This window comes from Saimiri boliviensis, chromosome 12 (genome assembly GCF_048565385.1).
Source record: "Saimiri boliviensis isolate mSaiBol1 chromosome 12, mSaiBol1.pri, whole genome shotgun sequence".
Taxonomy (NCBI): Eukaryota; Metazoa; Chordata; class Mammalia; order Primates; family Cebidae; genus Saimiri; species Saimiri boliviensis.
The window spans coordinates 40,444,462-40,512,635 of NC_133460.1; the positions used below are offsets into that span (position 1 = coordinate 40,444,462).

The following is a 68,174-nucleotide window of genomic DNA, read 5'->3' on the forward strand; positions in this document are numbered from 1 at the left end:
GACAAAAGCATCTAACACAAAGCCTATTTTATAGCAAATGTTGACCTACATATATCACTAGCCTGGGAAAAGACCAAAATTCAAAATTTGAAATACAGTTTCTACTGAATGCATATTGCTTTTGCACCACTGTAAAATCAAAAAGTTGTAAGTCTAACGATAGTAAGTCAGGGACTGTCAGATATCAGTCTTCTTAGTGAAAAACTCTTATCTGCAGGCAGCAAAAGTTGTACCTTACAGTATTGAGGTTGGGTTCAAGTGACTGAGAAGCACAACTTAAGTCATTGGGAGACCTGGGGATGGTGACAGAGACAGAGATAAAGACTGATTTTTGGACACAAAAAAGAAAAAATCAAGTAAACAGGTCAGATATGCAACCCCCAAGATTCTCTGGCTCAAGGACCTTAGTGCCCTAACTCCCAGTCACCTAATCCCTGCTCTTTCCTCGTGTGAGGCAATGGCTGTCTTCACATCAGCAATTCCTGCCTTACAAGGGGTGGTCATAGAGGATACATGTAGCTTTGGGATGGAAAATGTGTTATTTAGCCAACCTCTCTGAACATCAAACACAAATTACACCCATCCTGAATCAGTAGCATGATTTCATCATTTAACTAGCAAAAGTCATACCTATTCATTATAAAAGAAGCCCTGTAATAAAATTCTCCATAACCTTGCCTGATGAAAGATACAACAGGCTAGTACTTTGCACTTAATGTATGCCAAGAATGCACTATGTATTAAACACAAAGATCTACCTACTTCCTGTCCAGGATTGTCCCAGGCTACCAGCTGTTCAACTAAGAGAGATCAGAAAACAATTCACTGAAGGCACAGAAGAAATAAAAATCAGATCTTACCCATCTGATCTGATAAAAGGCACCATCTCTGGTACCGTTTCCCCAAATTGTTCATATTTAAAGATAATCCCCCCTCCCGCCCCCCACATTTTTGTCTGCTTAATTAGATAGTGATGATGTAAAACTTCCTTTTTAGGTAAAAGGTAAGTCTATTGGATTATTTTGTTGATTTTTATTGCTCTTCTAATTAGAGTTAAGTAACAATTCTATGCCTGTCTTAATTGTTTTTTAATCCCTTAATTAAAAATTGCCTGGAATTTACTTAACTTCTAATTAATTCTTCCACTGTAACAAGCAAAGTGGTTGAGATAAAGAAATTTGGGATATAGTTTTCAGTATTTAAACTGAAATTAAGGCAGTTGTAATTTTTTTTTAATTGGATGATTTGACTAAATGAACTCAGTCCTCTATCAGGATGTTTTTTCCCAGATCCTCACCTGGTCACCTAGAGCACTTGTAATAATTTTGCTTCAGCCTCTGGGCACCATGAAGCATAAGCCTAGTCCCTTCCCTTCTTTTTCAAAAGTTTTTAAAATTAGAAGACGTCATATATTTATTTTGTCTGAAATAATAAGGGCTAAAATTCTGTCTAGATAAAAAAAGCATTATTTTGAGGCTTGTTAATTTTTTCCCAGTCACTGAATAGTGAGTCATAATGAGAAAATTACTCTGCATTTGCACATGGCTATCAGAGTCAGTGAAAGGAATTCATCTGCCTAAGCCAGAGCAGAGGGGACCGGCCTACTCACAGTTACTGCAATTACTGTTAAGAATGCCAGAAAACAAAGATGTGATGTGTTACAAGATTCTGTGTTCCACTTAATGTAACTGGTCTTTTTTCCTTTCGTCTTGTACACTCACATAGGCTTGCACTTCTCTCTACACACAATTTCTAAATCCTCCTCCTTCTGGCTACTTTAAGAGATCCATCCACATAGAACTGGTTAGGATTATTATGAGAAAAGTACTTTTTCACAATGTGAGTGGATAAAATGAATTTCCTTTGACTTCAAGCTCCTATGAGAAGTATTGCCTGGTTTACCCTCCTCCTGTCTACTTCCTTACTGTTAGCCTCATTCCTACTCATCCTTCGAAACTCAGTGCAGTCACTGCCACCTCCTCTGGGAAGTCTTGCAGGATACTCCATCCTGGTTAGAGTGAGCTACTCTTCCACTGGCTCTCAGTCAACTTGTATGTTCTTCCATCTCATTTGTAAAGAACCAATGACTAGATACACCCCTCCCCTGCATCCTGCTCCAGAGCATGAGTTCCTTACAACCATAAACTGAGTTTTTATCTTGGTACACTGGGTGCCTAGAACACAGCGTGCTATGTGCCAGGCACTCAATACATGTGTTATAAATTTTCCTTGGCAGGCTTAGTGATGGGATAAAAAATTATATCTCAACTATACAGTACAATGAATGCATGACTGTCAGAAACATGGACTTCAGAGTAATATGTCTGGACAGTTGTTTCTGACAGGCAACATAGAAGGAAAGTAACCCTATATGATTAGGAACAATCACACTAGATCACAGCCAGAGAGCCGCCAAAGCTTCACAGCTTCACAGCTTTAAAAAAATTCATTCATTCATCCAACAAACATGAAGTTGTGTGTTAAAAGTCAGGTGCTGAGCTAGTTTGCAGGAAACTAGAAATTAAAGAGAGTGCCAGGGTGCCAGAATTGTATACAGGTATTGATTGACTTACGACCTATGCAACTTATGACCATTCGACTTTATGACCACAATCGCTAGCCATGACTGCTGCGTGTCTGGCAGCGCAAATGTTGCCCAGCTGGGCATCCGACAGTGCGGACCAGCTTCCGGCAGCACTACCATCTCCGCGTGCACCATTTCAACTGTTATCCCAGACTTGGTACAGCAATTTGTGTTTTGTGTGTTGGATATTTTTCATCAAACCCCTCCCAAGATGTCTACCAAGAGGAAATTGTCGTTGTCTACGCCTCAGCCTGCCAAGAAGGAAAGAAAGGCCATCGATCTCGACACAAAAATGAAGGTAATTAAGCAGTACGAAGGAGGAAAGAAAGTGAATGTGATCGCCTGTGATACAAAGTTATCACACCCACGAAGGAGGAAAGAAAGTGAATGTGATCGCCTGTGATACAAAGTTATCACACTCAACTGTGTCGACGATTTTGAAAGAAAAAGAAAGAATTCGTGAAGCTGTGAAAGGTTCTGCACCCATGCGATCAACAGTCATAACAAAGCAACGAAGCGGGTCCATCCACGAAATGGAGAAATTGCTATATATTTGGATGGAAGATCAAATTTAAAAACGGACACCATTAAGTCTTTTTACTGTGCAGATGAAGGCGAGAAGTCTATTTCAGACTCTGAAGGAGCGTGCTGGAGAAGATTACAGTCAAGAATTTGTAGCAAGCACTGGCTGGTTCCAGAGATTCAAGAAAAGATTCCAAATGCATAGAGTTCAAGTGACTGGAGAAGCAGCGAGTGCAGATGAGGAAGGAGCACGTAAGTTTGTTGATAGTCTAGATGAATTAGTTACGGTTGAGGGATACCTAGCAGAACAGATTTTCAATGTTGATGAACTTACAAATGAAGAGCTAATCGAACTGGAAGAAGAAAGAGTGGCAGAAGAAGAAAGAAGAGAAGCAGAGAAAAAAGAGGAGGGGCCAGAAAGAAAGTTCACCACTAAGGGATTATCAGACAGTTTATCTTTACTGAATAAACTTCTTATACGTTTCGAAGCAATGGACCCAAACATCGAACAATTTGCAAGGATTGAATGGAGGGCGCACGGTGTGTTTCGTCTGTATTGTGAAATTTATGAAGAAAAAAAGAAACATACAATTCAGACAAAGCTCACCATGTTTATGAAAAAACCAACTCCGGTAACCCCAACTGCTGCCTCAGATGACGACATTAACAATCCGCAGCCAAGCATCAGTGGCCAATAAAATGTTTCGTACATATTTATATATTTTGATATATTTTGCAATTGGGAAAATGTTTCCTATGGTATTTTTTACACCTGTATTTTGTATTTTTGTATGCACCTGTATTTTATAATTTTTTGTGTTTTGCAAATATTAAACCAGTTGTACTGGTAATGCAGTGTTTTACTTAAACCTGACAAATGTAAAAATAAGAAACAAAATGGTGTAGAGATGATACAAATGGCATAAAATGAACAAAGAAAATTATGACATGTAACAATAATCAAAGAAAATTATGATAAAATGACTTAAAGATTTTTATGACATCATTTCACAGTACTGTACATCTAGCCTACTCAACTTACGACCAAATCGTGTTATGACCAGTCTGTCGAAACCAATCATGGTCATAAGTCAAGCACTAGCTGTAGTTATACGGAAGTGAGTTAAGAATCTAGCGCAGCTGCCTGCAGAATGTGATAGAACACTCAAGGCGGTTGTATGTTTTAGAGTCAAATCGTCTTAAGTTCATGATCCACACCACTGATTATATCCACGTGAACTGAACTAGGTACATACCCTCACGTCACCATGGGATTCTTATCTGTAAATGGAAATAGAGTAACTACTACTTCATGATACCGTTCTGATTATTAAATTATATAATTCTTGCAAAGGGCTTATAACAATGCCTGGGACATGGTAAACAACAAACATTAATCCTTCTTCTACTGATATATGCTAGTAGTAGCTAATATGGAAGGACAAACTATTGAAGAAGTAGAGTGAGGACAAGGGCCAGTGAGAGGTAGTATTTTTTAAACTGTTATTACCTGATACATTAAAAAAAAAAAAAAAAACAAAAAAAACCTGTTAGCCATATTAGCAAACAAAGTTTAAATAATCACCTGTATTTTCAAATTAACATTTTGCTGTATTGTTCCACAATTGTTCATTTGCATATACAGAGATCGTACTATGCATACTATTTGAGAACACATTTTCCCACTAGGACTGTTCATAAATATGTGTCTACATCATAAGAACTCCAGGTATTTGCGGTATAATTGCACATTATTGTGCTTAATCAGTGACTATCACAGTTATTTTCTTTTGTTCTGCTAAAAACAACACTGTCACGAACCTTTTTCTCTCTCTGCCAGTTATCTGATAATCAACAGATAATTTTGTTGTTTCTAAGAGGTGACAAATACACATCAATGGCTAAACAGTTTTATTTCAATATATATAAATTGGCATAAATATTAAAACAAATCAAAAGTCATAATTAAGATATCTTGCTAATACCCCATCTTCATTCACCTTGCTTTCTATTTCCTCCCATCGTAGGAAACTGTTTTAATTAGGTTCTTACGTAACTTTTTAGTGTTGTTATGCAAATAATACCAAATACTCCACATATATTCTTATTTTCCTATTTCTTTTTTTTTTTTTTTCTTTTTCTTTTTTTTTTTTTTTGAGACAGAGTCTCACTCTCTCACCTGGCACCAGGCTGGAGTGCAGTGGCATAATCTAGGCTCACTGCAACCTCCACCTCCCAGATTCAAGCAATTCTCCTGCCTCAGCCTCCTGAGTAGCAGGCATGCACCACCATGCCCAGCTAATTTTTGTATTTTTTTAGTAGAGACAGGGTTTCACCATGTTGGCCAGGATGGTCTCGATCTCTTGACCTCGTGATCCACCCTCGGCCTCCCAAAGTGCTGGGATTACAGGCGTGAGCCACCACTCCCGGCCTTATTTTCCTATTTCTTACACAAAAGCTAGCATGCAATAATCACTGTTTTGCATCTGATTTTATGTCCATGTAACAATATATTGGGCCAGGCGCAGTGGCTCATGCCTGTAATCTCAGCACTTTGGGAGGCTTAGGTGGGCAGATCACCTGAGATCAGGAATTCAAGACCAGCCTGACCAACAATAAGAAGCCCTGTCTCTACTAAAAATACAAAAAAATTAGCTGGGCATGATGGCACATGCCTGTAATCCCATCTACTTGGGAGGCTGAGGCAGGAGAATCATTTGAACATGAGAGGCAGAGGTTGCTGTGAGCCGAGTTTGCACCATTGCACTCCCACCTGGGCAACAAGCGCGAAATTCTGTCTTAAGAAAAAATAGGAACAAAAACAATATATTGAAGATGATCCCATTTTTGTACAGAAAATAATTTTCTCTCTCCACCCCTCCTCCTTCTTCCCTTGAACCTTAGTTTTTAACAGTAGTACAGGATTATGTTTTGAGAAACTACAGTTTATGTAACAAGTACTTTACTGATGTCAGCTCCCTGCTCTAATTCCTAGAGTAGGTTTGGATAGATTTGACGCTGCCCTCTCTACCCCATTATCCCTTTGTCACCTATTAATAGCAAAGACAGGAAGAGCAGGTCAATAGCAAACTGCCTGGATTGTTCCAAACCCGGGCAGAGAATGAGTGTCTTTCCCAAGTCTAGGTTCTTGATTTCTAGGGTTCCTTCCAATAACTAAATAAGTAAGAGAGACACTTAGATTCATAGGCTTTAGGCCAGGCATGGTGGCTCATGCCTGTAATCTTTGGGAGGCCAAGGCAGGCAGATCACGAGATCAGTAGTTCAAGACCAGCTTGACTAACATGGTGAAACCCTGCCTCTACTAAAAATACAAAAATTAGCCAGATGTAGTGGCATGTGCCTGTAGTCCCAGCTACTCAGAAGGCTAAAGCAGGGGAATCGCTTGCACCCAGGAGGCGGACGTTATAGTAAGCGAAGATTGTGCCACTGTACTCCAGCCTGGGCAACACAGCGAGACTCCATCTCAAAAAAAAAAAAAAAAAAAAAGAAAGAAAGAAAAAAAAATCACTGGCTTTATTAATTTTCACTGATTCTAACCAAAAATCGTGGGGAAAACATAGGTGTGTATTACCAGAAAGCTCTCCCAAGTGCAGGATCAAGTTAATCCGGTATATACATACAACATTTCATAATTTCATGCTTTCATAATTTCATTCATTGTTTGCAGCACAGACCCCCTTCCAATATCATCCCCTGACTTCCTTCCAAGGAGATGGTGACTAGTCCAAGATCCCTAATTATTATTTATTTCATTTGCATGTAGGTTTTCTCATTATGGAATAATTACTGTAAAATGATGACCCCCCATTGCCAGGCCACCAAGATACTGGACAATCAAACTCTAACAGTTCTATTTCCTGTTTTCCTTCTTACTCTACAAGGCTACTCTGTCTCATGTTCTGGCTGACCTTCTCTTTCTCTTGATGTTACTGAATTCATTACTTCCATTTTTACCAGCTAAACTTGAAACCTTTCTCCTTCACTTAGCCAGATTTTTGCTGAACCTTCTTATTCAACAAAGAGTAGGTAAAGCAGGTAGACACTCCAGACAGCGTGCAATATGACATGTTTGAAGAATCACAGGTTGTTAGAATTTACTAGAGCACAGAATAAAGCATGGGGGATGGCAGGAGATGTCATGGATCAGACGGACTGGGATTGAAGGATTTGGAAATGTATGCTAATAGGTTTGGGCTTTATTATCTCTATGATAGAGAATTACTGAATGATTTTCAGGGAGGTCATGGCGCAGCTATGGAGGGGGTTGATTGTGAAGAGACTGGAGGAAGGACAACCCATCAGGCAGATGCTGAAATGGTAGACATAATTAATGGAAGCCTAAAGCAAGAGAGTTACAGTAAAAATGGAAAGAAAGAAGAAGGTAGAGTGGACATGTTGCATTAGGTGTGACTCAGGGCGAAAAATGGTCTTTAAGATCAACATTGAGATTTCTGCCATGGGTAAAAATGGTAACCATTACTAAGATGAACAGGCTGTATTTGGTGGGGGAAGATACTGGAGATTAAGATGCCAGTGGGAACTCTAGGTGGAGAAGTTTAGTATGTTGAAAGCCTAGAACTCAAAGGAGAGGTGAAGATTGTAAATACAAAACAGCACCATTATGTAAGTGATAGCTGCAATCCTGGGGTTTGATGAGATCATGCAAGGAAATAGAGTGAGAAGAGTGTCCAGGAGAGAACCCTGGGACCCACATGGAGAGAACAGAAATTTGTCTGTGAAGGAAATTGGGAAGCAGAAGTCAATGGTAAAACAGCCAGGCATGGTGGCTCACGCCGGTAATCCAAGCACTTTGGGAGGCTGAGGTGGGTGGATCACTTGAGGCCAAGAGTTCAAGAACAGCCTGCCCAATGTGAGGAAACCCTCTCTCTACTAAAAATACAACAAAATTAGCTGGGCATGGTGGCATGAGTATCTCCTGAACCCTGGTGGTGGAGGTGGCAGTGAGACGAGATGGTGCCACTGTACTCCAGCCTGGGTGACAGAGCAAGACTCTGTCTCAAAAAAAAAAAAAAAAAAAAAAAAGAAAGAAAGAAAGAAAGAAAGAAAAGAAAGTAAAAGAAATCAATGGTAACAGAAAAACCATGAGAGAAGTTGTTAGTGGAAAGAATGCATCTATTAAAAAGAGTTTCAAGAAAAAATGTTTTGGCAACAATATTGAATGTCTCATAGAGGTTGTGTAAAATCATATGTATATAATATATATGTATCTATATACATATATGTACAGAAAATAAGTACTTTTTGTCTGACTTTTCTGTGTGTATGAATAGTAAACCAAGTAATTTTTATTTCTGTAGAACCTGATGAAATTAATTTTTTTCAAAAAATTTTTAGAGCTTTACATTCTATCTTCAATCTTTGTTAAATTGTCTATACGTTTGTAATTGATTTGTAAGTAGCATTCTTGTGTTACCCCCAGTCTAGTTTATAACTATTTCAGATTATTTCACTGCAAAAAAATTCAGCTTTTTATAATCTTGAATTTTAATTATTTATTTTCATTTGTTCAAATTTATGAGGCACTTGTGAAATTTTGCTATATATATATATTGCATAGTGATCAAGTCAGGATATTTAGGGTATCCATCATCCAAGCACAAAACATTTTCGCTTACATAAAGCCACCCTCCTCTGCTCTCAGTTCATTCCTCTGTCAACTGTGTGTTTGTATTCTTGAACCCACTTCTCTTCATCCTCCCTCCTCCTTCCCACTCACCCTTCCCAATCTCTTTTCTCTATCTTTCTACTCTCTACCTCCATGTAATGAAATGCACTATAAAATTATTTATTGGACCCTTACCAAGTGCCAGACCCAATCCTGGTCCCTGCGGATGCAAAGATAAACAGTCTCTGTCTCCAGGCTCACATAGTTTGCATTCTTATCTTCTTAAATTAAACAACTAGAAGTCATGAGGAGACTGGGGAGAAATGCCGGATCAGATTGAAGCATAGAAGAGCTTTGCAGGTGAAGAGCAGAGAAAGCCAGTGGGAACAGACTAGTATTAAGCAGTTGCTTCCCCACCCCTCCCCCTTGTTACTCCTGGGCTCAGTTACACACTCCTTCTCTCAGCAGAAGCAGTATTTCCACTGAAGGCAGCTTCATGCAGCCAGTCATGGAGGGAAGAGTAATTAATCGTGCTTTTCTGTGCCTGGTACTGTCTCCTCTGGGACTCCTCCCACTTCCTCAGCACCTAGTCAGGGATGAACTTCAGCTTTTCCCAGCATGTGAAGCAGGTACTACTTCTAGAACACAGGATCTCACAGGCTAAAACAAGCAGACACCTATTTATAAGGAAAAATAGCAAGTGATTACAGACTTCCTCAGAAGCAATGTCAGTGTTAGAAGAGACAATGAATTCAAAACAAACTTAAAATATATATTAAGCAAGTAATCAAAAAGGCCTAAAACATATATTCAAGAAGAGCAGAAATACATATAGCAAAAAAAAAAAAAAAAGAAAGAAAGAAAGAAAATTGGTGTATTGGAAGGTCAGATTAGGGAATTCTCAGCAAAGGAAGAAGGAGAAAAAAAAGCTAAAAATACAAAGGTAAAGCTAGGTGATAAGAAAGAGTATAGTTGTCAACACTTGGGTAAAAGAGTCACCAAAATAGAGAAAAATAGAAATAGGGAGGAATAATTATTTAAAGAAATAATGAAGACAAAATCCTAAAATTAAAGAAAGATGTAAGACTGAGAATGAAATGATTTATAAAGCCCAAAACATAAGAAATAAGGGGAAAAAACACTTCACCTGGATCTGCTAAGTGGAAAACTTAAATATCAAATGAAAAAGAAATTCTAAAAGCTTAAAGAAAGAGCAGACATGTTTTTTCAAAAATAGGATAATGAGGGGCCGGTGCTGTGGCTCACACCTATAATCCCAGCACTTTGGGAGGCCGAACTGTGCAGATCACTTGAGGTCAGGAGTTTGAGAACAGCCTGGGCAACATGGTGAAACCCCATCTCTACTAAAAATACAAAAAAAAAACAAAACAACAACAACAAAAACTAGCTGGGGGTGGTGTAATGCCCCCTACTCTGGAGGCTGACGCACAAGAATCACTTGGAGGCTGAGGTTGCAGTGAGCCAAGATCGTGCCACTGCATTCCATCCTGAGCAACAGAGCAAGACTCTGTCTTGAAAGTAAAAGAAGGAAAAAAAAAGGAAAATGAATAAGGACCTAGAATTTTTTTTACACAGCTAAAATATAAGGGTCTGGTAAAAAATATTTTCAAGCATAGAAGGCCTCAAAAAACATACCACACAAAATTCTACCCTGAGAAAAATTATACATAAAGCACTCAAATAAAAGACAAACAAGTCTAGAAAATAGGAAAGCTATATATGAAGTAAAGGTCTTCAAATACTGGGCAGTTTGTGGTGTTTAAAATTTCTACATAAGTTTTCTATTACTGTTGTGACAAATTAACACAAACTTGATGACTTAAAACAACACCACAGCCTTACAGTTCTGTAGGATCAAGTCTGAGGCACATCTTACTGGGCTGAAATAAAGGTATGAGAATGGTATCATTCCTTTCTGGAGACTCCAGGGCAGCAGTCCCCAACCTGTTTGGCACCAGAGACCGGTTTCATGTAAGACAATTTTTCCACGATGGAGGCGGGTGGGGATTTGGTTTTGAGATAAAACCATTCCTCCCCCAATTCTCAAGCATTCCACCTCAGAGTCTCATGAGGAGCATGCAAACTAGATCCTGCACATGTACAGTTCACAGTAGGGTTTGTGCTCAATCGTATGAGAATCTAATGCCAGTGCTGATCTGACAGGAGATGGAGCTCAGGTGGTAATGCTCTCTCCCCACTGCTCAACTTTTGCGGCGCAGCCTGGTTCCTAACAGGCCATGGTGTGGCCCCAGGGACTGGGGAGCCTGCTCTAAGAAAGAATCCATTTCTTTGCCCTTTCCAGCTTCTAGAGGCTGCCCCATTCCTTGGCTCTTGGCCCTGTTCTCCATTTTCAAACCAGCAACCTTGATTCTTTCCAGTTATTCTTCAAAATAGTCACCTCTGACTCCTCTGACTTTCTGACTCCTTCTTTTTTTTGTTGTTTTGTTTTGTTTTGTTTTAAGACAGAGTCTCCCTCTGTCACCCAGGTTGAAGTGCAGTGGCATGGTCTCGACTCACTGCAACATTTGCCTCCCAGGTTTAAGTGATTCTCCTGCCTCAGCCTCCCAAGTAGCTGGGATTACAGTTGTGCACCACCATACCTGGCTAATTTTTTATATTTTTGGTAGAGACAGTGTTTCACCATGTTGGCCAGGCTGGTCTCGAACTCCTGGCCTCAAGTGATGCACCCGCCTCAGCCTCCCAAAGTACTGGGATTATAGGCATGAGCCACTGTGCCCGGCCCCTTCTTCTACTTTTAATGATACTTGTGATTAGATTGGGCCCAACTGGATAATTCAGGATACTCTCCCTATTTCAAGGTCCTTAACCTTAATCACATTTGCAGAGAACTTTTTGCCATGTAAAGTAACATATTCATGGGTCCTAGAGATTAGAATAGTTATCTTTGAAGGTCATTATTGGGCCATTTCTATATCTGTATAGTAGGGGGGAGAAAGAGAGAGAAATATCCATAAATAACCCAAATTTAATATTTTATATATTAAGGGGTGTGAGAACCTACCAAAATGGAAAGATACATAAAGAGAGGACCAAAAAAGGAACACTGCAAAAGTGTTATATATTTAAATAATAAACTATATAGTTACATATATTAATAATTACAATAAATTTAAGTGAAAAAACTTATTAAAAGAGATTGTCACACTGTATAAAAGCAGAATTGAGATCTAGAACCTTATTTCATCAAATCTAACCATAGATACCATACCATAGAATGTAAGAATTATATATGTAAATCTAAGGGGAAAAGAAGAAATGCTATCAATTATGACAAAATCTTTCTGGTCATTTAGACTTTATGCTAGATTAAAGGGCTCTTTTGTATTTAGACATATATTTTAATCATATATAACTAACATACACATAGAAAGTAAAATAGAAGCTGGGGCCAGGTATGGTGGCTCAGGCCTGTGTAATGCCAGCACTTTGGGAGGCTGAGGAAGGAGCATTGCCTAAGCTCATGAGTTTGAGACCAGCATGGGGAACATAGTGAGATCTCATCTGAAAAGAAGAAAGAAGAAAGAAGAGGAGGAAGAGGAAGCGGAAGGAGAAGGAGAAGAAGAAGAAGAAGAAAAGAAGAAGAAGAAGGAGAAGGAGAAGGAGAAGGAGAAGGAGAAGGAGAAGGAGAAGGAGAAGGAGAAGGAGAAGGAGAAGGAGAAGGAGAAGGAGAAGGAGAAGGAGGAGAAGGAGAAGGAGAAGAAGGAGAAGAAGGAGAAGAAGGAGAAGAAGGAGAAGAAGGAGAAGAAGGAAGAAGGAAGAGGAGGAGAAAGTAAGTAAAACAAAGCAAAGAAAATTGATTAAAGCATTTCTAAAATTTCATCACATCCACTCAGCTCTCATGAATCACCGTTTTATTTTTCAATATTATTGTTCATGCTATCAAAAGCACTGGTGATTCAGCACTTCCTAAAATAATCCATAAAATAACTAAAAAACATTGGATCTGTTCTCTTAAGGCAACCTTGTGATTACGTAGAACTAGTCTATTTTGTTTACTCTTGCTTTATGAATGTTGCCAAACTTATTGAATTAACACTTTTCTCTACTCCTTTCCCACAACCATGTGAACCTTAGGGGCTAAAAGAGCCCCCACTATGCTCTCCTAAAATTTGATTCCAAGCCATTGACACCCATTCTTCAAGTTGTGATACAGGCTCTTTTGATGCTTGTGCATGTACAGGCAATGAAAACTATGTCACATATGCCACCTGGCTGACAGAGACTGTAACTTTCCATTAATTATAAGATGTATCTTTATTTCAACGTTGTCCCAATGCCAAATTTGATATTTATCTTAGACTCCATAAAATAATGCATGTGCCTTTTACAAGGCTACAGAGCTTAAGAATACAGTTTCAAATACAAGATGGAAAAAGAAGTAACAGACTTCTTTTTACAGTAACCAAATGCAAGCTGCTACAGCTATGTAGAACTTCACTGTCCAATAAAGTAGGCACTGACTGCACTCCAGGCTAGTGTAAACTGAGATGTGCTTTAAGTGCACAACACATACCAGATTTCAAAGACTTAGCACAAAATATAGAGAATATACAATATCTCATCAATAATTATTATATGAATTATTATATGTGATAATATTTTAAATATATTGAGTTAAATAAAATGTATTATTGGCCAGGCACAGTGGCTGATGCCTGTAATCCCAGCACTTTAGGAGACCGAGGTGGGCAGATCACCTGACGTCAGGAGTTCGAGACCAGGCTGGCCAACATGGTGAAACCCCATCTCTATTAAAAATACAAAATAATTAACTGGGCATGGTGGTGCATGCTTGTAGTCCCAGCTACTTAGGAGGCTGAAGCATAAAAATTGCTTGAACCCTGGAGGCAGAGGTTGCAGTGAGCCGAGATCATGTCACTGCATTCTAGCCTGGGAAACACAGCAAGATTCTGTCTCAAAGGGAAAAAAAAAGTATTATTAAAATTGACTTCACCTGTTTTTTTATCTTTATAATGTGGTTCCAAGAAAATCTGAAAATACACATGCCTCACATATTTCCATTAGACAATTCTGATATATGCTTTAAGAACAAAAGCATTGTTAAGAAAAGAACTTGGTTGCTACATAATGATTAAAAGTCCAATTCGCCAAGAAGTTATAGAAATACCAAATACAGAGCTGCACAGGAAAATATTCTTAAAAATATGAAGCAAAATTTGCTAGAACTTCTGGTAGAAATTGATAAATTCAACTATCATAATGAGAGATCTCACCACATTTTTCTTAACTATTGATAGATGAGGTTGTCAGAAATTCGACAGTGCTTTCAACCAAACAAGGATTGAAAATTAAAAGAAAAATTCCACAGTGATAAAGATATATGAGTAACACAAATAATGAGCCTGAACTTAATGGACATATATAAAATTCTGTTTTAAGTTTAAACAATTTTAAAATAATAAATGAAAAATATTTACAAGTTTTAAAAACATACTTCTAAATAACCCTAGGTTAAAGAAAAAAAATTATACTGGAAATTTAAAAATAAAATGTAGACTACTATAGGTGCTTCTGCTTGGAAGCCTGGAGTGACAGGTACTAAATTTATCCTCCCCCATCTCAAAAAGTTATAAAAAAAATAACAAAATAGACAAAATATATGAGACAATACTTTTCAAAACATTGGACATCAGACAATTTAAGACAGTGATCCATGAGAGATGAGAATCAAATGGGGTAAACCCAATGATTGCCCCAGTTCACTGCCTTGAGACAGTCTGGTACAGGAAGGGGACCCAGGCAAAGGCAGTAAAATCTCTGAGTTGAAGAGACAGGGCTGAGAATCCAGAGAAACAAACCCAAAAGACTAACATTCACAGGACAAAGTCCTGGGAAGGAGAGCACAAAACCCCTTGCAAATGTGAAGCTGGTCTCCCTTGACAATTCAGGTGAATGAACTGCAGAGGGCAGGAAAAGAACCACTGTAATGGTTAATTTCATGTGTCAACTTGACTGAGCCATGGGCTGCCCAGACGTTTGGTTAAACATGCTTCTAGGTGTGTCTGTGAGAGTGTTTTTGGATGAGATTAACATCTGCATTGATTGTATAAAGGCAATGGCCCTCCCTAATTAGGAGAAGTTGGGCCTTATCCAATCAGCTTAAATCCTAGCTCGAACAAAAGGTTGAGTAAAAGGGAATTTCTCTTGCCTGACTGAATTGGAACGTCAGTCTTCGGCTTTTGGACTCAAACTGAAACATCAGCTCTTCTTGGTTCTAGAACCCCCTTCTGGCTTTCAGACTGGAAATTATGCTGTTGGCTCTCTTGGGTCTACAGCTTTGCTGGCTGCAGATCTGGGGCCATTTCAGCCTCTATAATCATATAAGCCAATTCCTTGTCACATTCACAAACACACACACACACACACACACACACACACACACACACACACACACCCTATTCGTTCTATTTCTCTGGAGGAGCCTGACTAATACAGCCACCCCAAAAGATTAAAGGGAGTAGTACCTGCTGCTCACCTAAGGCCAGGAACAGTATCTACTTCTACCTGCCAGAGTAGAAAAACTCATAATTTCTGGGACAACCAAAAGAGTAACCAGGAGGGTCTTGCCTCAGACATGGGGAATAATTAGCTCTAGACTAAACACGGCACTGGTTCTATCTATTTGTTCTATCACAAATCATAAAAGCAGGACTGGAAAAAATCAGATTGTTTCCAAGGAACTTAATCTGTACCTCAGAACAAAGTTCAGAAATATTTATAGCAATACCAAAGGATCCGGCCCCCAACAAGGTAAAAGTAATGGCTGATGCAGTAAAAATTACTACATGCAAAGAAACAGAAAAATACAACCAATAATGAAGAGAAAAATCAACTAAGAAGCAAGATGACCTGATACAGATATCAGAATTAGCAGACAATGATATTTAAACAGTTATTTTTACTGCCTCTATACATTCAAAAAGTTAAAACCCTGTATATCAAATCTAATAGTATACAGCAAAAATGACATAAGGGACCTTTTAGATATTAATGCTTATATTAAGAAAGACAAGATACTCAATGCATAGGAGAAAGATAATACAAATAGAAGCAGAAATCAATGAAATATAAAATTATAGGTACAACGGAAAATGTTAACAAAGACAAACATTGGTTTTTTCAAAAACAGACAGGCTGGCCGGGTGTGGTGGCTGATGCCTATAATCTCTGCTCTTTGGGAGGTGGAGGCAGCAGGATCACGAGGTCATGAAATTGATTTCATCCTGACTAAGAGGGTGAAACCACATCTCTCCTAAAAATACAAAACTTAGCTGGGTGTGGTGGCATGTGCCTGTAGTCCCAGCTACTTGGTTGGCTGAGACAGGAGAATCGCTTGAACCTGGGAGGTGGAGGTTGCAGTGAGCTGAGATCACGCCACTGTACTTCAGCCTGGGCAACAGAGAGAGACTCTGTCTCAAAAAACAACAAAACAAAAACAACATTAAGAAAAAACAAACAAAGCAGATAACCTTCTGGCAAGATTGTACCAGGAAAAGGAGAAAAGTCACAAATAAATAGCATTACGAATTAAAACAATGTATAGCCTTACTAGAGATATAAAACGTAATAAGAGAATACTATTACAATCTGTATACCAACAATTTGAAAAATGGTACCCAACGGACAAACTTCTTGAAAAATATAACTTAATAACCAAATACTGGCACAAGATCCACTTCTAAGCCCGTTCACTAGCAGAACTAGCTCACTGTTGGCTCTTGGAACGAGACTAGCTTCTCATTCATAGGCCTCTCCAACCATGGCGTAAGTGTCCTCATGGCATAATGGCTAGAGGGAGAAGAATTAAGATCTGCTTCATGAGTGGAAGAGTATTCAATAATTTATGAACACAACTATAAAATGGAAAAATTTATATTTGAAAACTTTATTTTATTTGGGACAGTGTCTTGCTCTGTCATCCAGGCTAGAGTGCAGTGGCACCATCATGGTTCGTTGCAGTCTCAAACTCCTGAGCTTAAGTCATCCTCCCATCTTGGCCTCCCGAGTAGCTGGAGCTATAGGCACATACCACCAAAAGTAGCTAACTTTTTTGTAATTTTTGGAGAGACAGGTTTTATGATGTTGTCCAGGTTGGTCTCAAACTCCTAGGCTCAAGTGATCTGCCCTCCTTGGCCTCCCAAAATGCTGGGATTATGGGCATGAGCCACCATGCCCAGCCTAAAATGAAAAGATTTAATTAAAAGTTACAATTAAGTGAAGTGGGCAACCTGAATCATGTCCCTCTCAACAGAATACAATGTGAAATGCACAATTTCACTATTAAGTATTCTTACCAAAACTGCATAACCTGAACTTAATCAAACTTACCAGACCAGTATACAATACAGAAAATATTGTATGCAATACAGGGATATTGAAACAGGTTAAATGACCCCAAGAAGAAATGATCAGATACATGTACCATGTGGGAACCATTTCAGAACAGCCAGCTTAAATATAATCTCACAAAACACAAATGAAACAGAGGATGGAAGACTATTAAAATAGAGATAAACAGATATAATTCATATGTCTCAACTGTATCTCAGATTTTTTTTAATCCAAAAGACATTTTTTGGAAAATTTTGGATATTTGAATGCGAATGCTGTATTAGAGAGTACTATGGAATTAGTGTTACTTTCCTTAGGTTTTGATAGTGGTGTTTTGGTTATACAGAAAACATCATTCTCAGGAAATGCATAGTGAGCCATTCGAGGAAGCCATGATGTCTGTAATTTACTTCAAAATGGTTCAGGAAGTGAGAAGAGAGAAAAGAGGAAGAGAGTGGGGAAGGAGAAAGAGAAGGGGAAGAAGAAGGAGGAAGAGGAAGAGGAAGGAAGAGAATGGTAGAAAAGAAGGAAGGGAAGGCAGGGAAGGGAAAGGAAATCAAATTTGGTAAAGTGATAATTGAGGAATCTAGGGTAAGGGTATATGAGTTTTATTGCTACCACTCTCAACTATTTTGAGGTTTAAAAAAAATGTTTAAATAAACTTCCAGGGGACTTTTTAAGACGGCACATTTTAAAGACTATACAGGTAAGACAACTAAATAAAAAGGTAAGCAAAGGAATGATGATTCAGGATGGCAGCAGTTACCCAAGGTTTGCACAGTAGGCAAATGAGATGATGCAAAGAGAATCACACACACACACACACACACACACACACACACAAGTTATTGTTCAGGATCCAGTTTTAATGTTGGATTAGGGCTTCATTGGCGTTTACTACATTATTACTATAAATTAATAATCATATAAATAAGGATGTCTGTAAATGTGCCAATGGTGGGAATGTGTCATGAACCAAGGATTACATTAGTTCACTTCTGATTCTTAAGCTACCCCCTGCCTATTCCCACAAAAGCACTAAAAATAAATAACTGTGTATCTTGAGTGGAAAATTCTAGTGATGTGAGAAAGCCTGAACCCAAAGCTATGTAAGAATGAGTTCTGAAGTATTTCATCCATTTCATCTGAAGCTAATGATTGTGGCATTCCAAGAATAATGGACAAACTATTTTAAATACTCTACTATCAACCAATGATTCAACCTTCTCTAATCACATTCTTATTTAAAGAAAATTACTTCTACTGTGATTTAGAAAGATATTGGTAAGAATGAAATTGTCATTCAGACACAACAGTATAAGAGGAAAAAATATATTATTTATATGTATCAAAATTAATAATGATATTTCAAGTAATTTATCATCTTAAATGAGTGCCATGTATTTACGTTATTGCACATAAGTGGAATAGTGAATGCTGGTAGAGAAGCTGGGCTTTGAAGTCAGGAAAATCCTGGATTCAAGTGTCTGTTTTCCCCCTTGCTAGCTGTCTGGCACTGCGTAATTTATCTAAACTCTTGAGATGTCAGTTTCCTCATCTGAAGCTGGCTCTGCACTGGCAGAATTGTTGCATCTTTAAAGATAGTCCATTTAAAGTACTTAGAACAGTTTTCTGGCACAATTCTAAATATTATAAAAGTTATTATTACCCTCTTGAAGCATTTAACTGATTACTTTTTCTACCTACCTACTTGCCTACACACAGACACACACACCCACAAACCCATACACACACACACCCTACTTACTAAGTTACACTATTATCAGTAGCTTAAATAACAAAACAAATTTAATAAGTGCATGTTGCTCTAAAAATGAAAGAAATGTTAACACTCCTTAACACTCTCTTCCCTTTTCTTTAGATGGTCTCTAAGGCTCCATCACCTCTAACATTTTATTACTCTATAATTCTATGCTTATCGCCTTTGTGAGTGTTTAAAAGCCATTAGAATGAAGATGAGTTTATTTTTAGTTTGGGGTTTTGTTATGTTTTTATTGTTGTTGTTGTTGTTGTTGTTGTTGTTGTTGTTGTTTTGAAACAGAGTCTCACTCGCTCGCCTAGGCTGTAGTGCAGTGATGCAATTTTGGCTCACTATAACCTCCACCTCTGGAGTTCAAGCAATTCTCCTGCCTCAGTCTCCTGAGTAGCTAGCATTACAGGTGCCCATCACCATACCTGGCTAATTTTTGTACTTCTGCAGAGACAGGGTTTCACCATTTTGGCCACGCTGGTCTTGAACTCCTGGCCTCAAGCGATCAGCCTGCCTTGGCCTCCCAAAGTGCTGGGATTACAGGCTTGAGCCACTGGGCCTGGCCTGTTATGTTTTTAAAGATGGAAGAAGATGTTCCATCATCTTCAAATGAGTGTGCAGTAGAACATACCCATTTGAATTTGGTAATACGCTGTACTTATGGTATATGGGCAAACTCCATTTCAGAATTCTGCTTGCTCTGTTCACCTTTTTGCATTCCTTTCCTTAAGCTATTGAGGAAGGTACTTACAAATCTTTTTAAATACTAGAGCTTACTCTAGAGATAATTCATTGTAGATATGATAGCAGATGCATCCTAGGAGTCTGTTTGCCCCTTCCTTCCTTCCTTCCTTCCTTCCTTCCTTCCTTCCTTCCTTCCCTTCCCTTCCCTTCCTTTTAACAATATTAAGTAATTGAAGCAAGTTACGCTGATAAAAGTGTTAATATATTATAGTGATCTTTGGATTATGAATAATTGTAAAGTTAGCTAAGTGGCAATGTCTTGAAATTGTAAGTAAAATATTATTGACAGTATATTAACCTTTTTGTGTGTAGTCATTATAAAAACAACATAAAACTAGCTGGAAAAACTGTTTGTAAATGATGACACATCCCATAACACTAAGTGAATAATTTGTATCTACTTACTTATAGTATAAGTTCACGCTTTTACAAACTTGCTATCACTGTATGTATGTCTGTGTATGTGGTATTTGATTAAGAAAAGTACCTTAACTTACCTATTTTATCATTTCCCTATTAGATTCTAGGTTGGCTATACATTTTTATTAATTTAGAAAATGGTGTAATGAACTTTTTCAAGTATGTTGTTTTATTCATATAGAATTATTTCCTTATGATAAATTAACAGTAAAAAAATACAAGTTGAAAAACAAAACAGTATGTACATTATAGATCTTTATTGTTTATTACTTTCCAAAAGTGTATGTGTGTGTGTGTGTGTGTGTGTGTGTGTGTGTATGCTAAAATACAGCAATATAATATAGTGGTATTTAACTTAGGATATTATCTGTAGATGAATATATCAAAAAATACCTTCTCAAATTACTTAACTAAGAGTACACATCAGAATTAACTTTTACCAAGCTTGCTTTCTTTCTTTCTTTCTTTCTTTCTTTCTTTCTTTTTTTTACTATAATCAATAAGAGATTTGGATGTAATATTCAACATTCAATTTAAATGAAGATTTTTCAATTCAATGCCATAATGAAATATTGATTATTGTAAAAAGGCTAAATGCCATCCAGTTTTCTGATTTTGTCAATCCAGCTTTATTGTCTTCTAAAAATTGATCCCTTGAACTTACTAAACTGTCTAGAACTATAACCCACTAAATGTACTTGTCATATTTTTCTTAGCCAGGGAGTAACTAAATTAAACTTGCAACCATTACAAAATATACACAAGAAAATAGTTGACTTGTAGCAGGTAGGGAAAATAGCAGCTTCGTCTATTTTACCAATTTGTCTCTACTACCCTCTAGTGGAATCACAGTTGTAATATCTTGGCTGCATAGCCTCCAGATTAAACACACACACATAGAAATTTATTGATTTTAGCTTTATAGAGTTGATCCCAGCCTTGGATATTATGAACTCCTAGAGATAATTGTCTTTTAAATGGCATTCTTGCCCCTCTATCTTCCCATGCTAATCCTTTCTGAAAGTACTGTCAGATTAATCTGTATAAAGGAAAAATTTGATTCTATTATGTCCCTGCTCAATCAAGCAAAAAGAACCTTCCGTTCTTCACATTGGGTTGCTTGAAGTGGTGCTGGCAAACTCCCCATGGTGGCTTCCAGAGCTCTTCACAATGTGAATCCAACTCTCCTTCCATTCCGCTAAGTCCTTCACCCCCTGTAACCTCCCTACCTCCAAACAAATCCCACTTCTGGATATTCTCTCAACCCTCCCCATGTTTCCCTCTTTCTGCCTAGAATGCCACACACCTAGTCATCTCACCCTAGATACATCCTTCTTCCATCTCTACTTGCCAAAACTGTGCTTATCTTTCAAGAATTATTTCAAATGCACTCTGTTCAAGTGTAACACGCTTCTTTCATCAGTCCTGAGCAAGCCAGGTGCCTTTACGACACTGCACATGCACTGTTGCATATGCTGTGGATGTTTTTGCCACTCCCACTGTCCCTCATTACCATTTAAAAGGATAACATCATCTTTCCTTCCAAACCCACCACAGGGATCACATCATTAATGAAGCTTATCTGCCTTCCCAAGAGTTATTTTCCTTTCTCCTGTGACCCAGTAGCAATGTATGCAACTTTCTGCTCCAGTACCCACTACCAGAGCTATTTTTGTAAGAATAGATAGTAATCAATGAGATTAAGAAAAAGAAATCATGTGTGAAGGGATTGCCTCAAGCTAAGCAACGATCTAAGTAAATGTTACCTGGATAAGTCATTTTATCATCAAAGCATTACAACTGAGTACTACTACTATCAATGTTTGAGTTGAGAAGGCACAGATAAATGAAATACTGCCTAAAGTCATAGATGTGGTAAGGCAGGAGCCAGGAGTTAAAAAGATTTGAGCCGAGGCCATCTCTAGTTCTGAGTTTTTAACCACCTTTTTGGCACATTCATTTTAGAAGGGCACTTTGTCATGATAGCACAGCCAACACGCCCTTAGAATCTCTGGTTTAGGGATTGGCTGTAGAAGGAAAATATGATTTCAGGGTTAAGAAGAACTTTTGGTTTTGTCCTGTTTATGAAAAGGTTGATTTTTCTCTTTAAATTATTTTTCTTTTTATATGTCTCCCCACCTAGATTCTGAAGCATGGAAGGGCAACCTTGTATCTTAATCTTGTTTCTGTAGCCATTATTTAAGCTAGTGCTTGGGGCCTAAGAAAGGCACTGATAATGTTATCAAATGTTATTAACAGAGCAAATCAATTTTTTTTTTCATTTGCTTTTGTCTCATCTGGATGTGATGTCTCTTCTCTTTGTATCCCCACCACATTTGTTTCAAAAACCCAGCTGAAGGAAAGAAGATAATTGGCATAAAGAAAGTAAAATCATTTGTTGCATTATTTCTTATCTCGGTTCCTTCTCTCAAGCTCCAAAATCCCACAAATCACCACTAAAGAACTTACTCATGTAACCAAACATCGCCTGTTTCCCAATAACCTATGGAAATTAGAAAAATGTTTTAAAAATTTTAAAAGAACAGATAGTCTAGTTGATCTTTGTATCTTTAATGGTCCTCAGATAATGTCAGGTAAACAGAAAACACTCCATATTTGGTGAGTGGAACTGACACAGTTTCAAGCTTTTGCATAGTGCCGTGTGTGGTACTTCAGCAGTACATCCCTGCTATAAAGCGATGCATAGCACGGAGCCAGATAAGGGATGTTCAGAAGGAGGCCCTCAGGCACTACAAGACTCTGAAGTGCTTGTCTCATTTTTGAGGAAAGAATAAATTATATTCCAGATCATTTTAGCAGTAAGAGAAATGTTATTGCAGCTTTGCTCTTTGAAATTTGTTAATCATAGTAAACATTTAAAATGAACTAGAATATTTCATGATGTTAAATCTCAGACCTATTTCATTTCAGATGACAGAATAGTGAGTTAAATTAGAACTTCATTTGTTCAATACCATTAGAACATGAGCTTTTATATTAATTCCTTAACTTGCTGATTAGAAATCTAATCATAACCCATTGCCTTTGTTCGGTGCAATGACTTTATAAAGATAAAAACTTAAAGAATCACTTCTCACTCTGCATTTTTAGTTCTGGAAGAAAGGCCTATCTTAGTAATAAGTAGTATTGTGATAAAGTTTAAGGGACATCAGGAATCCATAAAAAAAAATATAAAAAATACCTAAGCAATTCAACTACAGTGACTGCCCTGATCATTTATCTCAGCTTCAACTATATATAAAATGGTCCACAGGAGTTAGATGCAACATGATTCTAATGAATCTTAAGTATTGGGGCCCTGGCTTTGCACAGGTGCCTCTTATGACTCTGAGATGGATACTTAACAATATGCTCATGTAGTATGTTTTTGTAAAATGCATATAGTAAGATATTTTAATTACAATTGATTAAGGCTGCTGTTTGTTTCCATTTTCATTCTCTATCAGTCACATTTTTCCACCTCTCCAAGGGCATTGAATGACTGTGAACACTTTTGGGATTCAGCCCAGGGAAATTGAGTTAAGGATACATTGCTGTGATCTAAATGTTTATGTTCCCTCAAAATTCATAGTTGAAATCCTCATCCTCAAGGTAATGACATTGGGAGGTGGGGTTTTTGGGAAGTGGTTAGCTCATAAGAAGGGACCCTTCATGAATGAGAATAATGCCTCTGTAAAAGAGGCTGAGAGGTCCCTCGTCCCTTCTACCCTCTGAGGTTCAAGTGAAAAGAGCTGTCTATGCAGAATCAGGCCCTCACTGTACAATGAATCTGCCAGAGCCCTGATCTTGGACTTCCTGGCCTCCGGAACTGTGAGAAATAAATTTCTGTTGTCTATAGCCACTCAGTCTATGGCATTTTGTTATAGCAGCCCGAGTGGACTAAGACCTACTTTAGATTGGAATTAGTAGTATCCAGTTGTTTATCCACAGCACTTCCAAGTTATTGGTCCCAATGTAGACACAATTCCCAGGAAACCCTGGTCTGCAAACTCTTTTGGCATCTGGAAGTGAAAGTGTAAGGTCAAAAATCCTAATGGAACCAGAAGTAAGTAAGTAGTGGGTAACAGAGGAGAAGTTAACCTGTGGAAAGTTCTTTCAATTATCAGATGTGGCTGGGCATGGTGGCTCATGCCTGTTAATTTCAGCACTTTGGGAGGCTGAGGTGGGAGGACTGCTTAAGCCCAGGAGTTTGAGACCAGCTGGGGCAACAAAACAAGACCCTGTCTCAACACCACCACCACTACCAAAAAATTAGCAAGGTGTGGTGGCCTGACCTAGACCTAGATACTCAGGAGACTGAGGTGGAAGATCACTTGAGCCGAAAAGTTTGTGATTACTGTGAGCCATGATTGTACAACTGCACTGTAGCCTGAGCGATAGAGCAAGACCCTGTCCAAAATAAATAAATAAAAAAAAAAAAAACCAACCAATCAACCAAACTTAAATGTATAACATTATAAGCAGACAGGACTTTGATTTTCATCATTACCTCATGTAAACTGAACTTCTCTAATGTCAGGAATATACTCATTAATACACCATAAACAATTATAAAAACATAAGATAATGTTTGGAATCCAGAATATTTGGAAACAACAAATTAGGATTACCATAACTCTCACATCTGTGGGACACACACTTAGAGCAGCAGTACAAACAGCTCAGATGTGAAAATAAATATTTTCTCAAATTGAACAGAAATTCTAAAAATTTACATGACATAACCAATAATGAAATAGGAAGCCAAAGAAACTTTTTTGAAATGATCAATCATACAAAATCACTTTGGATTAACTATGCTAGAGGTAAGACTAAAGTATCTTTTTTCTCTACATAGAAAATGTTATAAAATTGTGTCATGAAAATACAAAGGTGAAGGAGCTTGTAAGGTGAGTAGATAACAAAACAGTTAAAATATGATTTGAAAAACTACAGCTAAAAAAAAGTACGACAAAAGACATTATAAAGATGTGTCAAGCAATTAATAAAAATATAATTTGTGGATTTTGTGATTTTATATAATTTTAGAACTTAAAAACTTCTATAATTTTGTGATTTCTTATTCTCAATACATATTCCCCCTCACACTTAATTTTGCTTAATCTATGGTATTTTATGATAGCAGCAGGAACAAACTTAGAAAGGAATCCCTAATTCCTTAGAAAGGAATCCCTTTCTAGGTTTGTTCCTGCTGCTATCACAAAATACTATAGATTGGGTCGTTTCCAAACTATTTCTCACAGCTCTGGAGGCTGGGAAGTGCAAGATCAAGGCACCAGCAGATTTGGTGTCTGGTGAGGCCTGCTCTCTGCTTCCCAGATGGTACCATCTTGCTGTGTGCTCACATGGCAGAAGGGTAAAAAGAATGGACTCTGGGTTCTCACATGGCAGAAGAAATGGAAAGATACCAGCAGCTCTCTGCAGCATCTATTAATAGGGCATTAATCCTGTTAATGAGGGAAAAGCCCTCAAGGCTTAATAATCACCTCTCAAACGCCCTACATCTTAATGCCATCACCTTGGGGTTTAAATTCCAACATATGCATTTTGGAGGGGCACATACCTTCAAATCATAGCAATCCCTAAGTGATATGTATTTCAGGCTCCATGAAACTCACACCTACCTTTGGCCATATCCAGTTACATGGCTGTCCCACAGTACTTCACTACCAATATGCCCAAAGTGATGCTCCATGCCACATAGCTGCCCCTTAGCCTCTCTCTGGAACAGCAGGACCCTCAGCCTGTTGCAAAGACACACACCTGAGTCAGTCATCCCTGATGGCTCCTTCTCCCTTATTTAATCCAGTCCCAGCTCCTAAAAATATCTCATGGTCATTTCCTCCTCTTGAAACTGATTGCTATCTGTTGCAGAGCCCTCCAATGTCTGCTGGCTCTGAGGCTGCCTCATCAGCCCTCCTCATGACTTTTCCCTCCTAACTCCCACTTATAACTATGTCACTCCCTTATTCCCATTTTTTTTTTCAAGTCCAACCTTTAATCCAAATATTTTAGCATGACTTTGAACATTATCTTCAAGGTGTAGATATTATTTAACTCCCTAGCCTAATGTTTATGACCCTTGCTCAGCCCCTAGACTCTATTTATGTTCCAGCATACTGAATTAATTTCAGTCAGCAAACTCACATTGTTCTTTCTTGTCAATGGATCAAGAAGCTGTCCACATTCATTTAACTGCTTGGCAAACTCTTTTCAATCCTTAAGACTTGGTTCAGTCACCTTTGCCATGAAGCCTTGCTGAATGCCCTCTCCAATAGGCTCTGCACAGAGCAGTCTTCAACGTATTGCATTGTAAACATTTGTACTTCACCTAGGTGGAGATCCATATCTACTCACCTGGTATCCTTGATCCTCTTTAGTCCCAAGGTTGATGTATGAATCTCTTCTCCCTAAACCATGCCCAGTTTCTAAAATTCCAGAGAGATTAAGGTGAATTGACATATATGCATTTAAAGTAAAATCACCTAGAGGTTTAGAGTGATCTCTTTCTCTTTTGGGAGAGGGGGGGAATGAAAATGGGGAAGATGGAAGTTGTGTATGACAAACTTTTATTATCTATATTTTACATTTTGAATTTTTTTTTTAATTTACAGAAAAATTGCATTACTTTTATAATCAGAAAAATGCCCAACTGTGTCATAGCAACAATAGTTCAGTATTTTCACTTGTGATGAAAAGACCTGAATCTATATATCTTGCATTTTCTATCACTTTTCGGTCTGAATTAACATGAAGATCAATCTTCTTCTTTTGGATATATTTTGCAGCAACTTTTACATTTTTCTTTCTTTTAATATATTTGTCTATATAGAGACAGGGTCTTACCATGTTGCCCTGGCTGGTCTCAAACTCTTAGCCTCAAGGGATCCTCCACCTTGGCCTCCCAAAGTGCTGGGATTACAGGTGTGAGCCACTCTGCTGGGCCAATTTTTACAATTTTTATCCAGTAGCAGTGGAGGCCATGGCAAGACTCATTCATTCATTCATTCATTCGTTTATTTTGGGACTGGGGTAGTACATTCACATGGCTCAACATTTGAAAGATACAAAACTCTCCTTTCCCACCTCTCTGCCAGGTTACTCTTGTGTTCCACAGAGGCACATTTTTATTAGTTTCTTCCACCTCCTTCCCAAGGTCTATTTTCTTTTTCTTTTTCTTTTTTTTTTTTTTTTTTTTTGAGTTGGAGTCTTGCAATGTCGCCCAGGCAATGGTGCAATCTTGGCTCACTACAATCTCCACCTCCCAGGTTCAAGCAATTTGCCTGCCTCAGCCTTTGGAGTAGGTGGGATTACAGGTGCCTGCCACCACACCTGGCTAATTTTTGTATTTTTAGTAGAGATGGGGTTTCACCCTATTGGCCATCTGGTCTCTCGGCCAGGCTGGTCTTGAACTCCTGATCTTGTGATCCACCCGCCTTGGCCTCCCAAAGTGATGGGATTATAGGCGAGAGCCACTGTGCCCTCCTGAGGTGTATTTTTAAGCAAATGTTCTCAAATATTTCTTATCTAAAAAAACCACTTGTCTTGGCCTGGGCTGCCACAACAAAATGCCATAGACTAGGTGGCTTAAACAACAGAATTTTATTTTCCCTGAGTTCTAGAGGCTCGGTGTGCAAGTTCAGAGGGAGGGCAACATCAGATTCTGAGGAAGGCTCTCTTCCTCAGAGACGGAATTCTAACCTCACATGGCAGAGAGTGAGAGTTACCAAGCTGTTCGGCTTCTCTTCTTAATGAGAGCACTAATCCCACCATGAGGGCTTCAGCCTCATGACCTCATCTAAACCTAATTACCTCTCAAAGCCCCATCTCCAAACATCACCCCAGCTGGGTGAGAACCTCGATATATGAACTTGGGGAGTGGGGGGAGAACAAATATTCAAACCATAGCAATACTTAAATATAAAAAAAAAAAATAAAAAAGACTTATGTGCAATACCATTCTTTTCCTTCCAAAATGGAGTTACCAAAATACGAATATGATGCTTTTCAGAGCACATACCTACCCCTGCTCTCCTCTTCAGTCTTTTTTTTTTTCATACCACCTCTAGGGTAGTTTTACTAAATATGGTTCTAAGGCTGTCTGTACCTCTCCTGCTCAGACCCTTCGGAACAGTGTTCAGGGCTCCTCAGGATTCTGACTCCAAACTCCCTTTTCTGACTTTAACGTCACAGGATGCAGCACTCCCTGCATTTTACCATGGGGGGCACCCTGAATTTCTTGGGTTGACTTTCTGGCCTCTGTGCTTTACTCATACAATTTCCTCTGTATAGAAGGCCCACACCACAATTCTTTCCCCAGCATTTGCTCAAATGTCACTTCTGTTTGCATTAGCAATTTTCTCCTCTGTGTTCTCACATCGCCCTATAACATAAGTTGCAAGGTGAGTACCAGAAGAGAATCCTCAGTAATCATCATGCTCCCCTACTCTCAACACCTCCAGCAGTAATTGGATCTTGTTCATTTTTGTGTCTATGAAGCATAGGGTTGCACTTTAGAGACACTACATACAAGTTGGTCCAAAGGGTAATAAACTGTATTTGCCAAGATGATAACATGGATTTACAATAACCTCTGAAACTTTATAAAGAAAGATGATTGAGTTAAATTGGTACACCTATCGTCACAGCTGTGGAAGCTTGTGGTCTTCTTTATGTTGAAGGTAAAATGGATATAATGAATTAGTTGCCATTTTTAGATGATACAGAAATTGAATTCCTTGCGTAAGCCTCTCAGAGAAAGACATATTAAAATTCATAAAGCCAGTACCATAAACTGCACAGAACAGCCTGGATCCTGAGAACACTTCTCTGGGGCAGTCTGTTTTCATTTAAAAAAATGAAGTTTGGCCGGGCGCGGTGGCTCAAGCCTGTAATCCCAGCATTTTGGGAGGCTGAGGCGGGCGGATCAGGAGGTCGAGAGATCGAGACCATCCTGGTCAACATGGTGAAACCCTGTCTCTACTAAAAATACAAAAAATCAGCTGGGCATGGTGGTGTGTGCCTGTAATCCCAGCTACTCAGGAGGCTGAGGCAGGAGAATTGCCTGAACCCAGGAGGCGGAGGTTGCGGTGAGCCGAGATCGCGCCATTGCACTCCAGCCTGAGTAACAAGAGCGAAACTCTGTCTCTAAAAAAAAAAAAAAAAAAAAAAAAAAAAAATGATGTTTGGATTTTAAAAGTAAGTTTTAAAAGTTATTAGGCTCCAGCAGGAATTCTTAAATTCCTACTTCCGCCGTGAATCCCAAATGCTCTGCCTCTGTCGCCTAGGAGCAAAAATTGTCAAGACTGAGCCAGATGCAATGTATAGCAGCACCAGACGATAGACGCAGCTCATTGTGTAAAAAGGTATTAAACACTTAAATGCATGTTATATAGTCTGTATCACAAGGATAAGGAAGTTCCATTCCATATCCTAATTTGGGTCTTCTAATACATATTTGCAGTGGGCACGGCAATCAATCTTTGTTCTATGTCCTATTAGGGTCAATGCAACTAAAAATCCTTAAAATGGAGACCTCTATTATGTCTAGCTCTGTTTTATTTATTTATTTTAAAAAGACTTCAGAATGGTGTTTAGGTTGAGCTGGTGCTTACACCTGTAATCCCAGCACATTGGGAGGCCAAGGCAGGAGGATTGATGGAGCCTAGGATTGGAGGCCAGCTAGGGCAAACAAGCAGAAGAAAGAAAGGGAGAAAGAGAGACAGAGAAAGAGAGAGAAAGAAAGAGAAAGAAAGAAAGAAAAGAAAAAAAGAGGGAGGGAGGGAGAAAGGAAGGGAAGGAAGGAAGGAAGGAAAGGAGGGAGGGAAAAAGATATTTAAGTGCAGTAAGTGCAGAAATCTCTCTTAAGGATATTGTGGAGGGCAGTGAAGATAGAGTTTTTGACATTGTATTGTTTCAAGCATAATTTAAGTCTGTTTTTCTCCCCTCATAGAACTGTGAATTTTTGTGTTTTCGTAATATTTAAGGCGGGCGTGAAGCCCGACGTTGTGCCGAGTGCCTGTAGTCGCAGCTACTCCGGAGGCTGAGGCCCAAAGCTTGAGCCCAGGAGTTGGAGGCCAGAATGAGCAACGTGATGAGACCCAGCCTTTAACTATATGGCTCTCTATATATTTGAGATTCCGATGTGAAAATATTTTAAAATTTAAAACACTTCAAATGTTTTTTTAATTGTGTAATAAACAAAAATGTAAAAGTAATTTAAAATTCAAACGAGGTAGAAACAAAGCACAACGATATAAATAATAAGTATTCTTTTACATTTCTGAGGCGGTCTGTTGAGTTTTCCATTTCCTTCTTAAGGCGGCTGAAATGTGCTCTTTGGAGCCAGCCTGCAAATCACGCATTTAGAAAAACGTAACTATACACTGCTAACCCTAAGTATTAGAAATTAAAGTAACGGAATCTGGATGTAAACACAATATCCCTTTTTTGTTTTGATTGATGAGCTATTTTGAGCGTAATGAATTTGAACTGTGGCAATGCTGGGAGAAAAAAACTTTAAAAAAAAGAACGGAGCAAACAGTAGCTTCCCGCTCCGCTGACTAGAAACAGCAGGACGACACTCTCCGGGCTGGAGGAGAGCGCCCGCCCTCCTGCTTTTTCTTCAGCCGCCCTTTCCTCTCTCTTTCGCGCTCGACCCACCCACGAGGCCTGCCCAAGCGTAGCTGGGCTCTGATTGGCTGCTTTGAAAGTCTACGGGCTACCTGATTGGTGGATCTGGGACCCTTTAGCGCGGCGAGTTTGAAACTGCTCGCACTTCGCTTCAAAGCTGGCTCTTGGAAGTTGTGCGGAGAGCGACGCGGCTGTGGTAGTTGCCTCTGCGGCCGCCGTGGGATAATAAGCCGGGTAGAGTGGCTGGTGTCGGGGTCGCGCCTAGAGGCTGGCCCGGGGGCCTCAGAGGGCGAGTGTTGAGGAACGGAGCCCTCTTAAGAGGCCGGGCTCGGGGAGCAGGGATCTGCGTAGGGCCAGGCTGGGTCTCCGGAGGGCTGGCAGGGCCTTCGCCCGGGCCGGGGCCTGGGCATGGGAGCCACACCGGGCCGGCTTTACAGGGAGGCCGAGGGAGCCCAGCCGGGGCATGGGGGTGGCGGTTGGGGCTGCCCGCAGTCAGGGCTCGAGGTCGGCTTCTCTCAGAAACTTCCTGGGGAGGCTTTCGGGTCAAGGTTGAAGCGCGATCCGCTCCCCCACGCTGAGCGCCTGCGAAGCGGCCGGCGCCTTCCTGGACCCGCCCCCTGCGCGCCCTCCCATCCTGCCTCGGGGTGAGAAAGCGGGGCCGCACCTGGGCCAGGTACGGGCGCAGGTTCCTAAAGCGGGGCCGCCCCGAGAAACCGCTCCCGGAACTCGTGGGCCTTCCCGGGCCGGCTCTGCCCACGGCCCCGGCCCACCCGGAGTTTTTTAAGAACACTCAGCCCAGGCACTCAACACTCAAGGGCAGTGTAGTGCAGTTTTTTGTTGTTGTTGTTGTTGTTTTCATTTAAAAGGATATACCTCGGCTTCCTTCTGGATTGATTTTTCTTTGAGGATGAATGAGAAATAGAACTTAAAAATCTATTCAGAGTGGGCTTTATAAATGATCTTATCGTCAGTGATGCGTGTTAGAAAAATCTAATTATGCCTGCCCTTCTGACGTTTCATTGGCAGATTTCAGAGGAAGTCTTGAACTTCTGATTGTCAGCTCTTTTTTTTTTAAACTATTCATTGTAATTCAAGTATACAGCTGTTCTGCTTGGTCCTTGACATTGCGTAGGCTATAATTTTAATCTATCTGTAGAATTGCACTTTTCATTCTTTTGTTTTAGCGTGCTTAAGTAGTATTCCTACTTGTGCAAAAAAAAAGTACCTTGAAAGTCTTGAGCATGTTTTTCTGTGACCTCTACAAGCAAAGGAAAAAGGTTAAAATTGTCACGTGGGCAACTGTAAACACCTAAACGTTTTTGCCGCTTTAAACACAATCTTCCTAATGAACAGTCTGAACACATTTTAGTTCTATATCTTTAAAAAATCGTATTTTGAATGATCTTAGGAATATCATAAAGCGGTATAAATTTGTTGAAATATTTCGGTATAACTTTGGTACATGCTGGTACTACTTTAAAGTGTCAGATAAAGGGAACATTCTGGTTTTTGTTTGGAAAGAATAGACAAATTGATTTCTGAATTTGAGCATTAGTTTGATTGGAAGACGCTAAATACTATACTAGGATGGAATATACAAATGTTTCCAATGTCTCAGGAGTCAAGAAGGATGGAAAGTTATTGTAGGAGTTCTTACCCCTGTAAATATTTGAATGTAATTAATATTTATGGAATACTTACTATATACTGCAGTATGCACTGTGGAAAATGCTTTATATATAGTATCTCAATACTTAAAAACTCGAGTTAGTGGCATGTAATTAAGTCAGTTTTTCCCTTCATTTTAGGATCTACCATACGTATTGACTATGGAAGATTATACTAAAATAGAGAAAATTGGAGAAGGTGAGTGGCTTTAGTAATATAAAATTTTTTGGAGTGATTTAACAATGCTACTACCAACTTCTGTAATATGAACACATGTAAATATTTATTATAACTTAACCATTAAGATGTCTTGTAATACCAATGAACATTAATATATGTTGTTTACATAGTAACTTAAACACAAATTTGTTCATATTTCAAGAGAAGAATCAAAATTATTGAGTCCCTAATGTTCCTTCCCCTCACCCCCGTAGTCTTACATTCTTCTGATACCCAGCACTCACAGCATTACTTTTGTTTTGAAGACTATTGATAACTTGTACATGTATTGAGGGGCAGAGGTTAGGGCAGCAGCATTATGCTAATTTCATGATATATTTTTAGTCTCAGTTATTTTTAAGATGATAAATGTTTTTATTCAGATTTTCTAGACTGGTTTCAATAATTGACTTAATCTTCTATTAAGTCAATCTTGACTTAAGTTAATCTTGATATTTAGTTACCTTAAGTATAAATGACCTGTCATATGTACATGTTTATTCTAAAACTATAACTTATGTATATAATCATTCCCTTTCTGTGGTACCACAAATCCATTCCCATTTGTGGTATATATGGCACAAATCATATCCCTTAACCTGTCCCCTCGACTCCCCCAACAGAGCATCCAAGTTTCTTTCCAGGAATTTTGACATTCTCAATTCTCCAGGTACAAAATAATTTGCTAATGGAGTCCCGTCTGTATAGGTTCTGCCAGAAGAAAATTCCCAACTATATTTTTAATGTGATCAAAGACCCCACTTGGCAAGAAATAGTAAAAAACAGTGGGGCTGTTCTGGAGGGAATTTAGTGAAATAGGAATGACAACTTAGTGTGGTGTTAGATCGGATGTGTGTGTGTGTGTGTGTGTATATATTTTTTAATCACTTAAATACCTAATTCATACCCATTCTAAATGAATTTTGCTGCTGAATTAAAAATATGTGATTAGTATGTCTAATGCCTTATAGTATGTTTCTTAAATCTCCAAAGAATTAGTGTTGATTGTGGTTTGGCAAAAAAGGAGACTTTTTTTCTTCATTTTGTTTTTATTATAGCATGTTTGCTTAATTTACATCAAGCAGAAAATAAGCTGGGTCTTGTTTTGATCCAAACATTGATGTTTTAAAGGTTGTACACAATATTTGTTAAAAAGAACATATGAAAGTACCTTTTTACAAGCCTCTATAAGAAAGAAAATACAAAGTTTAACCCCACAACTTTCCTCTTTTCTAGAACTGCAAACTACTGCTACAGTTTTAAATAGACTTTTTGTTGTTTAAACTATACATCCAGGAAAATCTAAAAAAATTAAAGAAACGTGCTTATAAATGATTGCGTAGCAGAACATGAACATTAACTGCAAACAGTAAAGAAATGAAAATTACAAATACTATCAGATATACAAAGGTTCTAGAATAATCAATCCTTTAAACACATTCCACTAGCAGTATTTAAAATCCATCATTTTATTCTTTACAGGCAAAGCCTAGATTCCAAAAACCAAAATTGAAAAAAGTAATCCTCTAAAGGAATTGTTTCTCCATAATTCTTACTTATATCTGTAAGTAAGCAATCTGATTTTTAAAGATGCTAGTTTTTCATTCTGAAATGAAATTGGACATGTCAAGTCACTTTTGTCCCCAAAACGATCTTTCAGAGAAATACTAGAAATTATAAATGGTTATGGATATTACTTCATTTTTAGTCAGGTACTACACTGATAATCGAAAACTCAGATGTGACTCTTGCTTAAAACTGACTAATCCTTTTTCCAAAATTATTTTAAATTTCATGGCACTACAGAATCGCCTAGAATGAGTGTTGTCTTTCAGCTTGCCTCATATTAAATAAACTGACGTATGAAAAGCAGGCCTTGCTCATAAAGAGGCAGGCAAATTTTGATACAAATGCACAGGTCAAGTGCTGTAAGCATCAAAAAATTTCAGTTCTTTTACATTATGCATACACACACACACACACACACACACACACACACACACAGAAAACAGCTACTTTGAAACATTTTACCCCCTTCTAATAGCAGTAAGAAAACTAACCAACTTTATGGTCAGCAGTGCTCCTTAAACTTTAGAATAATTGCATGCGAATATTCCTTTCTTCTTAAAATTATTTTTGCCATTGTCGACCTCAAATTTTAAGATAAGTTTTTGTGTTTTCTATGTTCCAAATCTTCACAGGAACCAGAAAAAAAAGCAGGGAAGGCTCCATGTTTCAGTCAAAAACTCAATTTCCCTGAAATTACTACCTAACCCAGCTGGCATCATTCCCCAAGACAGTGGGGTTAACAAAAGAACTAATCCACACTTCATAAGTAATTATCATGGGCCTAGACTTTTTTTTTTTTTTTTTTGAGATGGTGTCTCACTCTGTCACCCAGGCTGGAGTGCAGTGATGCAATCTTGGCTCACTGCAACTGTCACCTCCCAGGTTCCAGCAATTCCCCTGCCTCAGCTTCCCAGGTAGCTGGAATTACAAGCATGCACCACCATGCCCAGCTAATTCTGTCTTTTTAGTAGAGGGGGTTTCATCCTGTTGGTCAGGCTGGTCTTGAATGCCTGACCTCATGACCCACTCGCCTTGGCCTCCCAGAGTGCTGGGATTACAGGCGTGAGCCACTGCGCCCGGCAGGGCCTAAACATTTTGACAAGACATAAAGGCCCACCCTGAACCTAAATGTGTCTGAGCAGTCAGTGCTGTACTGTGAATACTGCTTCACTTTTGTATCATTCTATCTTATTAGCAAGGTACATTTCTAGGTTAACCGTTCTACCTAATAGGAATGTGAAAGTATTTTTAATGAGACAATGTTGCAAATGAAGGTCAACCAAAATCTTTTCACCAAATACTTCAAGCATAAAAAATGAGAATCTTTACAAAAAATATACAGAGACACCACAAATTGGTAGCTGCCCATAGCATTAAACAAACTGGACTCTTAAGAGTGGCTTCTCAACAGCATATTATCTTAATTATAACCATTGCCTGGTACACGGAAAACTAACAAGTGTTTTTTAAGCATCATTGCAACATTGTATTCCTGATAATTTAAGTAAACCAAACTGTGAGTAAATTGATACATGCCTAAAAATGACCATGGTTTATACTATCAGTGGCCACTGGACTTAGGACTAGTCCAAGACCTTGATCTAGATTTTGACCTAGACCTAGACTGTGATCTAGACTGAGATTTGGATCTAGGTGGTTCTTTTTTCCTTGATTACTTTTCATATCTTGAGCCAGACTTATAATGTGTTTTGGCATCTGTTTTAGAGGTGCCTCTAAGTTTTGGTGTAAGATGCAGACCTAGAACGTGATTTATGATGTAGCCTTCATTTCTTTCTTGGGCTGGGACTTGGGCCGTGAACTTGAATTGGATTTAGATCTTGAAAAAGATGAATTTTGGTGTTTGAATCTATCATTGTTGTAATGGCTTCTGCTACGTCGTGGTCTTCTAGTCGATCTACTATTTCTAGGATTATACGATCTTCTATAGTTGTAATCAAAAGACCAACTTCTTGATCTCCTTCTTTTGTAACTTTGGCTTCTTGAACGTCTGTATCTGTCGTAATCATCATAGCGTGAAGAACTGTACACATTCCTACCTTCTTTGGCTTTCATCTGATTTGGTGTCTTTGAATCTCCCTGGGCAAACTGTATTTCAATCTGCCGTCCACAAATCTACTTTCTGTCCAAATTATGTGAAGCATCCATCCTCAAATTGTACATAAGCAAATCCTCTTGGACGGCGAGTGTAGGAATCAAGTGGAACATACACATCAACTATAGGACCATAATGACCAAATTCACATTTGTTTTAGGCCACGTTCTTGATGAACAGAGACGTGTTTAGGGGACGCAGGTAGCGGGACAGGGCAGTGGCATGTCTCGGCCTGGTGCACTAACGGGTTTGGCAAACCGTCAGCGGCTCTGGCGCCGAAGCCTCAGACACACACAGCCAGAGGGCTCTGCTACGACAACTGCCTATTCTCTCTCTCTTTTTTTGTTAAAGATGAGGTTTCACCATGTTGGCCAGGCTGGTCTCGAACTCCTGACCTCAGGTGATCCACCCCCACCTTAGCCTCCCAAAGTGCTGGGATTATAGGTGTGAGCCACTGTGCCCGGCAAAAGGATACCTTCTTAAAGTGTAAATATATTATTCTTTAAGATAATAGAACTCCAAGCATACAAGAGAGTACAGATTTGACTCCTGAGAAAAGTACTTTAATTGCTACTACAAATAGGAACAGTTAAGAAAGGAATTTTAAATTTAATCCATTACATACATGTAAGTCATAAGACCCCCATTCTTCATTTCTAGCAGTGTGACAGTGGTAAACCCTCTAACTTTTCTGGATCTCAGTTTCTCCCTCTGCAAATGGTGATAATTAGACTTACCACAAAAGTTATGATTATTAAGTGGAACAGTTTTATGGAAAGCCTTTGAGTGCTTTAACTCAGAAAACCTTCAAATGCTTATCATTTGCAGCTTGTATTATTATTATGAATACTGTTTTCTTACCAGCCTCATCTAATGCTACTCATCTCTAATTTGGATTTCTTTGATGTCCTCAAATGTATCCTGTGATTTAGCCTATGAGTTTTGGCAATGGCTGTTCTTTCTACTTGGAAGCCAGTCTCTACTGGCTTCATTTTTTTTATCTCCTCGTCTAGTCTAAGAGCATTTTGTAGTTCCCTTTGCATCATGCTTAATATCTTTTTTAATTACTATACCATAGGTCCTTGAGAGCTGGCTTTTTGTCTTGTTCACAACTGTTTGCCCACTCCTTGGCAGTAATGCCCAATGCACAGGAGATACACAAATAGATAATAATAACATCTATTTTCCTTGTTTGTTCTTCTGAACTGTGTTGTTTCTTTTTCTGGCTTGTATTGTCTTTTCTTCTCCAGTGCCTGATTGTTTTTGAATTATATGCTGGATATTATTTTGGAAAAATGAACTTGTGGAAATAATTGGGAGGCCTATTAAATAATCCACACAAAATTTTCTTTTGGTTCTGCCAGATATCTGGTTAAAGTCTAGTATTAAAGTACTGTTTTTAAAGTTACATTTTTTCCCCTCAACTTTTCATTTTGAACATTTCCAAATCTGTAGATACATTGAAAGATTTATGTGTGAACTTGTAATACTTTACCAAGATATTGGTGTTTTGTCATATTTACTTTATTTGTGTGTATGTTAGCATTGTTTATTTTTTGTTTTTCTCATTGACAGATTTTAATTGTACATATTTATGGGGTATGGTTTGGTGATGTGATACATGTATGTGTTGTATGATCAAATCCGAGTAATTAGCCTATCCATCACTTCATCATTTCTTTGTGGTGAGAACATTCAGATGTTTTGCGTTTTAATGCATTTCAAGTAAGTTGTAGAGATGTTCTCCCCCTAAATCTGTGTGTATATTCTGAATATTCACCCAAGGTCATGCCTTTCATGTGGCACTTAATACCTCTTTAATTCTGATTTAGAACAGTCTCTGCCTTTTCTCTCACTTGACAGTGAGTCTTGACAACCTAATTCATTTCTTAAATACCTCCAGACTCTTCTATTTTAAATATTTCAAAAATTGTTCTCTGGCTTCTTCTGAATTAGAGAAATCTGAGTGTTGTCATACTAATCCTTGAACTTTTCCTGTCTTAAGAAAATGTCTTTTTGGATCATGGAGTAGCTGTATGTATCCATGATAGTAGAACCTTACCTGGCATTTAATAGGCATTTGATAAATGCTTGCTTAATGAAGGTCTTCTGCTTATGGGCCTCTATAACTTGATCATATCCTACATATTTTTTTGTTTGTTTGTTTCCTGGGATAAGTCTTCTGTTAGATTTAGACTGCTCTCCTAGGCTTACCCGTGTTAATGATTTTTGCTTCCTTAGTTATTTATATTTAGTTAGATACCCTAGAGTGTTTCTATCTTTGGAATTCTTAGTTCATTTTAGAGCATATATGATGTATTTAAAAAATCATTTTGGATGATTAACCAATAGAATAGTTCTGCTTTGTTTAACCCCATTCCAGTAGTTCAGTGAGAAGTAATATTATCTCTAAAATTCAACACATTGAGTGTTGGCCACTGGTTAATCAGTTGTTAATTCTGAAAATTATTTAGGATTAGATGAGATTGTACACTTGAGGGAGAAGAAAGGGTGCTAGAAAAAAAAATTAGTTCTAAATTTACCATTAACTGCTTATTTGTCTGTATTATGCAAGTGACTAATCTTCCTGAGATCATTTTAACAGTATGCCAGATGAGTGTGCTACTGGTTTACCTACTTTTTGTGTTTAACATGAGCTTAATTTACATCAAAAAAAGTATAGATTTTACATGTATGAAGGTTACCTACTTTTAAGGATGGCTGTGAGGATAAAATATAGTCAGTTCTCCTTTAACATAAAGTAATTTTGGTTATCAACAAGTTATGCATTAATCCACAATTGAAATAATATAAAATGACTTTTATGTCAGTTTATAGCTTTAAAATGACATCAGTATTTAAGAAAACAGACTTTTGTATAGAGTCTCTGTCAAAAAAAAATTAGAACAAAGCTTAAGTAACATCAATTTGCTACTGCTCAAAGGGCTTAATATTCTAACTAAGCAGTTGGTAATCTGCTGGTTGTTAGCCTTTTTTGAAATATTGGTACCTTCAGAGAAACTCATAAAAGCTATAGAAGAGGCCTTCTTCCTAATCACTTTTGAAGTTAAACCAATGCCATGGAAAGCAAAAGCTATTCAACAACATTTTATGTGTACTTAAGGAGTTCAGGATCTCCCTAAACTTCGACCCAAATTTACAAAGACTTATCTAGGGAATTCAGTGCTGCCACATATAATGGATTTTAGACAGTCTTCTTGCTTATTGCCATTTCATTCCCTGTATCCACCTCCTCCCTCCCTACTGTCCCTTACAATTGACATTGCTCATTACCTGAAGCCAATATATCAAAATCAGTGTTTTCATCAACTTGCAAATGGGCGTGAGGCTTTCCTAATATATAGTACATACTATGTGCTTTAATAGGTCTAATAAACAAATACCTGGTCTTTTATCTTCATTCTTTTGAGAATGAGGACTGTTTACTGTATTTTGAGATACAGATCAAAGTGTTTTGAAAAACATAAAACACTGCAGAATTTTCTAAAAGTGTCATGGTGACTCTTATCAGTAGTATTTCCTGAGCCCACATTTTTATACTATATGTTATGCCAACTTTATTGCTGGGTAGGATATTGGCAGGAAGTTAATTTTAATTTGCAAATGATCTATTTTCTTCTGTAAAATATGCTGGAACATTAGCGGTAATTTAAATGTATAGAAAACTTGTGATGACTACATGAATTATATTTTTAAGCCATACAGATTGTGGCAACTCTCAGTTTCTTTTTGGAAGCAATGAGGGTATGAGTAAGATATTTCCCATCTGGCCATGCCAGACATTTCTATCATGTGACCCCTATGGGATTCAGTAATCTTAAAATCTTAGTTTGACCAGGTATGGTGGCTCAGCACTTTGCGACAGTGAGGCAGGTGGATTGCTTGAGCTCATGTGTTCCAGACCAGCCTGGGCAACATGGTGTGATACCCCATCTCTGCCAAAAATTAGCCGGGTGTGGTGGTGCGTGCCTGTAGTTTCAGCTACATGGGAGTCTGAGGATCCCTTGAGCCCAGGAGGTAGAGGTTGTAGTGAGCTTTAATCGCCCCACTGCACTTCAACCTGGACAAGAGAACAAGACCCTGCTTCAGGAAAAAATAAAAAAAGATCTTTTAGTTTGTGGGTTGTGTTACACAGTGTATTATTTATTTTGTTTCAGGTACCTATGGAGTTGTGTATAAAGGTAGACACAAAACTACAGGTCAAGTGGTAGCCATGAAAAAAATCAGACTAGAAAGTGAAGAGGAGGGGGTTCCTAGTACTGCAATTCGGGAAATTTCTCTATTAAAAGAACTCCGTCATCCAAATATAGTCAGGTATGGTATGATATCTGAATGTAAGCCATTTTCTGCATGCTATTTGAAATGTAAATTTCAACTTGGAAATCTTTACATTAGCTTAATTTCTTGATCTAGCCTTACTGAGTGGACTAGAACCCAACTATTTTTTTAGCTGAGAATGCTGCACATATGTAAAATAGAATAGGCTGTTAGCAGAAACAGAGTCACAGGAGCTTGGTGATGTAGATTAATATCTGAGGCTGGAAAAGCAAGGTAAATTGGCCATGGTAATAAAGCCCTTTTTATAGAGCTTTGTCAACTCTCTTACTTAGGAGTTCTAGTGCCTGAAGACCCTTTAATTGGAGTCTTAAAAAGGTAGCTAGGTCAAATGGAAAAGATTTTTTTCCTTTAAATATTTGCATTGGGTGTTTTCGGGGAGCTGTCTTCCTAATAGCCTAAGTTAAAATCTAATCATATTTGGCTGAGGCTGGAGATTGGAAGTAGCTTTTAAGGTCAGATACCACTTTAAAATTTGTGTAATTGACTTCAGTGAAAAGATAAGCTCTGAGCAATTAGAAGCCAATCTAGATATGTTCTTTTGGAATACAGGTTACTTATAAGTAAGCATCTCCTGTTCAAGGCTTAATTTTAAATTATTGCCTTGAGATTCCTTTCCCAAATTTGAGTTTTGTGTTGTCCATTCGGGAAGCTAGTATGTCTTCCCCACTTTTTATTATAGCAACTGTGAAATTATGGAAGGAGTTTTATTTTGTGAAACAGAGGTCAAAAATGTTTGCTGGATTCTTTTTTCATATAATTTTTTTTTTGTTTTTTTTTTCCAGTCTTCAGGATGTGCTTATGCAGGATTCCAGGTTATATCTCATCTTTGAATTTCTTTCCATGGATCTGAAGAAATACTTGGATTCTATCCCTCCTGGCCAATACATGGATTCTTCTCTTGTTAAGGTAAAAGCTTACCTAATTTTATTAATATTTATGCACTGTGGATATAAAGGGATTATATAGAGAAGTCCCTCCTGGCCAATACATGGATTCTTCTCTTGTTAAGGTAAAAGCTTACCTAATTTTATTAATATTTATGCACTGTGGATATAAAAGGATTATATAGAGAAGTCCCTGAATTTTGTGGCAGTATACTTGAAAAAAGTATTAGAAAATAGAATAAGAAAAGTATTTCATTTTTCTCCCTCACAGTTTATGCAGGTTAGAGTTACCCATGTTATTACCAGATAGTGTTTCCAGTTAAGTAAAAAGTAGTGCCTGAGATAACATAGAAGTGATAAGTATTGTTAGAAACTAGGGTAGTCTGGTCTTTCTTTGGCTGTCAGCTATACAAACTAATGAAAGCCTAGGGCAGAGTGGTAGTTGTAGGTGTTTTGTTCTGGTTTTGAGTATGTTTTGGTCAATTTATTGTAGACATTTATTATATTTCAGTTAAATTATAAAATTGTATAGTTTACTGAAGTAATATAAAAGTGTCTTATTCTTACACCAGTTCTACCCAACCACTCTGCAGAGGTAGCTGTTGTTAGTTTTATTTGTAATCTTTTACTTGTATGTTCACTTTATATGTATAGAAAGGTTTTTTTTATAGAAAGGGAATTATTTGTGTGTGTGTGTGTCTGTGTGTGTGTGTGTGTGTGTATACATATTTTTCCTTTTTTGTGTAAAATACTATCACAACATGTAGGTCTATGTCCATTTACATTTTAAATATAATTATTTAAACGACTTCCATATTGATGAACATTTATTTTCCAACTTGGCTATTGTTGCTCTTATTGACAGTGCTGCACTGAATGTCCTTATAGATAATTCATCTTTGTATGCAACTTTATAAGATAAATTTTTAGAGCTGGAATGATTGATTAAAGATGTTTATTTACATTTTGATAGATATTGCCGGTTGCCCTCTAAAAAACTTGTAGCAATTTACTCTTAAATACTTATGGTGTATAAAACTTATTTTAGTACATCATTTCCAAAACTTAGTTTTATCAACCAATCCATTATGTGAAAAAGGCACATTAATATTGCTTTATTTTATATTTCATGGCATTTAACACTTTATATTTAGTAATTATAAACAGCCTATACCTATTCTCCACTATTTTTTATTAGGATACTATCTTTAATAATCTTGCGTGACTTTTGGACTTCCTGCTTTTATGCATTGCTGAAGTCTTCCTCACTCAAAGATTGTATGTATTAGAACAATTTATGTCAGTATTTTTCTGGTAGGTTTAGTAAGTCCTGTCCCGCACACATACTTTTTTGTCTTTAATTCTGTGTGGATCAAGATTTATTTTTCTTTAAAAGTTAGGATACAGATTTAGCTTTATCTTTTTCCATATGGCTAGCCAGTTGTTCTAACTGGTTTTATGTTCAGGCAACGGTGGTTTTACTTAAAATTTTTCAATTTTACAATGATGTGAAAGTGATGCACATTCACTAGAAGCCATACTTCATTTACCCATACAACTGTTCTGTTTTTTCACTTTCAGTACAGTATTAAATAAATAACGAGGTATTCAACACTTCTGACTATATGCTGATGTATTTTAAACACATTTAAGGTGGGCTGCACGTAGCTATATTTGGTAGGTTAGGTGTTTTCAATGCATTTGAATAAGATATTTTCAACTTAGAACGAGTTTATCTAGATGGAGCATCCGTTTTGTTTTGTTTTGTTTTTGAATGCCACTTGTCTCTCTAAGATGGAGCATCTGTATTATTTTCCAATTTCAAACTAAGTAATTTTTCTGTTTACTTTATATTTTTGTAATAGCCATGTTAATTCAAATGACAATGACGTTGTAAAGTACTTTTCTCTGAACTAATAAGCAGCATTTTATGATAATTTTATCCATTTAAATATATAATCATAATATCTTCTTTGCCATCACTTTTAGAATCTAATTTTTTCAAAAAGGAAATGAATATGTAAAAATGAAAGAGAAGGCCAGCTGTATTCAAGATAGAAAATAGAGTTAGTTGGTAGAGGTATATAGAAGAAAATTCAAGAAACTTCTGTGTAGAAAACCAACTTGTAATTTAAGGATTGGGGACCAAATTTTTTTTAAAGAACTAAATGAGTTCACATGGTTATAGATATGTCTATAAGGTGAAGATCATTTTCTTAAGTATACAAATGTGATTTTGTATATAAATGGGCTTCCCACCCACATTATTAGCCTAAAATGGCCTGACAGCTTTAGTGATTAAATTATTTCTTTGCGTCCTCATTTTTTATATCTTTGAAACAGATTGATTGTTTAGAAAATCGTATACTTAAAAGTTTCTGACTTTCATTTGCTTTTTCCAGAGTTATTTATACCAAATCCTACAGGGGATTGTGTTTTGTCACTCTAGAAGAGTTCTTCACAGAGACTTAAAACCTCAAAATCTCTTGATCGATGACAAAGGAACAATTAAACTGGCTGATTTTGGCCTTGCCAGAGCTTTTGGAATACCTATTAGAGTATATACACATGAGGTAAGTAGAATAGTGGTTTTTGATGGCTTTTGAATGTGTGTGATTGCTGGATTTCTTTCCGTATTTGTGAAGTCAAAAAATAACTCAATAAAATATACCTACTCTGTGCCAGTATCAGTTTATTGCCTCTCAGCTCCAAATTCATTGCATGCTATTTGAAAATGGAACCAAAGCCTTTTAAGTATTTTTTTTTTCTTTGCCAGCTGCTGTGTTGTTAAGGTAGAGGGTACTAGAGAGACATGACAGGAGGAAGAGGTTTCCCTAGCTACAGTTTTTACATTCTCATTATTTTTACTTTATTTATTTACATTATTCCCATCCTTTGTTATAGTTTAATTCTTTATATTAAACTCTCCCCACTCAAATCACCATGTCAGTTTCTGTCTCCTGACTGGACCCTCCCTGATTACAGTCAGATTGATTCAAAAACAAGTTTTGTTCCTTAAAGTATATTATTTCTGATACATTTAGGAATTACTAAATATAATTATGTTTGATCTGTGTTATATTGCTGACTTGGCATATAGTGTTTCTGAAGGAAAGGGAACATTGTACAGGAAAGGATTATTGAAAAGCTGTCTTCTGTGGAGTTGTCTACCCTTGACCCAAATACTGTCTCCAGATCAAAACTTACAACCAAGCTCATCTGATTATGTGTCTTGGCTGCTTGTTAGCTCTTTTTATCATTTTTTTTACATGGCTATATAAATAAGATTATTTTGTTTCTTTTGTCTTAAACAAATACTATTGACCTCATTTGCTTTGTTCTAAGTTAGAGGCAATATTTTTACCATTGTGATAAATATACTAAAATGGTTGGTTAGTTCTAGATCTCTAATAAGCTGTTATTTGACTTATTCATTTTTTATTGACACGTTATTATACATATTTTGGAGGTATAGTGTGGTATTTGGACACATGTATGCAATGCGTATTGATTAAATTGGGGTAGTTAGCATACCCATTGCCCCAAATATTTATTATTTCTTTGTGTTGGGAACATTCAAAATTCTTTGTTCTGGCTATTTGAAAATTTACAGTAAATTATTGGTAACTGTAGTCACCTGATAGGGCTGTGAAACACTAGAGCTTATTTTTCCTATTGAGCTGTAATTATATCAATAAACCAGCTTATCTCTAGCTTCCTCCTGTAAGCTCTGAATAACCACCATTCTACTCCGTGGCCATTAGATCAACTTTTTAAGTTTTCACGTATGAGTGAGAACATGTGGTATTTATCTTTCTGTTCCTGGCTTATTTCATGGCTTATCCATGTCACCATAAATGACAGGATTTCGGACATATACCCAGCAGTGGGATTGCCAAATTATATGGCAGTTCTATTTGTAGTTGTTTGAGGATCCTCTCAACAGTTTTTCATAATGGCTCTACTAATTTAAATTCCCATCAACAGTGCATAGGAGTTGCCCTTTCTCTGCATCCTTGTCAGCATTTGTTATTTTTTTTGTCTTTTGATGATAATTATTCCAACTTAGTTGCGATAGTTCATTGTGGTTTTCATTTGCATTTCCCTGATGAATAGTGATATTGAGCACTTTTTTGTATACTTGCTGGTCATTTGCATATCTTTTGAGAAAGTTTTATTAGATCATTTGACCATTTTTTAAATTGGATTCTTATTGTTATTTTTTGCCATTGAGTTTTTTGTATATTCTGGATATTAATTTTTTGTTGGACGAATGATTTGCAAACATTTTCTCCCATTCTGCAGATAGTCGCTTTGTTCTGTTATGTGTTTCTTTTGCTGCATAGAAGCTTTTTAGTTCAATATAATCCCGTTTGTCTATTTGTTGTTGCTGAGACAGGGTCTTCCTCTGATGCCCATGCTGGAATGCAGTGGTGGGAACAGGGTTCACTGCAGACTCGACCTCCTGGGCTCCAGTGATCCTCCCACATCAGCCTTCTAAGTAACTGGAACCATACACAGGCAGGAATCGTCATGCTAAGCTAATTTTTTAAAGTTTTGTAGGGACGGGGCTCTCAGCATGTCTCGAAGGCTGTTCTCAAACTCCTGGACTCGTACCATCCTCCCATCTTGGTCTTCCAAAATGTTGGGATTATAGGCATGCACTGCTGTACCTGGCTATTTGCCTATTTTTGATATTGTTGCTTGAGCTTTTGAGGTCTTAATACATATGATTTTTGTCCAGATCTATATCAATAGTGTTTCTGCTGTTTCTTCTAGTAGTTTTATAGTTTAAGGTCTTATTTAATCCACTTTGAGTTGATTTTTGTTTATGGTTGGATATAGGGGTCTAGTTTCATTGTTCTGCATATGGATTATTCAGTTTTCTCAGCACCATTTATTGAAGAGATTAGCTTTTCCCTAGTGAATGTTCTTGTCATCTTTCTCAAAAATGAGTTGACTGTAAATACATGGATTTAGTTCTGTATACTCTTTTCTGTTCTATTGGTCTATGCATCTGTTTTTATGCTAATCATGCTGTTTTGGTTACTATAGCTTTGTAATACATTTTTGAAGTCAGGTGGTGTGATAGCTTCAGCTTTGTTCTTTTTGCACAGAATTGCTTTAGCTATTTCAGGGTTTTGTTTTTTTTTTTTTTTTTTTTTTTGGTTCTATATGAATTTTAGGATTTCTTTTTATTTCTGTGAAGAATGTCCTTGATATTTTGATGGAGATTGCATTGAATTTGTAAATTGCATTGGATGGTAATATGGTCAGTCACCTTTATATTCTTCCAATTCATGAATATGGGATGTCTTGTCTTTTTTGGTATCTTCCTAAATTTCTTTCATCAATGTTTTAAGTTTTTAGTGTAGAGATTATACATCTCCTTGGTTAAATTTATTCCTAGGTTTTTAAAAGTATTCTTTGTAGCCATTGCAGATTAGATTGCTTTCTTGATTTCTTTTCAGCTAGTTGCTAATTGGTGTATAGAAACTATTAATTTTTGTATGCTCATTTTGATTTTATATACTGCAACTTTGTTAATCAGTTCTAAGAATGTTTGGTGTAGTCTTTAAGTTTTTCTATATATAAGATCATCTCTGCACACAGGGACAATTTGACTTGCTTTTTTGCAATCTGGATGTTCCTTCCTTCCTCCCCTTCCTCCTCTCTCCTCCCCTCCCCTCCCTTCCTCCACTTTGTTCAGTGTTACCCCAAATCAATGATTTTGGTTTTTCAGAAAGTTTGGGGTTGGGGGGAAGGTAGATAAGGTTCTGTATAACTGTCTTGATCTTTAGTGATTTGAAAAGCAAAAGAAGATTTATTATGCTTTTATCTGTTTTTTCTTCTAATGAATAGAACTTAGAAATGAAATATTTATCTTAATTTTGTGTACTTTTAATTGATTTAAACAATATTATTGGTGACAGTCATACAACATTTAAAGGATAGCCCTAGTAAAAATATAAATGTTAAAGTTTAGGTAATTTTGTGCACCACATTTATTCATTGTAAAAATTTGCATTTTGATAGGTAGTAACACTCTGGTACAGATCACCAGAAGTATTGCTGGGGTCAGCTCGTTACTCGACTCCAGTTGACATTTGGAGTATAGGCACCATATTTGCTGAACTAGCAACTAAGAAACCACTTTTCCATGGAGATTCAGAAATTGATCAACTCTTCAGGATTTTCAGGTAGCTATTAAAAACTGAAATAATAGGCTGGGCGTGGTGGCTCAAGCTTGTAATCCCAGCACTTTGGGAGGCCGAGGCGGGTGGATCACGAGGTCGAGAGATCGAGACCATCCTGGTCAACATGGTGAAACCCCGTCTCTACTAAAAAATACAAAAAATTAGCTAGGCATGGTGGCGCGTGCCTGTAATCCCAGCTACTCAGGAGGCTGAGGCAAGAGAATTGCCTGAACCCAGGAGGCGGAGGTTGCGGTGAGCCGAGATCACGCCATTGCACTCCAGCCTGGGTAACAAGAGCGAAACTCCGTCTCAAAAAAAAAAAAAAAACTGAAATAATAAAGGTAACGTGTAACAATGAGATTACATTTATGCTTTAAGAAATTTTTGTTTACCTGTTTTTTTAGAGCTTTGGGCACTCCCAATAATGAAGTCTGGCCAGAAGTGGAATCTTTACAGGACTATAAGAATACATTTCCCAAGTGGAAACCAGGAAGCCTGGCATCCCATGTCAAAAACTTGGATGAAAATGGCTTGGATTTGCTCTCAGTAAGGAGTGCCCTTTATACTAACTTTCAAATTATTGATGATTCTGAATGTATTCAATTCTTTCTTTTACCTAGGAAGTAGGAAGAAAACCAACATTTCTGAGCTAGGTGTCTTATGTACATTTTATTATACTAGCTTCATTTTAGCTATCAAGAGGCACTAGTGACTTTGAGAGGAGGATTTAGCATTAGTTCTTGTTTTTTATCTGTCAAGTAGCTATGAACATTCAGAAGGAGAGGCCAGGGTTAATATACATTTTTGTTGTTTTTAAGTTGCTGAACTATCGTGGCTTTCCTTTCTAGCATTTTTGTCATTACTGAGCCCACTTAGTTTATGCTAGACATAAGTGTTTTCTTATTGGTTGATATTTTTAATTATTAAAGTCATCATCTGAATAAGCTTTATTTCTCCCTTTGTACCTAGCTTCTTCATCAGAAAGATCTATTGTTATATCATTGCATACGTTTTCTCATTGGTCTTTGGGTTTCTTTCACAGTTTAAGAATTCATTATGCCACCAAATTAAGCTTAGATTTCCCCCAAATCAAATACTATAAATCAGATTCCTTAGTCTAGCCACAACCGACATATCTTAAAGTGGATAAATCTTTGTTGCTGGCATTGTTCTGAGCATCATAGCTTGTTTAGCAGTATGGCGTCACTGTCTTCTACTCTCTAGATGCCAGTAGTATAGTCTTCACACTTAGGACAACCAAAAGTGTCTCCAGATATTGCCAAATATCTCCTGATGGGCAAAGTCTACCCTAGTCGAGAACCATTAATATACATTAAACTGATTTCAAATTCGAACTTTATAATTTCTTAGCGCTGTGAACTTGGGCAGGTTACTTCCCTTTGAGCCTCAATGTCCTCATTTGTAAGATGGCACTAATACCTACTTTTAGTTGTGAGAATTGAGTACCATGATTTATCCGTAGCAGTTTGTATGGTGCTGGTTACATGAGAGTTCAGACGGTAACTAGTTAGTAAAATCTCTAGTCTGCTTGTTGATTTTATTTTGTTTTTTTTAAGATTAGTATTTCTTAAAGATCAAATTTAACATCACTCCTAAACTTTATTTAGCTTTTTCTAGTGGTGCATAAACTAACTTTAACACTAAGTTGTCTGACCGTAATTCATTTAGTGACTCATTTTTAGCTATCTTTATAACACATTGTGCTTTTGTGGGGGGTTATGTGGAACTTTTTGGATGCTACATCAGAAATTGCCATAGTTGATTGCCATTTCAAGAATGTTGTAAATAAAATAACGCAGGATGCCGTTTAATTCTCAGTGTAAATATAATCAACTAGTCATCTTTCCTAAATTTATGTCTTGGTTTTAAAGCTATTTATGGATGCTTGAGTCTTACCATAATTGATAACAAAAAGAGGTTATTGAGAATATCTATGATGTATGAGGTGGATTATTCTAGAACTAAAGGGTGAAATGTAGGCAATGAGACATTTGTGTGGTTTGGTGTTAAATTAATGGAAATGCTCATTTAATAGACATTCACTGATAGTATTAGTTTTGGTTTATTGCTAGAAAAGTTAAGGCTTTATGGGGATTTTGTAAAAAATGGTTTTTTCCTAAATAAGTATCTCATTTTCATTTTTCTCCCAGAAAATGTTAATCTACGATCCAGCCAAAAGAATTTCTGGCAAAATGGCACTGAATCATCCATATTTTCATGATTTGGACAATCAGATTAAGAAGATGTAGCTTTCTGACAAAAAGTTTCCACATCTTATATCAAGAACAGATAGTTGTGTTTTTATTGTTAACTGTGTCTATTTTTGTCTTATATATTTCTCTGTTGTCAAACTTAAGCTGTACTTCATCTTCTAATTTCAAAAGTATAACTTAAAATGTAAATATTCTATATGAATTTAAATATAATTCTGTATATGTGTGTAGGTCTCACTGTACCAACTATTTGTTACTATAATAAAACTATAATATTGATGTCAGGAACTGGGAAAAAGTTTGAGTTGGCTTAAATCATCTTAGTCCTTGTAGCAGTTGTATTTTCCTGTAGTTAGAACTACTAAAGTTTAGGAAAGTGCTAACTTCAAGTTTCATAATGCTTTGAAGTATTTTTATGCTCTCTGAATGTTTAAATATTCTCATCAGTTTCTTGCCATGTGGTAACTATGCAACCTGCCTAAAGACGAATATTTTTCTACTGATAATTTAATTTTTGACCTAAGTGTTTAAGCATTCAGAATGAGAAAACCATACAGATTTGGGAAATGATGTGAAATTTATAGGAGTTTTCAGTAACTTAAAAAGCTGACCTGAGAGCATTGCCAAAGTTTGCTAAGTCTTACAAAGATCAAGGGCTGTCTGCAACAGTTTTGAAAATATATGAACCATCCTATTTTTAGGTAGGTTTTGAAAGCTTTTTGTCTAAGTGAATTCTTTATGCCTTGGTTTGAGAAATAACTAAAGGCGTTGCTTATCTTGGCTTTCAAGTCTGAGCTTAAAACTACACATTTTGACATAGTGTTTATTAGTAGCCTTCTGAAAAGGTTCTAATGTATAAATATTTAGTTAAAATTACTAGCTTTGGGAATTGTTTAATAATACTGCTTATTGTGATTCTTACCAATAAGCAGCCTAATTTGAATTATTTGCTGCAATCAAGAGACATGTACAATAGTTGTATTACTTTTTTACTGTACTTATATCCTTTTTCCAACCAAATCTCGATTTTTCCTCCTGGTTAATGGGCTAGAATGTACATTTCTGGGTTACTGATTTTTACACTCTATTGATGGGATGTGTAATGAGGGATCTGTCTAATCCATCTTGTCTTAGAAATTTTGCATTCTGAAGCAGAAAGTGTGGGTCACTTTCTTCAGCAGTGGGACCTTTTAAGATTGGTGGTTTGGTTGTCTGGTTCTGTGGTCTTTGGTGGAAGCCAGTTGTAAGAGAATGTAGAGCCTATTAATGGAAGTCGTTTGGGGTTGTAATGTGGAGGGTTGTTCAGGACTGCATGGCAGGAATTTGGTAAATGAAGGGTAACACTAAAGGTTGGAGATGGTCTAATGGCATATCTACAGGTTTGTGTTTCCTTATCTATGAAGTGAGGCATTGAATTAGATCTGTTTTTCAAATTGTGGATTGTAACCCTTTAGTGATACAGGACCAGTATTAACCACCAACCCCTTTTCTACCCCAATGTAGAACAGAAACTATCAATGTATCCAATAAAATTATTTTTATTTGTTTTTTTCAGTAATACGTAGATACATGGGTGATAGAAATGCGTGAGGCTTTGTAGATAATGTAGAAACAGCATGCAACCTCACCACTCTTGATCCAGAGAGTCCAAGTGTCTGAAAAGTCAATAATGCATCAAATTAGAACTGACTTGGTAGACCAGGGAAATGAGGTAAATGGTAGGACACTGTCCTCACTTGCTATAATGAGTAAACTACTTTTGAGCCTGTGTCAACTTCAGTGAGTAGGTGAAATGCTACTGAATTGTGTCCTCATCTCCAATGTATTTTTAAATTAGTTTGTGCTGTGGTACTTCTGATTAATTTTAAAATGGAGCTTGTCTCTAGGCCAGTGATCCTTAAGTCTGTGATGTGCTAGAAACATCCAGAAGCTAATTCTGGCATTACCCTGAATTCAGATTTTGAAAATTGGGAAATGTATCCTAATAATTTATTTTTTCAAAAGTTTCCCAAGCTGATTTAGATGAATTCCGTTGTCATCAGTTGGTGGTGAATTTGATCATTTGGGTCCTATATCTGGTTTTAGTTGTCTCAAAACTTCATGCAATATCTTTAAGTTACTCTTTCTGAGTCTGAACTCTTTAGTAGAGGGAAAAAGCTGTACATACCAGTATAAGACTTAATATACATGAGCACAGCAATGAAGTCTTTACTAATTTATTTGGGCATGGCATATATAAGTTAAAAGTTTTGAAAAAATAGTATTTGAGAATTTAATGCCCCAATAAAGAGCCTTTTGGGGACTTAGATTAACAGGGTAAAATTGTTTTTTATTATTATAGTAAAATCTTTTCAAGCCCTTGAGACTTGAAAACACTTGTATAGAATTTTTTTAACATTAGTTCCTTTAGCAAACTAGTTCATATGTCAACTTTAGTCTCATTCCTGTTTAAATAATTGCCATATTCAAATGAGTCAGTGAGTTTTCACAGGACCATAGAATCATTCTGCATTGCGGACAAAGATGTGTGTGGGATGTGGAGTGAAGAGAGGAGGCCTGACGCCTTGGCCCATGCCTGTAATCCCAGCACTTTGGGAGGCTGAGGTGGGCAGATCGTGAGGCCAGGAGATCAAGACCATCTGGCCAAAATGGTGATGGTTGCAGTGAGCCGAGATTGTTCCACTGCACTCCAGCCTGGAGGCAGGGCAAGACTCCATCTCAAAAACAAACAGAAAAGAGGAGAGGACATTGTTTAAATGGGTTTGGGACAAAATGGCTAGAGTGAAGCATGACTAATGGGAACAATGAAAGGATAGAGGGGTAAATTAAAGCATAAAAGACTGCAGAGGGAGAGGTATTTCAGACTAAAAAATAAGGCCCAGGAGAAGGAAAGGTGGGAAAGTGATGGTATTGGCATGGATTGTGACTTGTTATGGGTAGGAGATGAAATTTAATGGATTTGGAAGCAATAGTACACATTGTCATCTCTGCCATAGTATAAATTGTGTGTGTCGAAGATGCCTTAAAAGCTTCAAAAGAAATGTACCTGGACTGGGCACAGTAGCTCATGCCTGTAATCCTAACACTTTGGGAGGCTGTGGGAGAGTCGCTTGAGCTCAGGAGTTTGAGACCAGCACAACATGGCAAGACCTCATATCTTAAAAAAAAAATTAAAATGTACCTGAGAGTCATGGACTAAAAGAATCACAAGTAATGGCAGCATTTTAGAAGCAATAACAACATTTTAAATCAATAGCTGCATTTTAGAATGCTGAAGATCAGTGGTTTTCACACTTGGATTAAGATCTCAAGAACTTGAAACATTGCTGAACCCATTCTGTTTTCCAATTCAGTGGGTCTGTTGTGGCCTAAGAATATACTTTCGTAACAAGTTCCCAGGTAATGATGCTGATGGTTAAGGGACCACACTCAGAAATCACTACATAGGCAGTTCTTTCTTAGAGAGCTAAACAGAAGCTCAGCTGTTTGGTCAGCTTGCCAGGTGTGCAGACAAAGCACAGGTACAGAAGGAGAAATCAAAGGTCAGGCTACACTTAGTCGCTGAACTGGAATTGGAGCCTAAGTATTTCATTGTCATCCCTGAGAACTGTGTAGTATAATGTGAAGATTCCTGGCTTAAGAGCTAGACAGATAAGAGTGGTTCCCAGTTCTACCATTTCTGTAGCCTTGAACCAGTCAGCATCTCAATTGTGCAATGGGAATGAGTACCTACTTTGTAGGTTTGATACGAGGGATGGAGATAGGCTTGCTGAGCATCCTGCATATATAGGACATGTCCCAAATGTCCTGCACTAAGCTTTTTTCAATACATTACAAAAATTGGGCAGTTAAACCTATTGTTTTGCAGCAGTAATTGGCACTTAAGTCCAGAGTGTAGGTAATGTTCTTGGCACGTAGTAATACTCTTTTTCCTTTGAACTCACAGCCTTTTTCCTTATATAACCTATGACAGCATTTTTTTTTCTTTTATTACACATAGCCACATGCATTTTCTTTATTACTAAAGCGTAAGTCCAATGAGGGAAGGGGCCACGTCTTTTTCATTCTTACTGTCTTGGCCTATTATCTTGAGCCTTAGATCCAATTCCAGTCCTTAAGGTCCAAAGGTTAGAGGCACCTCACCTTCAGTAATAACTACTGAGCTGCTTTTATGCTTCATATACATTTCCTTTTTTTCTTTCACCCATATCGGGGAGTGGGCGCCTTCATCTTACAGAAGATAGAACTAAGGCTCATAGAGCTTAAGTAAGTTGCGGAAGATGATAAGGGTAGTAAGTGCCAGATGATGGGATTTCAGAACTTTCTGTCTTAAGACTGTTCTGTTTGCATCATTGTTGGTTCCCAAGGTAAATTCCTAAAGAGAATGTGTGTTTGGTTTCTAAGGCTTAAGAAGAAAGAACTGAAGGAAGAAACAGGCAAATGCTAAAGTCAGTGCAGGCCAGGTGTAGTGGCTTGTGCCTGTAATCCCAGCACCTCTGGAGGCCAAGGCTCAACATTGTGAAACCCCTTCTTTACTAAAAATACAAAAATTAGGTGGGTGTGGTGGTGGGCACCTGTAGTCCCAGCTACTTGGGAGGGTGTGGCAGGAGAATCACTTGAACCTGGGAAGTGGGGGTTGCAGTGAGCAGAGATCTTGCCACTACACTCCAGTCTGGATGACAGAGCAAGACTGTCTCAAAAAAATACCCAACAACCAAAATGTCATGCAATCGAGAGAGGCCAAGCAGCACCAAGCTCACGGTTGCCAAAACCAGTAGTACAGATCTACAGACCTCTCATTAGCACTGAACCTCCAGGCAGATTATCAGAATCCTGCCTCAAGGTTGGAAAGACCAAGGCCACCAAAATAAGATGCAGTTTTCAGTCCAGCTGGTTTTCCTATCTCATTTAGGTAACAATATCCCCTTTTTATTTACCGAACTCTCCTGCTGCTTGTGGTCCTCATGGGCCTTTAAATGCTGGCTCCACTTCTCATTCACAAGAGTGACATAGGTTGAATCCATCACAATATGTCACATCCTAGCAGCAATAAGTTGGTGCAAGGGGTAGGCAAAAAAGCTTTCTGTATATTGCTCATAGTTAGTGTTTTTACTGCAGCTTCTAGTATTGTTTGTGTATGATAGTATTGATATAAATATATTTTATGCTAACTGACCTTTCAAGGGACCTATTTAATACAAACTTCTGAGGAATGTGTATATATGGTACCTACTCTTGGCCAGTCAAGAGTAGAAATCTGTAAAATACACTTTTCTACAGGCATTCCTTTCTTTCCCTATTATGATTTCAAAACCATGCTCTACTTCTCTATTACGGAAATAATGCAATTACAAAAGCAGAATGTTTTCAGAGAATTTATTTGCTAATGAGTATTAGTAGTTCTTTATATTTGTAAAGAGCTTTATAGTAATTAAGGGCCATATGCTATTTCAATAGACAGAAGCTTCCTATACTCTAAAAATGCTCTGAACTATAAAACCACAAGAATAAGTACACTGTAACACATTCTTTCTAATACAGAGAGAAAAGATACATTTCCCAACTGAACATAACCATTTGTCTCAATGGTTTTGGTATCATGACAAATGTATTTATGTGCAAGAAAATATAAATGTATTCTTCATGAAGTGTGTTCACTGCTTCTAGGATCCAAATGGGAAGCAGAGCATTTGCTCCATCTTAAATCTTCTTGCTAGAATCTGAACAGTTTTAGAAATGTGCTTTTGGCTTCTTGTTTAAAATACTTCTCATGCACAAGCAGTAATAGAAAATGGCTCAGAACATAAAAAGATTGAAATTTCCCAGATGAGCACAAAATGCTAAATTTTTGACCAGTCAACATTGGTCTGAACCCCCAAGAACTAGATGACAAATGCACTGTTTGGGAGCTCTTAATTACCCATGCTAACAGAAGGTCATGGCAACTAGGATAACCCCAAAGAGCAAACCCCTCAACTCCACTGTGCCAAATTTTGGCCTTCACTGTGTAACCCACCTGCTTTTAACAATAAATCTCACTTCTTACTTGGTAAAATCAAAATTTAACATTGAATTGGATGTTGGACATCATTGAATGCAGTCTATATTTTCCCAGTGAGGAGCCTTCAGATCTCAGCAGCAGAGTGAGAAATAGAACCTGGGTTTTCTGATCGTTTAAAAAGATTTCTACTCTGCTTTAAGGTCAGCACCATGAAGTCAAGAAAGAAATTATGTCTGAGGATAAAATATCCAGGCAAAAGAGAATTCAAATGACCAGTGAGGAGAAAATAGAAGTAAGAGAAATTTGCCTGGAGTGGGTTTTCAGTGAAATTAGAAGTGTAAAGGCCTGTACAGTGTACAGTACAAGTAGATATAGACCAAGCAAGTTGCAATGCTGAGTGCTGGGTGTGTTCTCTGTAAAAGTAACAATAATTTTCATTCTCTACCTTTCTTTGGAGGTAATTGGAGATTTAACTCAGGTACCACAGGTATTTTTAAATAGCCATAGTCCAAACATAGCAACAACAAAGCTAACTTTATCCAACTTCAGTTTAATTAAAAGCATGTACCAGATGAGATGTACTGTGATAGTTAATATTGCATATTCATAAAGTCACTGGCGCAGAAACATCTGATGTATGTATAGTAAAGGAAGAAGGCAAAGAACTCAACTTCATCTCATCCTTTTTCAGGAGAAATATCCTGAAATGTTTGGAATATGTCCTAGCATGTGCAAAAAGCAAGGAATAAACAATAATTCAATGTGCCTAAAGGCATAAAAGGATTATTCACAAACAGAAAACTGGACTTTTGAGCAGATGTTTATTTAAATACAAACAGCAACTCCTACTTTTCCTGTTATCTCCAATTATGTGATGCAACATATTTAGCAGAAGAAGTGCTTTTTAAAAACAGCCTTCCAGGGAGTGAATAAACAATACTATATTTGGCTAGCAGCTGCTTTTGGAAAATGAGATGTCAGCAAAGCTGAATGTTGTTTAAAGAAAACTAATTATCCAGCTACCTTTGACTTAGATCAGAGTAAATAAAGCACTTCCTGATTTGGACTGAAATGTTTTGTCTAGAATTTAAATATTAGGGATTAGTCAGATATTTCACTTCTTCCATCATTGCCTTGTGTACCAAATGGATTTAAATAAGTACGCTTTGTGTTTGGTTGTGCTACCAGTACCCCTTTATGTTTTCTGGAGGTGCACAGTGCTGTTGCTTCTTTTCTTATTTGCCATCCATTAGTTATTGTGTTTGGTGTAAAGCAATGTGTTTATGGATACATTAAAATCTGGATAATGTGTGATAATACAAGATGGTCGTATTTGTATATACTTAATTATGCAAATGTAAGATGTAAAGTTACATTTTTATATTTTATTTAAGAATTATGTATAGAATTTGAATGAATGTAATACCCACCCCCACCCCCAACATTTTTGAAAATTCATTTTAAGGTTAGCAAGCCAAAGAACCTGCAAACTGGTTTATGCTCTTGCCACATGGCACTTTGGCCAGTAAAGAGAAATTCCTGCAGCCCTTTTATGAAGTTGCATGCATCAGCCTGCGGTGTCCCTGGATCACAGCTCCTGCAGGTACCTCTGGTGATGACTTTCTACTTGTTTTAATGTTTACTGTCATCTGAAATACTTAGGAAATTTGGAAGAACTTGAGACGTGCTTTTAATGTCATAAAGAAGGCCAATTTCCATAGTACATTTTACAGTGAGCAAAAAAAGTGATGATCTTGAGAAAAATAAAAAGCTGCATTAAAGTACAAATATACAGTAATTACAGATTTAAAGGAAGCATCTCCCTACTTAATACTTATTACTGTGGAAAAATTTGTATTGAATTATGCAAGTTCTTCAAGTATATATCCTCTGCATAAAATCTGGTAGATGATATTCCTGTAAACAGTGTTATTAGAAAACAATTCTAGGACAAGCAGAGATTTAATGGTTCTATAAATGTTTGTTCATCCAATGAGTATTGAGCACATATTATGAGTCAGATACTGCAAGGTCGTGAGGACGTATTAATAGTTTTGAACTAAATGGGTTAATAGTTCTTGCTTTACATCCTTTCATAAGAGATTATATGCAGGTGAATACATGTAACAGGGTCATAGAATGGAACTCTTCCTGCCTCAGTTTTGACTAAGGACAACAAGGTAGTTTCCAGAATTCCATATCTCATATACACATTTATAAGGAAATGGCTCTAAGAAGCTGTCTCACAACGTGTAGGTTCAAAAGAAGCTACATCATTTGTGGGACCCAGTGTAAAATGAAAGGGCAGGGCCTCTTATTAAAAAACTATTAAGAAATTTCAGATAGCAACAGCAGAGCATTAAACCAAGCATAGGGGCTTTCTAAGTGCCCTGTGTGACTGCACAGGTCAGACATCCATGAAGTGTCGGTCCTGCTTGGATCCTTTAGCCAAAGAAACAAAATGAAAAGGGCTTAGAGTGAAGAAGGGAGATTCGGGGGAGGGTGATTTTTGGAAAGCTGTTGCATGCTTTCAGAATGCTACCATCTAAATCATGCTCAATTGGAAGTGCTTCAAAGGGACCCCTTGAGGAGTTCTGAAATGTGCCTGTTTGAGGTCTCATTCAGACTAGCCTGGGGTGGAACGCCTACCCACCTGATCTACAGTACTGTCAGGAGAATGCCATTGTGGTAGAATGCTACTGCTCATCTAGAGATGTTGGGGGCAGGGGTTGATTGCCTAACCGTGTTGGGGCCAAGAGCGAGAGTTGGAAAGGGGATGTCTTGGGCCAGCCTGCACTTGGCAATTGCATCAAGTCCTGTCTCCAAAACAAAGGTAATAGGGTCTCTTCCTACCATTTAGAGTAGCCAGGCCTGCATCACTCATACTCCTCCAAGCTCCTTTGTAAAATTAAAATTTCATGTATTATGAAACATTTTAGATGCAACATTATCCATAACTGTACAGTGACCTCATGTATCCGTCATTCAGTTACATTATTATTATGTTTGAAACCCTCAGTGTCTCTCTCCCTGATTATATCCCCTTTTTGCCCTTAAAATATTGATTGATTTCTTTATTTTTTTCAGCTTTTACAATCTATCTAGCTATCTGTCATCATCATATTGCATATAAAGGGTATTACACTATACATTTTGAAATTTATTTGTCTGGCTCTGCTTCGTGAGAATTCTCCATGTTGATAAATGTAGCTATAGCTCATTTGCTTTCACTGCTGTAGGGTATTTCACTGTATGACTCTACCACAATTCATTGATCTCTTCTGTTGATAGACACTTGTTTCCCATGTTTTGCTTTTATGAACAATGAGGCTCTAAGTTCTAGTATATGTCTTCATTTTCTTGGGCAAGGTTGCGTTTGTTTCTTTTGCAGATCAACTCCTTGCCCCTGTGCTCTGCTCTGTATCTCAGAAGCAGACCCAGATGTGTTGCATTTCCCAGGCCCCTGTGTCACCTGGCTTGTTTCTGGGTTTAGGCACTGGGTTTGGGAGAGGGGAGAGAGAAGCCAGAGTGCTTGGCTCCCTGTCTCCCAGTTTCAGATGGCCTCTTGCTGCACCTCTAGCATCCATTGGACAGACCCACCTGGTTCTAGCCTCCTCTCAGCAACTCCAGTTAACACCTGGTGGGGCTCCCCTTTTGTCTTAGACTTGGGGTGGCAGTGGTTTCCTGAAGTTGGCTCATCCCTGGTTGCCTCATTGACTACTGTTTGACTTAACTCTTTCAGTTCCCAGATAACCTATTTTGTGGATTAAACCCTTTCTGTTTCAACACTTGCAATGATTTTTTGTTTTCTTGGTTGCGTCCCAAAATGTAGGTTGTACACATCTTTAACTCCAAATGGCTCTCGACACATGCCGACTTAGATCTCTGCCTGCAGTGTATGAGTTCTCGTTGTTACGATCTTTGCCAGTATTAGGTATCGCCAGACTTTTTAGGTTTTGGTAATCTGACTGGCCTGAAACAGTATTTCACTGAAGTTTTCATTTCATTTCCTTTTATATATTATTGACCATTCAGGTTCTCCCTTTGGTGAATTGCACGTTTGCCCATTTTTTGATTGTTTGGTTCTTACTGATTTATAAGAGTTGCTTATATTTACATGCAATTCTTTTGTTATATGTGTGGCAAATACCTTCTCCCATTCTTAGTCTTGTCTTGCCATTTTTCAGTGGTATCTTTTCACAGACAGAAGTTTCTAATGTTAGTGTGATTCTCAAATACTTTTAATGTTTCTGAGTGTCACAGAAGATTGCTGATGAGACAGGAGCCTCCAATCATGAGCTAAGCTGAAGACCAGACTACCTGTGTTGACAAATCTGCAACCCAATCCCCTGGACAGGGCATGTGCAGGGAAGTGGTTCATACCTGGCTAGCCAAGGAGCATAGATGGCTGGACTCAACAAATATCGTGCTCTATTTGCTGCAGATCCCAGCCAGGACACTACGGGAGGTATGGCTTCACTAGGGGCAACTTCCAGGCTCTCCTAGCCTAACTGTACTACAGCTTCGGCCGAACTCAAGCCTCTAATGGGAACTTGTTTCTTTCCATTTTTACTGAGCCTGGTTTGGAAAGTTTATTGGACAGGGCAAGTCCCTGAAATGAAACCAGCTCCATGCAATGTGGCCAACTGGCAGCCAAGAGCCATGCTGAGTTGGAGTAGAGAATACACAGATGCCGTATGGCCAGAGCCGAGTGCTGCCTCAGGAAGCAGAGAGATCTGAGCACGACTCCTCAGCAGGCTGAGGAATGAGCCTAGGACCTGTCTGATGCTTCCCTGGCTGCTTAGGTCTGAACATTCATCTCTCCATCAGCAATGGCAGCCTCCAGCACAAACCCACTGTGAAGACTGACTCCCCAGAGCAAAGGTCAGGAGCTTGTATGACATGTGTATTTTAGAATAGTTATTACTTGCATATGCTGTTTTTAAAATTCAAAAAACATAAGAAAAAGAACACAAATTTTTGTTTCTTCTCATCAGCTTGGTTCTCACCTCTCACTTTCCTCCTCAGCCCCTTAACATTTTCTTTATACAAATTCAAGCAAATTTGAATATATATTGCTATACTTCCCAATTTTTATGTGAAAATAACATACAGGCAGTTTTTTAAAAACTACAGATATAAGTGATGTTTAAGCAATAGTTTTAAACTCAGGTTTAAATTTTTTGTTTTGTTTTGTTTTTTGAGATGGAGTCTCACTCCGTTGCCCAGGCTGGAGTGCAGTGGCACAATCTTGGCTCACTGGAACCTCCACCTCCTGGGTTCAAGCAATTCTGCCCTCAGCCTCCTGAGTAGCTGAGATTACAAGCACATGCCACCATGCCCAGCTAATTTTTGTATTTTTAATAGAGACAGAGTTTCATCATGTTGGTCAGGCTGGTCTCGAACTCCTGACCTCATGATCCACCAGCCTTGGCTTTCCAAAGGTTTTACTTTTTGATTAGCTATTTCTTGTGAATTGACTATCATTTGGATATTTTTTCCCTAATCTCCTATGACAGTTTTCAAGTTTTCTTTTAAAAGTCTGTGTTTACTCATCAGTGCAAGGCAACTAAGTCTATAGTGTTTTGTTTTTTTAATTTCGGAATCAGAAAAGTTTAAATGTGTTTGCCAAAGAAAATTTGAAGAAAGAGAAAAGCACAGAAAAGAGTAATTCTCCTACCCTGAAATGTGTAATGATGACTGTTACAGTGTTTAGGACTCTGGTACTTTATAATAGATGTCTTGAATGTCCCAATAAAACACAATCAGGATTAACATTTACTGTAAAGTGGAAAAACATTAATTTACCGTGAAATCACAAATGTCCAAAATTTCCAAGTTCATTGAATGCTGATGTGTTTGTCGATGTGTGTTAACTTGCTCTATGTTTTATTTTATCTGTCTATATATCCTCTTTATTTTATTTTTATTTTCATTTTTTTGAGACAGGCTCAGGCTCAGGCTGGAGTATCATGATGGCTCATTGCAGCCTCCATCTCCTGGGCTCAAGCTATCCCTCCTGCCTCAGCTCCCCAAGTAGTTGGGACTACAGGTATGTACCACCAAGCCTGTCTAATTTTACATTTTTTTGTAGAGATTGGATCTCACTTTGTTGCCCAGGCTGGTCTCGAGCTCCTGGGCTTAAGTGATCATCCCACCTCAGCCTCCCAAAGTGCTAAGATTACAAACATGAGCCACTGTGCCCCGCCATATTTTATTTTTAAAAGGAATCTTAAATAGACACACATTGATTGTGTGCCTAGTGTAAGGAATTATATCACCCCTCTATTCAGTTCAATGTACTGCAAAAAGTATGTATGTACTACTTTACTTGTAATAGTAATTCTTTGTATTTATATATGTACCACAGTTTGCAAAAGTCATTTGCTTTTCTCAACATTCCTTTGAGGGAGGTAGTACTATTCTTATTGGTTGGATGAAGAGACTGAAGGTAAGAGAGGTTAAGTGCCTTGAAAAGTTGGTGGTTTGGACTCCAAGTCTAACTTTCATTCCACCAGACCATGCTGGGAACAGAAGAAAGTAGAAATACCCTACATTCCTAGGCCTCTTTAAGCTTACAATGTAGTTGATGAGACAAGCCCCTAAACCATTAGACATCCAGATAAAAATACTTAGCCTAAGGAGGAGACATGGCCCTCTTCATCAGTCCCTAAGCACTCTCCATTTTGCCAGTTTGAACTGCTTCTCTCTGTTGCCTTACTTGGTCTTCTTTAGGCATGTATGGTACCTGCCCAGACTCTGAAGGCCTTTGAAAGAGAGCTCCTGATAAGATATGGGGAAGAATTGGCTGAGTTCTGGTCCCTGGAGTTCTAAATTGTAGGCGAGGCAGAAATTGTGCATTTTACCTGCAATGGAGACTTTTCACTGACAGGTGAGAGTTGCATCTTAATTGTGTTTTTCCTGTGGCTTAAAAATGTTTTTCACATGTCAATCGTTCATTCAATCATGTTTGATTTAAACAGGCATCCCTGAGGACCCAGTATGTCCCCTAGGGCACCCTGCTAGCCTTAGAGGGAGACAAGATAAATAAAGCATGGCTTATCTCCTTAAGGAACTCTATCTCCATATCATTCTTCTGGTTACTCAGGCAACAGACTTCAAATACAGCATTAGTAGACAATATGCAATCCACACTTTCAATGTAGACACTCAGAGACAGCTCTATAAAAGTATCACTTCTCTATCACATAAGCCAAGAGTTTTTCATCTCTTTCTGAAACCACGATCACTCTTTTTAAGACAGGTTCTCTCTTCTAGGACCAGGATTTAAGGCCATGGTGTCCAACATGTGGTACACAAGACAATCCACATAAGGCACAGGAAGAAAATATTGTATTTTCTTTAATGTTTCTTTTAATGGATCCTCTTAATGTTTCTATTAGTGGGAAGATGTTTTGCATCATGTGTAGTATATTAGAACAGCAGTGTACACACATGCTTTATGAATAAATAAATATATGTATTTTGTGCTGTGCACTCAATAGTGTTTTTTTTTTTGTTTGTTTGTTTTTGTTTTTTTTGAGACGGAGTTTCGCTCTTGTTACCCAGGCTGGAGTGCAATGGCGCGATCTCGGCTCACCGCAACCTCCGCCTCCTGGGTTCAAGCAATTCTCCTGCCTCAGCCTCCTGAGTAGCTGAGACTACAGGCACGCGCCACCATGCCCAGCTAATTTTTTGTATTTTTAGTAGAGACGGGGTTTCACCACATTGACCAGGATGGTCTTGATCTCTCGACCTCGTGATCCACCCGCCTCAGCCTCCCAAAGTGCTGGGATTACAGGCTTGAGCCACCGCGCCCGGCTGCACTCAATAGTGTTTTATTGAGGAGACAGCACTCAAGAATTTGGAGTTTACTGCTCCAAAGCCACAGCTACACTGCCTCTTCTTTCTGAACAGTGTATATGACTCTGCTGAAAAGCTCATTTGGGAAGCTTTCCAAAGTTATTGAGTTCAGATTTGGCCTGATGGCTGAGGAGATAATTAAATAAGGTTTCTAAAATGGTAAAGTTTGAATATAACATGGGAAAGTTCTGTAGACTGTGTGAAATCTTCTGTCTAACATGGAGGAAGGATAGATTTCTTTTTACTTGGATATGCCCTTACCTGTCAGGATCCGGAGTTAGAACTTACTTTTTTTTTTTTTTTAACTTGGAGAATCCATTTTATATTTATTTTGTTGTTGGAACTCTTCCCCAGAGTTATTTCCCAGCCATTTTCCCAAGTAAGTGCCAGATATTGTCACTGCTTCCTGTAGCCCGGCTCCTCTTCTAGCTGAAGTTGAAGGAGCATCAGCTGGGGTCCCGAGTTCCCCTCTCTTATACCGCCAGGCATTCACATTTGGCTTAAAATGTCGAACAGAGTCCCCCATTTGTCAATTCCTGGGAGCATTCTACCAGCTTTACTGACAAATTTAAGTTCTTCTCATTAACCTAACATCTGTGCATCGAATACTCTTTGCCCACTTTCTTGGCCAGGAATGTTTTCTGCTGTGCAACTGTTGATGTCTGGACTGAATATTATTTTTCACTTTCATCTAAAGCAAGCTTGTACAACCTGTGGCCTAGGATGGCTTTCAATGCGATCCAACACAAGTTCGTAAACGTTCTTAAAACATTATGAGATTTTTGTGTGATTTTTATTATTATTTTTGCAGCTCATTAGCTATTGTTAGTGTATTTTATGCGTAGACGTAAAGACAACTTCTTCTTCCACTGTGGCTCAGAAAAGCCAAAAGTTTGGATACCTGCAATCTCGAGTGTTCTCTTGTCTTTTTCTTCATTCTGCCTCTGCCCATGCCTCAGTGGAATCATCATTGATAACTTCTGCAAAAATGCAATTCGTGTTTAACTAAAAACAATTGTCTATGATAATTCAAAAAATACTTAGGTAGAGAAAGTGGATTGTGATTATCTGAACTGCAAGAAGGTCTTTAAAGACAGATTCTTTTTCATCTTCTTGATGTATCATCAGGTTCATAAAAATTCAACTTTGTATGACTGTTCTAGGAAACATCTGTTGTGTCATGCAAATGTTGTGGAATACTGTGTAGTTGAAGCATCCCTTTCCTCCAGTTCAGGCCATGACTAAAGCCTTTGCTTGGAGTGTCTGTGTTTTGATATGAAATTTGAGAAATTGCCTCATCTACATCAGAGATAAACTAGATGATCCTTGAAAACATCCACTTTTGGCTTTAGAGTGTTAATATTGAATTTATCAAACCCAGGGTCCCCTGGGGACAAAAGTAGGCTGGCAAAATAGCTTTTGGATAGGTCATTCAGAATGATCTTTTCTTCTAAAGCAAATGAGGAATTCCTGTCCTTGATGCCCAAGTATAATAACATGTCATTATATAATTAGATGGAGAAGACTAAGTACTGTAAGCAATAGACCATATGTTGTATAGTGGCTCAGATACAACAGAAGTTTACTTTTTGTTCTTATGACAGCCCTGGACAATAAAAAGGATGGCAGCATGGCTTTCCTGCAGGCAAATCTTTCAGGGATACAGACTGGAGAGGCTCTAGCATCTTCAACCTGTGGCTTCCAGACTTTTCCCCAGGAAGTGTCTCCATTGCAGCCACCCAGCAGGCAGATGAAACATGGAGAAATGTGCATGGCCAGGTAGGGATGTGTTGCCCTTCACTTCTGCTCACATTCTACTGCTAGAACAGAGTCACACACCGTGCCTAAGTGCAAGCAAGGGTGGGGAATGAGGGCTAGTTACACACGGAGGCAGAAAAGGAGAATGTGAGTGCTGGTCTTTGCTATAGTATCTGCACTCTTTTGCTCATGGAAAAATTTACTTCAAAGTTCCGTTTTACCAACCAGTGAGAATCAATTGTGTGTTCAGAAGTAGCTCTGGGATCACCACAAACCTGTGCTAATATGAGTCAAATGTCACAGAGTCGATTTGGGTTTTCAGAAGATTGGCAAATCTCCATTGGAGGAATGAGTAGGGGTGACTTCTCCGGAACTGTACAAACTGGTTCAGCCCATCTCCTGGCCTCAGCCTGTGATTCAGTCCTCCCAAGTATCTGAAAAGCCCATGTGCACTGCATTCTCATGTGATCGGGGGAAATTCTGGTCTTATCTTCACAAATAAAAATAATTATTGTGCTAAAATCGCCCACTTGTTATCTGGAAAGACAGCAGGAATCCCTTAGCAGGAAGGACCCCAGGAACCCTGCTACAAATATGGGCCAATAAATGGGCAAAAGTAGGGAGACTTTCATCTTTTGGAGAAACTAATACATAGGGCATCAGCTGAGTTTCCATTTCAGTGCAACTTAAGCCTGAGTGATAAAGGCAGCAGTGTTCTGTGAACCTTATATTACATAACCCTCATGTGATTCAGGGCTGCTATTTATAGTTTTCCATTGTGTAGGGCTCTGGACTGGGTTACAGGGATGCAGCTTCCTTCTGCAGTATCCCAGGAGGAGATCAAAACGACTCTGCAGTGTACCCAGCTTTCACTTGGCTTAGGTCTTTCATGACTGCTTCTGTTTTATTGTCTTACTTAAGTTTCGGCTCCTACCTTTCCCTTACACTTGATTGTTCATTCATTCATTCACTGATTCATTCAACAAATACTTAGTGCCTGCTAGGCACTGAGGATAAACAGTTGAGAAGACACTCTTTGGGTGGAGGTAGGGAGTAGAAAAATACTGACTCCTAGACCCCCATCCAAGACCAATGAGAACAGTGTCTGGGTAGTGAGTTCTGGGCGTAAGTGTAATTTAAAATCTCCCTAAGAGAATCCAGTGCATTGCCAGGATGGAGAACCGTTAGATTTGTAGATCCTGAAGCCAGAGGAATGTATGAAATTTAATATTCCAGGGAGGAAGACTAGGATGATAAATACAGAGTTCTAAGTAGGCGTCAAAAAAACAGTAGAGGGGGGATTGGGAATTGCTTGATACAGAGAAAGAAATATAATTTTGTGGTCAAATCAATAAGTAGTGGAATTTCAACCTTTCTACCTTTTTCAACCTTTGTAGCTTTGTGTAATTCTGGAAAAGTCATTTAAACTCTTTGAGCCTTTGCTTTTTTCATTAAAAAATGAGGATAATTAGAATCTTCACAACCTAGGATTGCTGCGAGCATCTAAGCAAAGAGTCTGGTGGACAATAAATCTCAGTTGTTTTTGTTATTATTTGGAGTTCAGGAGGAGAGATCAAGAACAGAAAGGTGGACAATGTAAAGGTGATTTTCTATCCTATGGGATCCTCTCTTGCTTCCAAAGTTGGGGAGAAGTCCATTATCATTTTTATCTTAAAACTCACACAAAAATGTTGTTAATCAGAGTGCCAATTAATTAAAAAGAAAACTTCATGTGTTTTTAAAAGGCCCTTTTTTTGGAGGACATGTCAGAAAGTGCTCAGGCCTCCCTGGGGACCTTTCACTGTTTTCTGCTGTTAGGCAAACCTTAGCAGGCAGGTGGAGGGCACGGCCTTGAGCGTTATAAAAGGTCTCACCATTCTGAGTGGGTGAAAGCAGCAGACCCTGTGTGGTTGAGCCATTCAGACACCATTCTCTCTGGGTATTTAACCATTGTTAGCACTGGTTTTAGTGATCAACTGTCCATAGATAAGCAGAAATGTATATTCAATATATTCCCCCTTTTTCACTTATAACACAGTCCTAAGTCCTGGTTTTGTTTTGTTTTTTTTACCTTGACAATAACTTGGTGATTATTTCTATCAACCCATAAAGAGCTTCTTCATTTTAAAAATAGCTACACAGTATTCTTTAATGCGGATGCATTATAATTTATTTAACCAATATTCTCTTTATGGATATTTAGGATGTTCTTAGCCTTTTGTTATGTCAAACATTGCTGGAGTGATAGACTGTGTATGTATGTCATTTTGTATGTGTGAAAACCTTTTGAACTATAAATTCCTGGAGGTGTAATAGCTGGGTCAAATGGTACATGCATTTATAGGTTGCCCTTCACAGAGGCTTTTGTTATATGGGGCTCTAAACTTAATTCCCACTTCCACCAGCAATGTAAGAGAATGCCTGTTTCCCTGCACTGTCTGTTACAAAGTTTGGTTTCCACCAGTGTGCTTAGTGCAAAATGATACCTCCGTATAGCTGCAATGTGCATCTCTTTCATTGTGAGTGATGTTGAGCCCTTTTTCATGTTTTAAGACTCATTTGAGTTTTCTCTGC

At 38.0% G+C, this 68,174-nt stretch overlaps 1 protein-coding gene and 1 pseudogene across 2 annotated transcripts; one reads left to right on the forward strand and one right to left on the reverse strand.

The window, feature by feature from the left end:
* Window positions 1–30,861: 30,861 nt before the first annotated feature.
* On the forward strand, window positions 30,862–50,204 carry CDK1 (cyclin dependent kinase 1). 2 transcript variants are annotated; one of them, XM_003928698.4, is made up of 8 exons: window positions 30,862–30,969; window positions 32,544–32,601; window positions 40,483–40,639; window positions 41,446–41,569; window positions 43,950–44,120; window positions 47,584–47,747; window positions 48,149–48,290; window positions 49,916–50,204. In XM_003928698.4, exons 2-8 carry the CDS (start codon window positions 32,565–32,567, stop codon window positions 50,012–50,014), a joined length of 894 nt encoding a protein of 297 aa, XP_003928747.1. In that variant the 5' UTR covers window positions 30,862–30,969; window positions 32,544–32,564; the 3' UTR covers window positions 50,015–50,204. The 2 variants fall into 2 exon arrangements, with proteins under 2 accessions (XP_003928747.1, XP_074238368.1); XM_074382267.1 differs by having other exon boundaries at window positions 30,895–30,931.
* LOC104651528 (serine/arginine-rich splicing factor 10 pseudogene) lies at window positions 35,729–37,350 on the reverse strand (annotated as a pseudogene).
* Window positions 50,205–68,174: the final 17,970 nt, after the last annotated feature.

Bases quoted from the DNA above. Each gene is read 5' to 3' on its own strand.
- CDK1 (XM_003928698.4), top strand. From the start codon at position 32,565: ATGGAAGATTATACTAAAATAGAGAAAATTGGAGAAG. The intron at 32,602-40,482 runs GTGAGTGGCTTT...ATTTTGTTTCAG, and splicing joins AATAGAGAAAATTGGAGAAG to GTACCTATGGAGTTGTGTAT. The intron at 47,748-48,148 runs GTAGCTATTAAA...CTGTTTTTTTAG, and splicing joins CAACTCTTCAGGATTTTCAG to AGCTTTGGGCACTCCCAATA.